The 72,089-nt window shown below is 40.6% G+C and overlaps 1 protein-coding gene across 1 annotated transcript; it reads right to left on the bottom strand.

Moving 5' to 3' along the window:
• Positions 1-44,534: 44,534 nt before the first annotated feature.
• Positions 44,535-69,292, bottom strand: HDAC2 (histone deacetylase 2). The gene is made up of 14 exons (XM_054195551.1): positions 69,072-69,292; positions 61,309-61,421; positions 60,711-60,828; positions 59,693-59,767; positions 59,273-59,411; positions 56,706-56,847; positions 53,078-53,170; positions 52,865-52,973; positions 51,266-51,406; positions 49,265-49,373; positions 47,011-47,141; positions 45,940-46,095; positions 45,133-45,190; positions 44,535-44,916 (listed from the first exon to the last, which is right to left on the bottom strand). Exons 1-14 carry the CDS (start codon positions 69,121-69,123, stop codon positions 44,886-44,888), a joined length of 1,467 nt encoding a protein of 488 aa, XP_054051526.1. The 5' UTR covers positions 69,124-69,292; the 3' UTR covers positions 44,535-44,885.
• Positions 69,293-72,089: the final 2,797 nt, after the last annotated feature.

Genomic DNA, 72,089 nt, shown 5'->3' with positions numbered 1-72,089 from the left:
TGTACTCTAGTTGCCCTGGTATTTCTCTATAGCTTTAGAAATGTATTGAAACTATGCTATAATTGCTGAGGGACAAAAATAAATGGATGTAAAACAAGATCCTCCACACCAGTGTCATTCTTGGAGTACATGTGTTTGAAGTCTAGTGCATAACTGCTTTGCTAAGGGGTTTTTATAACATGGCTGTAAAAACCTGTTCTGAGACGCATGATGTCTTGGCCATAGAGTCAATGTCTCTTTTTAATAAATATATATATATTTAAATCCAAGGATTCCTAAAGAGAAGTCTCAATTTCTTCTTTCCTTTTTTTTTTCTTTGTTAAACTGTATGTGTGCAAATGAAGAAAATAATCGCCAGTAAAGTTCTTTTCCAGATTTTTCCCAGCCTGCTCTCCTCAAAACTTTTATGCCCTTTCCTCGCCCAGCTGGTGGTGGTTTCTGAAGCGCTTCCAGTTCCTGGGGGTGCAGAATCGCTTCTGCCCCAACAGCCGGGCTGCTGGCCTGGGGGCTTCGTCATTCCATGACTTGGCTTGACTTGAAATCTCTTCCCAAGTCTTAAGACCAGTAGAGTTTCAAAAATACATCTTAAGAAGACCAGTTGCATGGTCTACTCTTCTGGTCCCAGCAGTCGGGTGAGATTCGATGATACCAGTTTTCCAGCATGCGGTTTAAGAAGGCGGGAGTCGCAGGGGGCTTGGAATAGTGGAAACAGAGGAGTTTTTGAGCTGCTTCCTCCTGCCAAAGAATTGTGCAAGAGCATCCCTCCTCCCTCGCTCCCCGAGGGATTGAGTGGTCACTCCCACGCAATTGTAGAATGCCCTTATTTATGTACAAAGGAAATGAAGGGGCTGGGTGTTAGTGACTGGTGAGATGGTTAATCTGACTGAGAAAGCTTTATACCTTTAACTGCATTTGTTGCCTCAGTGAAAATGCTAATCATAATTATTGTAATTTCAACAAATTCTCTCAGAATTGGAATGCATGTGACTTTCAAAATGTGTGATTTCAAGCTGATTTTCCGATCTTGTGGGTTGCTGTGGTCCTTTTTAAGCCGAATGTTATTATTGCTATGAACAAGGTAACTTCTGTTGTACTGAAATGGTGTCATATTTTTAGGTAAAACTTACACTGGAATCTAATTTTGCCTGATGAGGGGCTCTTAGAGATTTACTTCTTTTATGTTTATTTACTTAGACCGAGGCAACAGTCTTCCTCGTTCAAGGTCAAAACTTGGTTGTACAGAAGTCCTTTCAAATTTCATGCCTGCCTTGGCAATACCTAAACTTAATTTCGGACTCTCCAAGTCACGATGTCAGATGTCACATACTCGAGTCCTGTATCTGGTCCCGATAGTTATTAATGGGAAATTGTGGAAACTTTGCCTTCAGGCAAGGAAGGGAGGCAAGAACAGGGCAAGGCAAGCTGGGGGGAGGGAAATGGAGCCCAGGCTTTGGCTTCTGCTGGGGCGCCTTCACCTTCCCGCTCGGGTACACAAATCCAGTGTCCGTGTACCGACTTCTGACATACCTAAAAAATCCTGTTGGTTGTATGTGATGCAAACGTTGCATATACGAGTATTTTATTCCTTTATTATGAGGGAGGATGTTGTCTGTGTTAAGAATGTTTTTTGTTATCTAATACTGTGTGAAACAGCTAACTCTTGAGCTTCACTTGCAGATGATTAGGTCAAAGGTTTTCATCTGCGTTGACTGGGTTTTTCTAAGTTGCGAGTCCTTTTATATTGCTTTTTTAAAAAAATCTAGAATAATACACGTTCTAGTCTGAAGCTGTAATACCAGTTAATGATTTCCTGCAAAATCAGTCCCACAAATTCAGTCTTTATGCTGTTTGTGTAGTAAAAGAGTAGTAAAAGGTCATCATTGGTGATACCTGACTCATCTCAGCGTTCGTTTGTTGGGTTTTACGAGACGGAGGTAAAATGTGTTTTCCATAATGATGTAGGTTAGTTGAAAGCATCCCATTTCTAGGTTATGGCAAATTTTTCTACCCTGCCTAGGTCACTGGGACAGAATAAAGCAGGTGCTTTCCTTCCTGGAGTATGCAGCAAGTGAAAATCCTTATATTGTGTTTACAACATACTGTAGACAGTGAGGTTAATTTGTCCCCTTTACAATTCCGGGGACCTCAGCTAATTGGCGCTGAATGGGAACTGTTGCGAGTCCGGCAGGGCAGAGGCAAGCAGGCCAGGCAGGCTCCTCTTACGCCAATAAAGGGATGTAAGAGGTGCTGCTGCTATGGCGAAGTTCAAGGCCGCCGAAAGTCCGTGTGTTAGCTTGTCCTGGGGAGAGCCAGCGCGGTGGTGAACCTTTCAGGGCTGTTGCTTGTCTGAGGAGTTAGAAAGGGAAGCTCTGATAGCCAGTTTCATGACGCATTTACTGAGACAAGTGTTGAGGTGAGATCGCTCTGAAGCGGGGACGTTGCCTGTTGGGAAGATCAGAGGAGGGCCAGCAATGGGGTCAAGATGATGATTATGGCTAAGGAGATGAGTGACCAAAGTGTTGCCCCGTGAGTAAAATCAAGAGTTAGGAATATGTAAATTTGGGCTATATTATTGAGTACACTTTCTATGTGAAAGCAAGAGACTTGGCTTCAGAATGCCCCTTTTTTAGGGTATGGATAATGTTATAGAATCATAGAATGTGTTGGGTTGGAAGGGACCTTTAAAGGTATCTGGTAGAGGTGACATAAAACTTCAGTTAACGCTTTCAGAACATTTTGAAATCTTGTGGAGGGTTATAAGTACTATTTATACATCTTGGCCCTCAGTCTTTGTTATAGGAAGACATTTTTGTCCAGAACAAGACTACCAAGGTACTAGGTGAAACAGGACGTTAATACTTGCAGTTAGAAAGACTCAAACAAGATAAGTGGAATATTAGTTCTCAAAGCCATGATGAATTTAGATGAAGAGGCAAAACCATTATTCAGTTAAAAGGCGGGGGGGTCCTTCTCTCTTTTTTGTGTTTGTCTTTTTTTTTTTTTTGGTGCCTAACACAATTCTGATTTCAGAACAGCAAGAACGGGGAAACGCTGCTGGTGGTGTATGCATTGTTATCACCAAGTAGGTAAATGTTCCAGGACTTGGGATTCTTAGGTTAATTCTTGTGGCCGTATACGTGATAACCCATGCTAGAAGAGCGCTGGAGAGGAATTGTTTCAAGCCAAGCAACGCTACCTTCCGAGGTCCTTTCCAGCACCGCAGCTGATAGTGTTGGTAAGAAAGTATTTGATAGTTGCTCTTAGGGGAGACCACAGTGACTAAAGGTTTATTTTTAGGTACAGTCCAAACTAGACTCTGTCTCCTGAAGTTCACAGCTTAGTTTCTAAAGAAGAGACCGAAAATAAAATACCTATGAATCTATCGGTTAGGGAAATCATACTTGCCAAGTAGCTCTAATAGCTGCAAGAAGTGACTCGCTGGACTATACTGGAGTAGTTATCTCTCTGAAACTTGGTATGTAGACCCACCTGAATATTTTAAATTAATTTGATAACACAAAAGCCATGCTTACAAGGGTGACCTGCTGTTCAAAGGAAACAAAACCCATCTTGGAGCTATTGCTCCTTGCTGGAAAAGAACCGTTCTGGACCAGTAAGTGAAGACCTGCATAGGCAGGACTTTTACAAAAAGAGGACGAGAGGAAAAAAAACACAAAACTTTAGGAACTAAAGGAAGGAATTGGTTTTTTTTCTAGCCCTCTGGAGCAAGGCTGTCATGGGCATAAAGTACCCCCTTTCTGTCTTTAAAAAATATAATTTAATTACAAGAGATACTGTTTCCACCGGAGGGCAAAGCCAAGCCCCTTTCGAAAACCATGGAGGAAACCGAGTCCAAAACTGATGAAGGTAACTTTTTTCAGGAATGAATCATTAGGTCAGTCACAAGCCCTACATGGCAGTTCAGGAGGCTGTTAAAGCGAGCTTACCAGACACAGCACCTCTGAGGAGACTGGGCAGCAGATATTTTCCATCTCAGTAATCAAACAAAATGGCAGAAATCATGAACTGAACTGATACTCAGAGTACATGAAAGAACATGTTGTTTTGTTAGGTTTTTTTTTTCTCCTGGTTCTATTTTTACATGTCCTGCATATGTATTTGGTTTCTAATAAAGGTCCAGAAAGAAAACTTAAAGCAGTGGAGACAGAATAATTCCAAAATTTCTCTGAATCCATTTCCCTGGATGTTTTTTTACAGATATATTTGAATTCTGTTTTAATATTTTATTCTGCTATTTAACACCTAACTTTACGAGTTAGTGCTCACATGGAGAAATAACGCGTATGTATACTAAATTAGATAAGGAATTTTGTGAAGGACTCGTTTTGGCCTCATTCTTCTGTCACTGAGATCCGTGAGAGGGAAGTTAACCAACACAAAGTGCTTCTAAAATTCCCCCATAAACATTGCTAATGGTAAGAAAAATGGATTTGATTCTTCCCCGCAGCATCCACCTGCAACCCGGAATGGGGCGTGTGCAGCAAAAGGAGAAGAAAAGTGTGTCAAGAGACTGAAGACACCCAGGACCACACCGGCAAGACGGGCAGCAGCACTTTCACGTCTTGCTGTCACAAGTAACAAAAAAGAAATGCCACTGGAAACTTACCCTCGTTATTATATACGCGAGAGTTTATACCCTGGAGGTTCATCAGGCCCAGCTTTTCCCCTGTGGCCACCACACGGAGTCTGTCTAATATTGACAAGCCTGTACATTGACGTGATAATGCAGAAACGTATTTAAAAGTTCATGTGGATAAATCATTGGAAAAGTTCCCTATTTTTAATGTAAAAAAAAAATAATAATTTTTGGTGATTGCTGATATCCACTGAATGCTGTGTTACCTGGTAAATTTTTTGCCTCCGTGTTGCCTACATGGAAAGTTGTCATTTCAAGACCATGAAGCTTCTGAAGTTATTGTAAATTGGGCCAAAGGGGAGAAAGAAGGGGAAAATACCTTTCCAGTGATGTTAGAATAGGACCATCAACTTTCATAAACAGAGAAGAGAGATTCAAAGCCAACTGTTCTCTATTTAAATCCCAGTGCAAATCTAATCTAATCTAATCTAAAGAGGCTTTAGGGCTTTGACTTGCATGTTGTTGTTGTTATTGCATACATGTTATGGTAGTCATTAGTTTAATAATCTGTGGGTATGTCGAAGTAGAAACAAAATAGTACTTCTGAAATTTCTCTCCTCCTAAATGCTTCATAGTAGACACGCCAAGTGTAATTGCAAGGCGCAGTCACTGGAAACGTTCTGCATGGCTCTGTCATGTAGAGATGCAGAAGATGGAAGTGCTAAGTTCCTGAGGATTTTAGGAGAAATAATAGACTTTTTAAATTTTGTGACAAAGATAAAATGAGGAGCACACGTAGTGTAACTCTTCAGGAAAGCCACACAAGTTCAAATGACACTGTGAAAGGGAGCCAAACACAAAATGTTCCCAGTAGCACTTGAGTGAAGCAACAGGCATGGAAGAAAAGCACCATTTGCAAGCAAAACTGGACATTTTAAAATCTTCCATAATCTTTACTGCAGGCTTCCTTTCGTATGAATCTGCTGCATTACAGGCAGTTGAATAGCAGATGACAGTGACGTGGCCAGCTGGGAAGGAATCCCGAAGGAGGAGCGCAGACGGGGACCACTTCTGAACAGCAGCACAAACAAAGGGTCGTTCCCGTAAGAACTACTACTAGGAAATATTTATATTGTGATACGGGCTCAAAAGGCCCAGATTAAATACGAGCCTTGCTTGTGCCGGGCACTATGTAAACATATACCAGAGACAGTCTCTGCTCTGAAAAAGCTTCCAGGCTAAATGCAGAAAGGTTAGGCTCTTTCACTTCCTACCATTGTTAAAATCGCATTTCTATTTGTCTTGGTCAAGATTATGAAGGGGGAGGGAATTAATTACCAACTTCCTTTTTTTTGTTTGGTTTTTTTTTTTAAGAAGATCTATGTTATTTGCAAGTTTCTTTTCTCACTTCATGCTTTTTGCCTTCATAAAACCTGAACTGTGATACTGAAAGACTCACCAACCACATACAAGAGCGTTTTCATGGTCATACATAGCGATGGGCATTTTAAGCAACAAGAAGGATTAAATTAGAAGTGGCTCTGGAGTGAAAAGATCACAAAGCCCCAAAACCTTAAAATGTAGCTAGAACCAGATTATCGATAGCTCTCTAGTGACACGTTGAGGCTATTTTCATGTACTGAAACTAAAATACGTTTCAGTCCTTCGGGTGGCTGTTTTGTGCACTGGCAGCAATTCCCACCCTGGGAGTAGTGTGGCTTTTTGGGAAAGAGGGAAAGGAGGTGCCTAGCTTAGGGAGAATATTTGCATGTATATATATGATTTTTCTTTTGCGTCTGTTCATTCTTTATCAAAATATGTCCTCGCCTTCATTAAATATTGGCATATTAAAGTACAGAAATGAAGATTCTTTGTGGATTTTCTTTTCTAAGAAAGTGCCCTAGCACCCTGAATTTTCCACTTATCATTTGTGATTCCTAAGAGTGTTAATAAGAAGTTTGTGCAGTTCAAATTGTATATTAAAACTGCAGCTATCAGAAGAAAAGGTATGTGTTGCAGCTGTTTACTGCAGAATAGAACTACTGGGAAATTGATTCAGACCCATCACCTGAAACGCTGTGAGTCCTCATGAGCCAGCAGCCCGATGAGATACACATGTATATTGTGCATTAAATAGAAGAAAGACCACATCTATTAAAGATTTTTCGTATTTATTTGCACATGGCATTGAAAGAAAATGGCCTTACTGGCTTGTTAAATTGATTGTACTCACTATTGTTTTTAACACACTGTGCCAAATTTATCAGAGGCACTTAACCACAAATCACAAGTTTAAAAACTTCTCCAGCTTTTCCTGTAACGTAGACAGGAATGTTCTGATGACATTTTCACCATCATGTTGCATAAATCAGCTAAAGTGGTAAAAATGTTTGTGGTTTTGGCTATATTTATAGTCTCTGTATTGCTAGCAGCATGGGAGAGCTATGGGAGGGAATTTCCCTAAAATTGTTATAGCCAATGTAACCACTGAGACATCTAGCACTTGTCGCTACCAAGACTGTTAAACTTGGTAAAAACTCTATCTACAACATACTAAGAGGAGGAAAGAATAAGTTAATAATAAAAAAAAATAATAGTAGCCAAAGGATTTCACACAGCATTAGGAAATTGGCTGAACAATTTCTGAGCCGTTTGCGAGAGCTTTTGACAACCAAAAGAAACGGGATAGCCTGGAGGACTGGAGAAAGGCAAATGCAATACTGATTTTAGGTATGGTTTCACAAAAGAGCTGGGGTAAAAGAGGATTGAGAAGAGGTTGGGGAGTAAAAAAAAAAAAAAAGGAAAAAAAGAGGGAGGGACTGGCAGAAGGACAGAGAGACACGGGTGCTGAGTGGAACCATAACACTATGAAGCAAAGACGAGGGAAATTACAGACAAAGCAGCCAACTAAGATAACTGAAAATACACTACAGTAAAAGCATTTATAGGGGAATAAAATGGTAAGAAGTGGTCAAGATAAGCTTCACAAGAATAAAACATTTGAGGTCAATGTAATTTTCTCTTCTGACAGTATACCCAGCCTAGTGGTTCAGTGTGAGTCAGGAGCTGTGATGGATCTTGACTAATATTTTCGATGCTGTCCTGTGCAATATTATCACAAGCACAGACAAGGAAATAAGAACTAGGAAAATAGGTGCTGAGCAAAATCAGCTGAAAAAAATAACCTCAAGGTATAACAGTCAATAGTTTGCTGCCCTACTGGGGGGACTGGAAGTGTACATGGAAGGGAACACAGAATACTATTGGACTTCCCATGGTAATAAGCTGGAGACATGATCCAAAAATCAAGCAGAAGTTCAGCAAAGGGCTATGCTTCAGGAAAGAGAAGAAATCCATTTGAGAAACAGAAAATGGGGGCTACAGGAAAGGAGCCTGGGGTTGAGGTGGCTCACAGGCAGTATCAGTCAAGCATTAGTCCCCTTCCGAGTGCAGAGGCAAGGGCTCAACAGGGTCATTTTGGGACTTTAAGAACAATCTTAGGCAATATGGAAATTTCACAGGAAAGCAACACCCAGGCTTTACGAAGAAAAAAAAGGGGGGGGGTGTACTCCAGGTAAGGAGAGGTTTGGAGGCTAGGTGTTTTGGGGGTTTTTCTGATTTTCAACATGTGAAAGGTTATAATAAAGAACGAACAGTTGTTCTCTGTGTCGGCTGTAGACAGGACCAAAAATAATTAGTGCAGTTTGTAAGAAAGAGGATATTGCTTAAGTTTTAGGAAAGGATTTCTAACTACAAGCAAAATTCAATGGTCTAACAGATTACACAACAGGAAAGTTGTGGAAAACCTTCTTTCCTGTGGAGGCTTGAGGTTAGAACAGATAATCTGAAAGGGACAGTCTATCTTTATCCTACTTTAATGTCAGTGGTCGTCAAAAGTATAGCTCAAGGTCCTTTCCCTACCTATATATCTTTGGTTTTGTTCAACGTAGCGATTTCCAAAAGGTCTTGAGAGACCTGGGAAAACTTTGTCTTCTGTTTCAGTAAAAGTTAAGCTGGTGTACAGGAAAGGGAGGGTACAATAACAGTTGTCCAGAATTTACCTCATGAGATACATATGTATAAACATCCAACTAAATAAAAATACACATGCACTAACAGAGCCACATATTATTCTTAATGCAGTTATCAGGAAGGTCTCTAAGCAGAAACAGATTATGGAAATAAATCAATCGCTTTTAACATTTATTTTATGAAATAATAGTATAATATTCCATTAGATGTTAACTATTCAGTCTAAAGGCTGGACTCAATTGAGTTAGGTATTACAGACCCACAGCAAAACAAGATCCCCATTAAAATATATAGTCTGTGAGACTGTATATCTTAGAGTTGCAAACAAAACAGCACTGAAGTATTGCCATTCTGGTTTCATGAGGAGGAACTTCTTTACCAGTGAGAGTGTCGCAGTCCTTTAGCTTTTGGCATTAAACCACTTGAATTAAGTGTCTGCGGTGACCAAAGGTATAAAGACCATCTGCTAAATGTAGTAATTTACATATCTACAAGTATAGCTATATATTATAGTCTATGATAGACCTGCAGCAAATGTGTTATGTACCTAAATATTGTTGTACAGTGCAACTGTACACAATGGCAAGCACATCTGTAACATGCTGACCAGCAGCAGAGATTAATCAGGAAATTTTTCGTCAGAGAGAGAGATGCTCATCATTCTTCACTGGGTTCTCCCTTCAGCTGCTAAAACCAGATCCACCTTTTCATAGTCTATAACGTCTTATATGTATGTATACACACACACACTATAATGTAGTGTGTGTATACATATACATATACACACACATATATATACATATACACATAGAGAGACAGTCGACAAACAACAGCAGTCATGATGTTTGCTGTTTACCTCACCGTACTGACCACATTGGAACAGGTTGTGGGGACAACCTGAGGGGGACATTGTGTTTGTTAGGGGACATTGTGTTAGGTGCTCCATCACAATTTCAGTCTTTACATACTATGTCTACCCAGGACACGCACTACTCCATTTGATGTTTTCTTATAGTGTAGACATTTGAACGCTCTTCTATGAACGTAATTGGTCTTATTTCAAGGGAAATTCAGCCACCTGCTTCTGTGCATGTCATCTCATTAATCACCCAAGTGCTAACAGGGAGTGTGGTAGATTTCCCCATCACTCCATGAGCAGTAATCACCACAGTCTGATCAAGGTGGAGACTGAGATTCCCTGATCTCAGGCCACTGTCAGTCTGAGAACTTCAGAACAAACATTTCTGCCCCTTTATTTCTTTTTAAAGTATCAAAACTTCTCATTTATCCACTAAAACAACTTGCATGTGACTTTCAGATATCTGTTATGAGCCCTGTTTCCTCTTAAAACAAGGAAATGCAAACAAAGTACAAAGCCAAGGTTGAGAAACTGTCAAAAATAAAGTTATGCATGAAAACTTAACTTGGCTCCTTTTAACAAACACAGTTTTCATAGAAACTTTAATAATGTCATCCTAAACATGAAAGATTTTTTGTAATGTGCCTGCCTCAGCCAGCACATGGGTTTCAGTAGTACCTACCCCTCCTATGCCTGTAATCATTTGAGACACGGTTATTTTTGCAGTAGATCAGCAAATAAAACAGTAATGCAGTGTTCCTCAAAACAGAACAGAATGAGGTTGACATCTCTTACATCTTACATCCCTATAGTTCAGGTAGCAAAGTAGAAAGGACTGTTGTGTACTCAAAGCACTGAACTGGAGTCCCAAGGAAACGCTCTCTGCCACTGTCTCTGCCACTGGTTTGCCATACAACCTTGGGCGAATGATTAGTCCAAGATTTTAGAAGTACTTTGTGGGGTTTTTTTCAGATTATCTGAATATTTGCCAGTCTAGCCTAACAAAATGGGAACTTTCATATTTAAGGTTTTCTACGTGAGAATGAGGAATGCAGAAGTAGTGGACTGTTTAGAAATTTTGTTTTTAATCGCTCTGCATTGTAGTTCTTCCTATATAGGGGGAATAACATAAATCCTTGACTTCACACATGGATTTGATGTCTAAGCTCCCTTTATAACGTCTGGAGAAAGTTAGCTACCTGGGAAAGACATTTCCAATGCCCTGCTCCCAGCTGCCCTGTTTAGCCAGTGGGAAACACAGCAAAGAGGAGAAAGGAAGGATGTGGGGGACTTTCTACATATGTTTTTATGTACTTATTTTTACAATAGCTGAGAGTTAGAGTGCTCTTGGGAACTGCTGGCAAGCTTACAAGCCTGGCTGAAGAGATTTGAATACCCATCTCACAGAAAAGTCCTCCCCCCCCCCGCCCAGTGTGTTCCCTCTTGCAGGAGAGAAGGCGTAGGAAAGGAAGAGTTTAATATCTCTCTCGCTGAGGCCATCCCGCTGGGCTCCAAATTATTAGATATTTAGTGGATGGGAGAACGGGCTACCTTAAGTCTTACTCTTTCCTGGATTTAAGTACTTGAGTTTAAAGGCTTATTCTTTTTCTAAATGTGGGCTTTTGTCAAAGCGGGTTGTAAGCTTTATAAGAGTATAAAGAGGGTGTGAAGTCTTAGCACTGTTGTAGCAACCTCAGGCTTCTGATTTTCTGACTTTCAAGTGGGCATTTGTCAACTTTTCTATTTAGCTTCCTTTTTGTATATTATTTCTATGTTTTAGACAAAAAGGGCAAGAAACAGTCTGACTGTACACATGCAAAATTTTGTCATTGTACTCACTTACGGAAGGTCATCAGGTCTGAGCTTAAACTGGTATGAACTGGGGAAGAGAACTGACAGCACACTCTAAACCTTTTCATCCCTCATGTACTGAAGCAATGGCATCCACTCCCGCTTTTTCAAGTCAATTGGCCTTAACAGCTGGGGTTCTTGACAAATGTATTCATAACTGAGATGTCATTAAAGATATTCTTAGTAAATGAATCCCTGGCAAACTCATTTTAAACAAGGGTTTAAAACTAAATTAAGAAAAAGGGAGAGGGGAAAAATGAGAGAGGTCTACATGGTATGAAGAAAAATGACAAGTTGATTTAAAACTACTTAGCCAATTTTCTTCAGCCCGAGAGTGTTTTCTTGAAGAGGCTATATCATAAGCCAACACAAAAAATTTCTGGCCTGCCATTTTTGACTTAAACAGATGCAGAAGATTTCGATAACAACATATGGAAGGTTTTTTTTTCACATTCATTTAGCTGAAACATTTTTTTTCTATCTTTTCTGACATAATCCAAGAGTAAAACCAAATATGGAAATCCTCAGTCCCAGAAGAATGTAAGAAATTAATGAGAGGTGCTAAGATGAAGCTAAAATGAAAGTTGGCACAGAGCTCTACCTAAACAGTCATTAGGATGGATTTTTAATAGAGCTGCAGCCATCTTGGGTACTTTGTTAAAAAGAAAAAAAAAAAAAAAAGACCCACAAAAATTCTCCCTGGTCACTCATGAATCTTTTAAAGGGCAGTCTCACCAAGCTCATTACTAGAATTTGAGATCTTCCACCAGCCCTTTAAAGACATACCAATTTTACAGTTTATATGTATATATATATGTATATAACCCCATATGTCTTGCAGGAGATGAGTATTGGCATAGACCACAAATCAACATCAGCTGCAACTTTGAAATCAATATTAAGCATGGCTGCAAGTGTTTTAGTGAACAATGGAAACGGTAATTATAAACGGTAACTGTCAGAATTGAAATTAGTAAAGCCATCCCCCACCCCCATTTAAATCATGGCCTTATATAATACTACAATCTCTTTGTCATTTGTACACAATAAAAGTTTTATTTATAAATTTCCTCTGTATGCTGTATCGCCGGGTTGCCGATTTTACCAAATGAGTTATAGAATCCACGGTGAGAGCACAGCTCTACCCATGTGAAGCAAGTTTTTGCAGCGTAAGTTACTCTCCTCCTATGGAAGAATGATCTGCCGGGGGGATGTACTCTTACATCAGTCCAAGTGCTCCCAGGCAGGAGGAGAATGGGCAAGCAAGATGAGGAAGTCTTGGATGGGGCTTTGAGCAGCCTGGTCTAGTGGGAGGTGTTCCTGGCCATGGCAGGAGGCATTCCTGGCCATGGCAGGAGGCTGGAACTAGATGATCTTTAAGGTCCCTTCCAGCCTGAACCATTCTGTGATTCTGTGATTCTACGATTCTACGAAGTTTTGCACCCTAAGGAGGCTAGTGATGCTCACACGGTGTAACCATGAGGACAACGCTGTAGGCAGCGCCTGTGCCAAGTGTTCCCCCAGCTTGTGGGGACAATCATGAGCAGGCAAGCATGGATGTGGTGGCACCAACACTGACACGTTGTTCAGGAGCTGCGTTGGTGGCTGGAAGAGGCAAGGCTCCAGCTCCCCTGGCCGGGTCTTCTCCCAGCCACCACCCCAGCCACGAGTTGCAGCGTGAGCTTCCCGCAGCTGCAGACCAGACCCTGCAGCCCTGGGTGGTGGCTGCTCTTGGACTCCGCTCAGGAAAACCTCCTCGGGGATGCTGAGTGTTGCCAGCAGTGTAATGCAGCCTGGCTCCTTGCAGTTGGGGAGCAAAGTTAGCTGGCTTTTGGCCACCTCTTTCACAGGAGCCCAGTGGGGGACTAAGGGTTCCCTCTGCAGAAACATAATTCTCTGTGGCTTGCTTGTAATTTGATCTATAGCTGTCAAGAATGAATGCTGCCTGGACTTACCAAGACGCGTAAAATAGCGTGTATAAGGACGTCCCTTGTTAAGGAACACCCATTGTTTAACTCTATTAAAGAATGGAACGAATCATGGTATTTATATGGAGAGCGCTGCACTAAATCCCTAGCATAAAAATATTTTGTGTGCACGCCTTAACTTCTAATTGATATTATCTTGCTGTGCTTTGTTCAGCCTTTGCTACGACTGCCTGAAATAAACAGCAAGACTTGAGTTTTGTCCCCTGTGGAAGTCGGAATCCTGCATGCTTGCTTCGTGGGAACCATCTAACTGACTTCAGTGCCAGTATACAGAGCCCCTGCATGCAACAGGAGCAAGAGCTAATTCTCATGTACAGCACTGTGGTGTGGTAAATGCTGACTTAAATATGACTAATGATATAATTAATGGCCAGACTGGTTGCTTTTCATTATCTTGTTCAGCTAAGCAAACACATTTCAAAGCTCCAAAGGAGTCAGTCAACGTCCAGAAAAAGTTGATTTATCAGGAACAGGCAGCCAAAGCTGTTCTGTATCCCTTTCAAACAAATAATCCTTTCCAAAACTAAATAAGTATATGAACTACTTCCTGAAAGAAATGTGTCATTTGTGCAATGAAAAGCGCAAGTTGTAAGATGGTTTCTACTGCCTTTTCTCCTTTACCCCTTCAGATTTTCTATGTTGACAGCAGTTGGAAATCTTACAAAAAGCATCAGATTATAAGTGAGACAGAAAACTCAATTAAAGCTTCTAATTTTTACCAAACTGACCATACAAATTATCTATTATGGAAGTGAAACAGCTACAATGGAAACGTCATGCCATGCTATTGTGCAGATTAGGAAGCATCTGATTTTACTTCCCCTTTAACTAAAATACTCATTTCTTCTCCAAAATTTGTGGTCTCCTGTTTAAAAACTCGATGAAGCACCTTTTGCAATCAGTTATACATATTCAAACCACCAGGTGAATGCATACGTAAGAAAAGCCTTTGCCCCAATACTCTGTGTCAGCTGTTTATATGGGAAAAGCTGGCTCTGTTTGCTTGAGATGTTTCCATTTTGCTTTTCAAAAACCACCAAACACCATTCGTTTGAAAAAATAAAGCACTACTGACATATTTCAAGTAGGGAAACCATTAAATGAAAATTATCAAAATCACAGGTCACTTTTTTGAAGTGTAGATCATGAAGTTTAATTTTCCCTCACAAGAACTGGGCAAATCAAGCTCTTAATATTAAAAAAAAAATCCATCTGCTAAACTGGGGGAAGATATCACTGTTCACATTATTTTTATTTTTTTTATTGCACGGTAGTAAAATATACTGTGTAGTACTTTACACAACTGTATTAAATATAACCCTCTCTGACCATTTTTTAAATAGGGACGCTGTCATTTTCTTAGCATTCCAAAATAGTTTAGGCAATGTAGATCTGAGTTTTTAGAAAACTTTTCTGGATTGTAAGACCTACAATAATTACCCTTCTCAGGAACATTACTTCATTTTATAAGGGTTTTAGAACCGATGCGTGCAGCGCAACAGAAGGCATCTGCGTTAGGTTTTGAATACACTGTGAGTGCAAGAAGATCCATGGCCAGCAAACTGTCGGGTTCACAATCCCGTAAGCGTGGGAATCCCGTGAGTCTCTCCTTCATGGTGGGGTCTGCCCAGCTGCTCCCTGGATTGCTGTGCCAGCAAGGGTGTCACATCTCGGTGAAGGAGCTTTTCTCACAAATTTGTAAGGCACCTCAGACTGCCACAAGCGAGACCCTGCTGCACAGAATTCGGGTTGTCCCAGGCAAAACATCTGTCTCTCAGCCCATTTTGGCACCCTTTGGGAAGGCTCTGCCCCTTTGCATTTGCTGTATGCTATTACCCCTATGCACAAACCCATGACCTATTTTCCAGCCTATGCCGTGTGTTTTTTTTAGCATCCGCAGTTGTCTCATAAAGCTAGAAAGAAAGAAGGATCCAAAATCTTCCCTGATGGCCACAGAGAGGAGGAGGAAAAACTCTTGCAGTGCATAGTGCCTGACCCCTCTCAGCGTTACGCGAGGCTGGTGGAACACCCTTTGCGGCACCAAGAAGAGGGCAGAGCTGCTGGGGCACGCTGCCACCCAGCCTCCTAGGCACTAGGGGACCCGGCACTCAGTGTGCTCCTGGGACCACGCTACCCTCCAGGCGGGAGGTGATCAAACCAGGGCTGACTATTTCAGAAGGTAAGAGGCCTCTGCGTGGCCTGGTGCAGGAGGAAGAGCTAGCTGCCCCACATTCCTACCACATCTCAATGCCTCGTCAAAGAAAACCCTTCACCCATGGGTTATTTGGCTGCAGAGACAAATTCCACTTCCCCAACTTTTTATCCCTCCTTTGACCCCTCCCAGGCCTGTGCTTTGGAAGCAGCTCCTCTCCGGCCAGTCTGTAAGCCCACCCCTCCGTTTATAGCACTCACCATCTTCTAGAGACAGGGCATGGAAGGGTGGTGTCTTCATCCTGCATGGAATGAAGGGGAAGGATAGACCTAAGGGCCTTCCCAAACAGCAGTTAGTCCCGAGGAGACACACTGTGAAGCGCAAAAATACTCTATTGTTGTCAAGTGCAAACAAATTTTATTGGCCTCACACAGAGAGGCTGCTGGCAAGGAGTAAGCTCTGAAAGCCAGTCCATGTTTGATAGCCTTCCAGGGACTCTCTGCCCCAGTGGGACACTAAAAGAAGAGAAAATATGTACACACAAGCCAGGCTTTCTAACTAGGCTCAGCCTACATTGCAATGTTCACAACCAGAAAATATTTTCAGATAGGCCACCCTTGTTTGTTGGGGCCATTTGGATAGCCTCGGAGTCCGTTCAGTTTAAACGTCCGCAGAGGTACTTTGCAGGCGGTGGCATGAGTTGGGAAGTTCCGAGAAAAACAAACATAACAAAAACAAGCTCTGTTCAGGCCTGGCCCATAAAAACACCTGAAAGACAGAAATGCCCCCATCCTTTTAAGGACCACATGTCCTTAGAAACAGAGTAAACAAAAGCAAGTGCCAATAGTCCTTCCCACACTGCAGTTATGAGGCACAAATCCAGACAATAGGCTGTCTGTCCATGCGCTCATTAAAAAGCATCTGTTGTTACAGACTATGAAAACATAGACAGGGCATCATGCCCCTAGAGATGAAAGCAGCTAAAACCAAAAAGCCCAGGAAGAGTTTACATCCCACAATGGTCCTATAACACTCTTCTTCTGACCTCCACATCCATGAGCTCCTTTGCTCCCTGCAGCTACTGGTTCATCTGACTGTGGCCAGGGGGGCACGCTGCCAGCATTCAGGAAGCTGCAGCCTCTCCCAACAGCTCCTGCAAAGTTACAGGCAGTCCCACCACTGCAGCCGCCCACCAGCTGCAGAGGGGACATGCTGGGAAGCTCCGTTGGGATGATCCCTCCTCCTAGCAAAACTATGGAGCTCTACTCCCAAAACACTCCTGTAACAACCCTTATATCTGCTTCCTGTGATTGCTAGAGTCCAAGATTGCACTCTTCACGCTTAGCCTGTCCTTCCAAGTGGCCCAGAGAAAGTGGATGTAGACCCCTGTAGCAGCTACAAGAGCTTGGACTTTCTGGAGGCAACACGCAAAGCGGTCTGCAGGAAAGACAGCGAACAAGGCAAGATCTGTGCTGCTCCTACCCTTGCTCTGTGAGCATTCAATGGAGAAATGGGATTAGCTAGAAAGTACAGCATGGAAATATGTTTCTGAGGGACAGTGTAAAGATAGCTCATCTGTCTTTTCGTGTTGTGCCCCAGAAAGGAAAAAGAAGTGAACCCATTCTTTGGCTGTTGCAATTACACAGCTTGGAGCAGTCAAACTGTCTACCTTCCTAGAGGAGATGTGACAGGTCCCAGCGCCAGAAAGCTGCATTCCTCTACTTTGAAGAGACGACTCATAATTCATGAGCAGCAAAATCTAAAGGGAGCTATAAATGTTTTCTCAAATAATAATAAAAAAAAGAAACAACAGCTACAGCCTCAATTATACATGGAGGCTTTGGATCTGTTTTTAGCATTTTCACATGATAAAAGGCATCAGCTGAACCAGAAAAAGATGACATGGGCCAGATGTTAGGGTGCATTATAGAAGATTTCTGTCACTGCCCAGCATCAAGCTGTCTTGGCCATCAACAGACCCATCCTCAGGCTAGGGAGGATTCCTCTTGCTCCTTCCACACCAGACCCTCCCGCAGGCAGCATGGAGAAGGCGGGCGGGAGCTGCAGCCAGCCACTTCAAAGCAGCCAGCATCACTCGGAACTCGGTTCTGGTGGCCCAAAACAAGGGAGACCCCAAAGACATCTGTTTTACTTTTCTTCCTTAACCACTCCATTTTGTACAAGTCACATTGGTGAGCCTCTTCCAGTTCAGTTTACCGGAAAAAAAAATCTCCAGTGATTTTCAACAGGAGAAGACTCCGACAGTTGTCAAAACGCTACGTTTTTCTCCATACAAATAATGAAATTGCAGATTTATTTTTTTTTTCTGAAACAGTGTAGAAAATTCACCAGGCAGTCACCAAATTCTCTCTCAGTATGTTTTCCTTGTAAGGGCAAATGGCTTTTAAAAATGGGGGCTAAAGTGTAACAACTTGAAAAATTTTTGTTTGAACTAGTATCTTGTTCATAGTCTACATGCACAGCTTGAGGGACACACAGAGTCCTTTCCTTCCTCCCAAAGCACTCTCCTTTTAATTTTTTGGCTACCTTTTACATTAACGACACAACAGGCTTTAAGCTTGACCTTTTCTTAATGACCATGCAAGAGCTCTATAATTTTTATTTTCCTAATGAAAAAAAATGCCTGTAGGGAAGTTCTTCCTGCCTTACCATATGCATCACATACAAAGTCCCCACTGCTCTTTGCCTTCTTCCAAAGTCCCATGGGATCAAGCTCCTCTTTGGTCCCTGAAGATTATCTTCGCTGCCCTTGCTTCTCCCCAGAACTGTCAAGGACTTACATGGGGGGGGATGGATGGAGAGAAGGGACTGGTCGTAAAATCATAGAATCATAGAATCTGTTGGGTTGGAAGGAAACTTTAAACCTTCTAGTCCATCCCTCCTGCAGTAGGCAGGGATATCTTTAACTAGATCAGGTTGCTCAGAGCCTCATCAAGCCTGACCTTGAATGTCTCCAGGGATGGGGCCTCCACCACCTCTCTGGGCAGCCTGTTCCAGTGTCTCACCATCCTCATTGTAAAGAACTTCATCCTAATGTCTAATCTGAACCTACCCTGCTCTAGTTTAAAACCATTGCCCCTCGCCCTGTCGCTACATGCCCTTGCAAACAGCCCCTCCCCAGCTTTCCTGTAGGCCCCCTTCAGGTACTGGAAGGCTGCTATAAGGTCTCCCTGGAGCCTTCCGTTCTCCAGGCTGAACAACCCCAACTCTCTCAGCCTGTCTTCATAGGAGAGTTGCTCCAGCCCTCTGATCATCTTCGTGGCCCTCCTCTGGACCCACTCCAACAGGTCCATGTCCTTCTTGTGTTGAGGGCTCCAGGGCTGGACAAGTACTCCAACTGGTCCTCCCAGTTGCTTGGGTCCCTCTTGTTCCTTCCTCAAAGCACACAAAATGACAAAGGATGCCAATAGCATTGCCATCTGCCCTGACTGCTGACAGTCAGAAAGGAGAGTTAGAGTAACCCAGGCACATAGTCTCTGTCAGGTAGGCACGACTGTAATTTTAGCCAGAATTTTGCATACAAAACCACACATACTTTCTCTGCATAGCACAAGCACAGGGACTTCAGTCCACAGGAACACTCCACACATGTTGCCTGCCTGAATCCTGTATGTCAGAAACACTGCTATTTATAGCAGTGATTTGTCCAGGAAAACCTGACACAAATATCCATAAATCCCAAATAGTAAACTAGACATCTTAAATTCTACCTAAATAAACTTTCTAGGTTTTTCGGGAAATACTGTTGTTCCACTACAGATTCCAAACCAGGAGTTCAATGAAAAGCAGAAAAAGGAACATATATTCCTATTTTCTAAACTCTCAGCTTGTTAGAAGTTTTGTCTTCACAGAACCACAGAATCCCGGAACAGTAGGGTTGGAAGGGACCTCTGGAGATCATCTAGTCCAACCCCCCTGCCAGAGCAGGGTCACCTAGAGCAGGTTACACAGGAACACGTCCAGGTGGGTTTTGAATGTCTCCAGAGTTGGAGACTCCACCACCTCTCTGGGCAGCCTGTGCCAGTGCTCTGCCACCCTCAGGGTAAAGAAGTTCCTCCTCATGTTTAGGTGGAACTTCCTCTGCTCAAGTTTGTGCCTGTTACCTCTTGTCCTGTTGCTGGGCACCACTGAAAAGAGCCTGGCCCCATCCTCCTGACACCCACCCTTTAAGTATTTATAAGTGTTAATAAGATCCCACATCAGTCTGCTATTTTTCCAGACTGAAAAGACCCAAATCCCTCAGCCTTTCTTCGTAAGAGAGAAGTTCCAGTCCCCTAATCATCATTAATTTATACATTTTCTCTTGACCTGAAGACTCCTCACAGCAATGTTCTATCACAAGACTGCCTCCATTGCAGCTATTTTCCAAACAGCCATTTGATCAGAGGCAGGAAAGGTAATTAAATCCTTAAGTATTTCTTTCCAGCTGCTGACAGGATCCTATCTTTGTGCTCCAAACTGAAGGGAAACAGCCACAAATTAAATCTGCTTTTCCAGGAAGAAGACCAGACTTTTATGACAACTGCTGAAAGTCTTCGTAAGAGATAAGAAGACCTGAAAAATAAGGTACCATGTCCGTCTACATCTGTAGTATAAGAATTAGGAGGTCTGTGCACAGTAAATACAAGGTGCCTGCGGTCCCTGGGAAAGCCTTTTCACATGGAGGCATGACTGAGGGAGATTTTGAAGACCAAATGTGACACCCTACATCTTATATAGCTAAAGAAGAAAACACAGATGAAACTTCCATATAGCAATTTTCTAGGCCCAAGGGGATCTGCATTTCTGCAGGGTCTACCATCACATGCAAAACAGCCTCCCCACTGCCTTGTCAGCTGGAAGGGGTCTCCTTTCCCCATGGTGGAGTGTTCGCTGGTCTGGTTTCCTGCTGGTAGCTTTGTGAATGCAACATGCCAGCCTAGATGAGTGTGTGTGTGAGCGCCTGGAGAAATGGCTCCAGGTTATCGTTCACATGTACCTCCCACCCCTGTTACACTGATGGTTTTAGCACAATGATAAGGAAATGAGAGGAGAGCTCTCCACAGTGTTTGCTGCGCAGTGCTAGCACGATGAAAATTATGTTCTCATTAGTTTCTACTGCCCTACTAACACCTCAGTGCAGAACAGATCCTGCCTTTGCAGCTGCCCTGTGCAGAGGGAAAGCCCATCCATGTCTGCATAAGCCACTATGGGCTGTCCACCCTTCCTCACTCCACTGAGGCTGGTGACACAGTTTTCTGCCTTTTTTTATAGTTTACTTTGTAGACATGGGTGTCCCTCAGGAGGTAGTGCTAAGGAGCACCTTGACTCCCTTGATTTCAGTGACTGTGTCTTGGCCGCTCATGTGAGCGCCGCGCAGATTCAATATAATTATGCTTTTCAATGCCAATATGAGGTGCAAATACAAGCAAAAGCATACTAGAGACTCTCACAGATTCAGGCAATGTTACCTGCTCATAATCGCTTCTCTTCCCTCCTGATGTTATTTTCATTCCTGCATGCACTTCTGTTCTGGGTCGGTTTCTGCTGAAATAGATCCTTTCAAATTTGGGAGCTGAAGGGCAAAATTTGCTGATATTGGCGGAACCCAGGAGGATGATTCAGGCTGAAACTGTTGCTGCATTGGCTCCGTGCTGCCAAGCCACTGCATTCCCCACCCAGCAGCCAAAAGAGCTCCAAGCCTGCATCCCAGACAAGATTACTGCCTTCTTGTTGGAAACATAATATTGTTTGGTATGTAGCCATAAGGAGAACCTGAGCCCTAAGAGCGTGAGAGAGGCTGAAAGATTCCCCTCACGCTTAACCTTAGCTGTGTTTTCTAATTACCATTTCACTCACATAATGCTATTTATTATACTGGGACTGAATAGATGCAACCAAGATCAAAATTTCATTCTTATTAAATTTCTGCAGCCAAGGGAGACAGAGCTTGTGATCCCAGAGGATTGAGAAGGGATGGTCATGGAAACAAAAGAGTAGAAGCTGGGTCATAAAATAGCCCAAAGACTTTTTGAAGTTTTTCTTGAGTCATTCAAGGACAGGAAGATGATGTACATAAAGAAGAAGGGATTGAGACCTAGCTGAAAAAAGGAGGGCATTTATTCTCTCCTGCATCTTGAGCCCATTATCCTAGGAACCATCATCATTGTAAAGGTATCTAATATAAACCTCTATAGTTTTGATGAAAATGTTTACACAACTCGCTATGCCAAAATCCTTCTCTGTATAACTCTACAGATGAAGAGTTCTCCATTTAGGCTAATTTTTCTCTGCCGCCGCTTTAACCTCATTATTTCTGTTCTGTTGTCATTAACTAATGACAAGAATTTGATTGTAGGCTGTTCTTTCAGTATCTCTTAAAAAAAAAAAACCAACAATCATGTTCACTCCTGCTTCCTCCATCAAAATAAACCTTCATTAAGAGACAATTAAGGTTGCTCAAGCAATATGCCACCGTAACAACAATTGAAAGGATGGACATTTCCAGGTCACCCTGTCCCCATTGGTTTTGCCTTGGCTTCTCTGGAACACCTCATCTGCATCCACTGCTCAGACCTCACAAGCTTTCTGCAAGACCTTTCAAACTTTGCATAATGACTCTCAGAAAATGTCATTTTTGAGCCGACTATAATGACGAACTGGTGAATTTTTGGATGCGAGTCGCGCACAGTTTCACTGAACAGCTATTGCTGAAGCCTGTCATGCTAACACCAGAGGACTGACGTTGCTAATGGACCTGAGTAGGGTTAGTGTTAGCAAAATTCAATGCGATTGAGCTGAATAGAGGAACTGTTCTCTGTATGACAGGTTCTTGCATTCCGGTGTAGATCAGTGTAGCACTTGTGTCACTTTAGGCTGGATGGGAAACGGGCCTGCTGCTTTCAATTCTGAAGTGGCCAAAGGCTTCCTTTAGCAAAAGCTTATTAGAACATTTGTACATTTAAAAGTTTTCCTTGTCCCTGGCTGTTTAGCAAATTCAGTCGTGGAAACTAGAAATCCATGAAAAAGATAATTCTACAGGAAAAAAGAAAAAGCACCATAATTAATAGTATGGGCTTTATATTTTAATTTATTTTATATGTTTAGTAGATTTAGTCCTTCCTTTGCGAACATTTGGTGCCTACAGCAAGAGTTGTAATCCTCAAATTACTTACCTGTCCCTAACTTATCTGAGTAACTAATTTTTTGGGGCAATAGAGCCCCTGAGGGAGCCTATGCTTTTGCTGTTGAGCACATGAATAACGATATCTTGACCTCAGCTTTGGACTAAGGTGCCTAAAGAAGGACCTCCCACAGAACAGAAGTGTTAAAGTCCCGTTTCTGGATCTGTTCGTGAAAAGGACCAAGCTTAAGGCATAACCCCCCATCTTTCCCATTTCCAATTGGCTTACATGTCTGCATCCCAGTCTGCAGACTGGCTTTTGTAGATCTAATTCTCTGAGCTCCGAGGGACCATTCTCAGACATCCTAAATTCCACCTAAGTCCGTGTTTCCTCCTGGGAATGCTAAGCTCTCAGAGGCCTCTCGCTGACAAGAAACTGCAGGCTCAGGACAAGGCTGGAATTGAGGCCACCTAAATACGACTCTGATGGAGCTGTGTGAGGCTCTTACTACCTTAAAAGAGCGGGGTGCCTGGAATTTAGGCACTGCAATGCCATTCCTACATCACCCTTGTCAATGGATTACCTCCTTTCTCGCCAGATGTCTAATAAAACAGTCTGTAGAATGATATCCTCGTAGATCAGTTTTAAAATAAAACAAAAATCTCATGTTCTAAAGAGGAAAAATCCCTAGCTATTAGCTAGTATTACAGAAAATAAGAACCACACAGTGTTATAGCTAGGGAGAATGTATGAGAGTGTTTCAGAAGAATTCTGGATTCAGCAAAAACCAAAAATAGATATTGTTGGAGACACTGTATTTAGCACTTTTATTGTTCCCTAAGAGAAATACTTCAATAATTATCCTTTATCTGAATCCTCTCATTCAGAGAAGAAGGATAATTTTCAAGGTAGGGTAAAAATAACAATCTGCATAAGCTGTTTCTGAATCCTTCTTGTCTCTAGGGAAGCACAGGTAATGCACGTGTACTCTTCCCTACAGAAACTTCAGTGGTAGATTCCTGATGGAGAAAGGGACACAGACCCAGGCTTTAGAGAGAATAACATGGTGAAACTCAAGACAAGTTCCACCCTTTACATGCATTTTCCTTCTGGAGCACTATTGTTACCAGCGGTATTTTCATTTGCCTAAACGCAGATTGTTTGCCCACCCCTTTCAAAATTATACTCAGACTTTGTGTCTTCCATTTGCAATTCCTTGTTGCATGCTTTGCTGTGTTCGTTGTTAGTTGGTACTTCATTGCCCAGCCTAAAAGACCCAAAATTATCAACCACAAGATAACATTACGTTAGTACCGATCGGATTGCCCTGTATATTTAAAACAGAGCAAATGTGCTGTAAGGGACATCTCAGCCACTCAGATAATCAGAAGCTTCTGTAAACAAAATTCTTTTCACTATAACTATCAAAACGTTAATTCAGGAAAGCTGGAACCGAATAAGTGGAGTTAACCTGTATTTGCCCTTCTCTTTACACATACATATATTTACAGAAAGTTTCTGTCTTTTCTGGTTGTGAAGATAACCTTTCAAGTATAAACTGAGGGGAATGCTGGCTTGAGTCTGGAGCCAAACACATGGAAACAATAACACTAGACATAAGCTGCCTTCATTCATCTCAGTGGGATGCTAGCAATGAAGTCTGCTTATGACAATGTAAAAGCCAGACCTGTTAACTATTTCATTGCTACATTTTGGTAACAGAAAATCTGATGCAGCCAATCTATCCATCACAGCCGGACAGTCTTTTCCTTTGAAAGGACATGCCACGTAATATGACTATGTATTTGAAATATGTACATAACCCATCTTTATTTTTGCCTTGACCAGATTATGCTTTATTTGACTGTTTTAATAACTGCATGTCAAAGTCAGTTCTGTACTATATGCAGAATAAACCGCTTTCTTGAATAAGTTTTCTTTTTCAAGGAATCTTTTCCCCCAACTTCTGTTTTTTTCTTTTTTCTTTTTCCAAAGAAGAGTTGTGGCTGAGCAATCCAAGGACTAAATTTAATCGTCTTCAAGACCTGGGGACAGATACATACAGACAGTCCAAATATCTGTCTGTCCTGTGTTTTTTCCAGGGAGCACTGTGTCAGTTCATGCAGGGAGGGAAAGAACACAGTGCGCTCAGTCAGCAAACAAGGGCTCGGGCAAAGGAAGTCTTTTCTGGTTCCTTATAGGCTTCACTAATATGTTCTGTAGGATCTGAAAACCAGTCTGCCTTAAACCTCTGTTGACTGGGGTCTTTGGTGGTAGCCACCAAGCTGGGAAGAGTGAAGTACGACAAACTTGATGGCTAAACAGGAAGCTCCTGTGCCAGAAAAGAAATATCTTAGGGCAATGTGCTTTGTAAAAGAAAATAACTTCTGTTTACAAAGAAGTGCATCATAAGAAGAAGCAACTGTCAGTTGTCCTGTCTCTGCTGTACCCATGGAGACATCTACTCTTTCCCTCTGTCTGCCTCAGCTGGAAGCAAGGGCTCCAGCTGGAGACAGGAGCAGTGGTTCTTCTTATCGCCTCTCTCCAGTTTGCATTGAGATTGACAGGAAACAAATATATTTACTAATATCATCCTTTTATGTTATTTACTTTCTGTTGCTATCTCTGTCCTCTTTCCTCTGTCCTTTGCAAGGGAAATGAAGCCAAAAGGGAACATGATAGCATCACTCCAAGGACTGGGCTGGGTTATAACATCGGAGGGATACAAGAACTTGGAGTATTTGATGTTATAGCAAGTGTAAAAAAAAATTCATCCTAGATTTCTAAAAGATGCTGACTCTTCTTGACGATGAAGGTTCAGTCCTGTATGGTGCCACATAGTTTGTTCCTAAGAAATCCTCTATAAACCTTTGCTTTATTTTTGGCCATTGTTTCTAGTTGCGTAAAAAGTCCCATCCAACTCAGTCCCACTGGAAAATGAGGAGAGGTCATCTTGATTTCAGTAGATTTGTGATTAAACTTGTAACGGGGATACTGATGGCTGCGTGGAAGTCTCTCTGTGCGAACAGGCTGGCTTTTGCTGAACCCCCATGAAGCTGAGCAAGTTGTAGCAATAGTAAGAAACATTTGAAATTACTTATTCTTGTCAGAGATATCTGGTACACTGGATCTTGTTTCCAAAAGTTGTGAGTTCTTTCTTCAGAAATTTTTTTTGAGGAAAACTGCGCTTTCTCCCCATTAAACTGTTTAAAATAATTCTTAATGATTACACATAAATGTTGTGGCGTTCTCTTTCTCCAGCTGCAAACTGCTGTATTTCAGAAAGTGTTTAGGTCTGTAGCAAGCATTTATAGAAGAAGTTTACTTTCTTGGAAGTATCACTTATCTAATTGTTTTTTCAAGCACAAAGCATAATTGTGATCATTGTTTAGTTCTGGGTTTGTGTTTTTGTTGAAGGCTGCTGTTGGTGGGCCTGGAGGAGGTTCTTCGGGTTGGGTGGGAAGTTTAGGAGATTCCCTGTTCTCTTCCTTTGGCTTTTGGTCTTTATGTGTTACCCTCTGAAGATACAGCCCCTGAATCCAGTTTAGCATAATGCTTTACACATGTTAAAAAGTGAATGTATGGATGACCTGGGGAGAATCCAGGAGGTAGGAATGGGATATGATTCCCACCTGCACTCAGGCTAGTTAGATCCTACCCCTCCAGCGAACCACTCAGGGCTCTTAACTAAGTGAGGGCTCTTCAGCATCTTAGATGAAATATGTGGGATGTGCTCAGCCTAACTCCCAGAGGAAATACATCTATCTGAGAAACACATGCTCTTTTTCAGTCCGTCCCTCAACACAGACGGGCAGCTCGCTGGGGTAGGGGGCCGTAAGATTTTATTTCCAGCTGTGATCTTTGTACAGGGATTTGATGGGTGGGTGATCCTGTTCTCAGGCTGCCTAGGGGCTGGTTGCTCGCGTGCAAACCCATGGAGAGGAGGAACAGCCTTATGAAATAAGCTGAAGCAGCTCAAAATAGCTGTTGTGGAGCGCAGCCTGTTCAAAATAGAGCATGGGTATACCGAAAGCACAATACGGATTAATTTCTATTGTTTTCTTTCAAATGCCTCCTAGTGCTCTAGGTGGAGAACAGAATCTGTCTCTTCATAAACGTTAAAGCCACATTGTTCATTTAACTGGGTAAATACACACATAAATATCAATCCTAGTAGCACAGACTTACTAGCCTCACACCACATATAAATACAGTTTCACACCATTTGCAAGAAATACTGTATTCTCTGAGTTCCAGCTTCGCTATTATGATAACTGTTATATACCTGGGTAAAATGCCAGTGCTGACAATGTTGGGAAGGTTCACACCTGTTAAACTGTCGATCAATAAGTGATTTTCTTGTCAATCTGGGTGCTGCTGAAAAGAGCTGCATCGACAGGCTTACTCCATTCCAGCTTTCTTCTTTCTGTTTTGTAATTTCTCTCTCAGTTCTTTTACTGGGATTATAGAAAATTAAACTGTAAACTTGTTCACCTAAAAGGTTTTCTTACAACAATGCAGTCCTGGCTGAAATAACCATTTCCAATTTGACTGTGTTAGGAGAGCAGCATGTGCTTGCGTTGCGCGCGCGAACACACACACAAGTATATGGATGACTAAAATTTCATTCATAATACCGTGCTTTTTCTATTGCTTTGATGGTGAGAAACTGGAACAGGTTGCCCAGGGAGGCTGTGGATGCCCCATCCCTGGCAGTGTTCAAGGCCAGGCTGGATGGGGCTTTGAGCAGCCTGGTCTAGTGGGAGGTGTCCCTGCCCATGGCAGGGGGGTTGGAACTGGGTGATCTTTAAGGTCCCTTCCAACCCAAACCATTCTGTGATTCTATGAAATGCATGTGGCTTTACAGAAGCCCTCAGCAGGGGCACACTGAGGGATGTCTGGGGGACAAGGGTGGCACCAGGACCTTCTGCATATGTCGCCACTATGACTAATATCGGCACCCTCCTGAAATTAAAAGCAGGAAGATGCAAAGATGGGCTGCAATGTATGTAACTACAGTTTTTCACAGCAAACAGGCGTTTTCCAAGCCTTTTGTGCTAATGGTGATTCTTGAACAAGAGATTATCTTTAATTTATAGGTCAGACTTTGGCTGCAGTGTGGGTATGGCTGGAATTAAAGGAAAAAGCCTTGGTGCTTTGGAGGCTGGTCAACGGCAATATGCCGTTCCCAGGGCTCAAAAGCAACAGGGCTTTGATCCAGAAGGGCATATTTTAGGGTAAGATGACCTTCCTCTATTTCCACATGATAAACAGAATGAGGGCTCTTTAATGGAAGAAACTGTAGCCTGCCTCAGACTTCTTAATTTTCAGCTAAATCAGAGGCACACACAGTTTGAAAGGCTAAAGTAAGTAAAACTTCATAGTTACTGAAATCTTTGAAATCTTCCTCTTGTGTCTTTGTAGAGGCAGGGAACGTTTCCTGTCACCTACATGTAGACAGCCTTTATGTTGGGGAGGGGGAAATAAAAGAAGCAATAAAAATAAATCCTCTATTGGGGTCTGCCTACAACAGAGTTTGTCTCTACAGTTTAAATGTTTATTTCTGTTTACACATGTAAAAGGAGAACTATGACAAGCTCTTTAAAGTGTGACTATTGTACACTTCTGGGATTTTGGAAAGAACTATTGAAGCTGTAAGCTTTTCTCCAAGCTCAGTGTTATTCCACAAAGACCGAGGATGGCATTCTGGTCCCTGGGGTTGGGGGGGGTGGAACTGTAATAATCCATTATATTTTATGCTTTCAAAAAGAAAATAATGAATCTATTCTGTCACACCTTTGGGTCAGTTTGACAGCCAGTCAGTGGTAATGGTTCAGTTTCCTTGCCCTGACACATTATAATGTCAAATAATAGTCACTGGATTTCAAAAGGTGGGGTTTTTTCCTAGATTTTAATCAGTATAAGAAATGAATTTGGCTTGTTCATTTTAATACTGATTTATCTGTAACTCCACATTCAGTGTCACACATATACTCTTGATTTATGCTTAAAGATCTCTACAGATAACTCGATCCTTGCCTTAGCAATTATAAGGTGTGAAAGCCTTCTTTTAAATTCAACACATGTAGATGTTAAATGACCAGCCCTCTCATCGTATATGTCTAACCATTACAGCCTCTCTTTAGCAGATGGGACAGTCACAACCCTTGTAGCCAGATGGATAGGTGAACTTCAGTAGCTCAGAGAGAGCCTGGTGGTTACTGAACACACCAGGGCTACTTGGATTCCAGCCTTATTCCATAAACTACTTTAGCGTTCTGTGTATAGCAGCCTAGTGTCAAAAAGAGAAAATAAATATACTCCAATTCTAAGAGGAGAGCTGACTTCAATCTCCATCATGCCTGATGTAAAGGTTTGAAACATCTAAATATGGGCAGGATGAATGCAAGATGCTGCTCATTTCTCACGCCTTTATGTGGGAATAGCTTTACTGTGGGCACCCATAGAAACTGGAAGCCAGATAGGGTAACGACTTATTGAAGGTATAGGTTTATGGTTATCATTAAGTTACTCAGCACTGCTGAATGCTGGGAAATTTTGCCTCCAGCGGAAATGGGGCAGCTAGGATTTTTTTTTTTTCTGGAAGAAATTTAGGAATTAAGAGACTTAAACCAACTGTTTATGTACAAAGCAGCAAAATGGCCGTTTTTGCAAATGCTCACCTCAGCTTCCTGTCTCGCAGAAATAAGTGCAGCAGTGCTAATGCACGTGGACCCAGAATTGGTCCCTGCTCAGCCTCAAAAAGGCGGCTACTCATGTCTAAGTAGTTAGCTGTATTCCTGCAGAACATACTGTCAAGCGTTCAGAGTCACTGTGCCAGACTCTGTGGAAAGGGGAGGAGGCAAAATATAATAGGAGGGAGCTAGAAAGGGCCATGCTGCCACACTTTTCATATTTTTTTGTATGTCCCTTTTTGGGACCTTTAGACATAAAATCTTGCTTCTCTCACACTCCCCCTGACCCACGTCACAGCGCAAATCAATGGCTGTGAGGTAGACTGGATAGGGGAAACAGGAAATATGACACGATTCTTCTTCAGGTAGGGCCACTGACCACCAGAAGAGATAGTCCAAGAGAAGATGGCTTTCTACTTTATGAAGTGTCCCAGTCAAGCCTGGAGGTCCTTCTGGAAGACTCACGTTGGCTTTGGCGTCGCTCATGTGACTCTGCGGTGAGTCAGTTTAGAAACCTGAGTTGACAGAAAGCTGACCTATGTGGGAGAGCAAACAGGTTATTCTCTGCTTCAGTCCCTGAAGTGTGGGCTTTCTGTAGGGTCAGATTTATGCCAGAGCCAGTGCACGTGAAGGAGCAGGACAACCACTCCACGCAGGGCAGCAGAGGAACGCTATGTGCATGACCACTGCTCAACCACAGCAATTGGACCAGCTCAAGGAGGTTGTGAAAATGTAGTTTCAGTGACCGTGACCACTTGTTGCAACTGCAAAGGGTTTATGGAATTTCAGTCCAAATTGTAAGTCCTATTTACAATTTGTTTTTAAACTTTCAACCTCCAGTGATCAAAACATTGATCTATGCCACTCCTTTGAAAAGCATAGTCATGAACAAAATATTTCTTCCGTGTTCACTATTGTCCTGACGTGTTTTTTAATGCTCAAGAGGTGGATTAGATTTACATTTAGCCTCTTCTCCTTTCTTTTGCTAGAAAAGCAATATGATCTATTCCAGCATTATAAAAAGCAAAGTCCCATTACTCTCGGAAATATTAAATCCATCCAATAAATTACCGTTAGGATAAATGAACACACTTTAAGCAGATCTCAGAAGACTATTCAGGATTCCACTATGGAGCTAATTTCAAATGAGTTTTACCCTTCCTCTGAGATTCGTATCTTTTTCTTCAAGGTGGCTAATTACAAATGTAACTGTAAAAGTATGTACCTATCCATAAAAATGTTCCTTTCCCTCCTCAAGGAAAGATCGTATTACAGATACTGGCACAGATTTTCAGCTGTCAAATCAACAGATTACGTAGTATATAGAAACCATGTAACCATGTAATATTTATTCCTAAGTCTGCCTTCCACATGAGAGGCGGGCCAGCTCAACAACATCTGGAGGGCTAATATATTTGTATGCAGTGAATAAAGACAGCAACCTGGAGCCTAGGTGCAGCTGCATAGAGATTCCCGTATACTCGCTACCCATATACTCACATCTTGCATACAATATTGCATCATATTTACCCTTATATAGATCCCCATATGCCTAATGTGTTCAAATCTTGACTAAGAGAACAGAATCAGAAATGACCCCAGCGCTGCAGGGAAAAGGGAGACAAGTCTACAGCCTCCAGCACCAGAGCTGTGCAAGTTAGCTTGCTAGGAAAAAGATTTAAGAAATAAAAGGAAATATTTTTTAATGAAATATTTGATTATTCTGCATAGTTTTAGCTTTTGGAAGTGCTCAAAATGTTTTCAGTCAATTGTAAGTGACATTTTGGGAATAAGATCTGAAAAAATTAATCTTACTCTAACTCTGAATGATCTACTTTACAGCTAGAACCAGGATTAAAAAAAAAAAATAAAAATCTGGAAACAGTTGACAAGTCTAAGAGCTTAAGTAAGGACTGGGAGACTGGATAAGTCTAGCAGGTCATGATATCTGCAGTGAGAAAAAGGGAACAGCTTTGCTGTGTACAGAGGTCTGAAATCTGTAACTTTTGCATGTCTAACCCATCCACTTGAAATAGCAAGCAGAAGGCTGCTGAGAGTGCAGAAAGCCTGAAAAGATTTGGCTCCAAAGCAGTAAGGGACTGCAAAACATTTTTGATTTTACAAATAAAAATGAAAGAGAACACAAAACTTTTCATAACACAGAATTCTGGACTCTGCTGCTTAAGTGGAGATTATAAACACAGATATCGGAAAATTGCAATTGCAGCACGTGATGTGCTCTGCAAATAAATCAACTGTCAAACAGAAAGCATCCCATAGAAAACACACAGTTCACACGTTTTAATACATCAAACAGTTTCACAGCACTCATGCTTTTCCTTTCAAGAACAAACACTATAACAACAGGAAGAAACGGTCGTGAAGATGTTCAGATGACCCAAAAAGCAAAGCCATCATTTTAAGGATCCTCCTTGAAATTCTTATAGAATCAAGCTTCCTCATGCTAATATAGAATAATTGATAGAGAATTCTGTAACTTGATCAAAGATGTGCTGCTTCAGTAATGCCATAGCATGATTAACAGGCTACAAATATATTTATACACACACACACATATATATATAGTTATGCAGTTACAAAAAACTTGCGTCTTCCAAAAATGTACAAATCCTCATTTCCCATGCAAGGCTGCAGAAGGTAATATACAGCGTGTGCTAAGTCGCCAGGCAATAAAGAAGGATATTGTGTTTTGTTTGGCAGAGAACAACAGAGAGCCTCAGATAGATTGGCAAAGCACTGAATGCCAAAGGTTGAAAGAATTACAACTTTCAGCCAAAGGAGAAAAATAATGGAAAAGGAAAGCGATGTTTTTCAGGATTGTGCCAGGACCTTAAGATTTGCTAACATAAATTGGTTTTGAAGAGGGAGAAACATGTTTTGCAAATGGAGGGGAAGGCTAGAAGTAGGACTTTGGCATCTTCAGAGCCTTGAGTTATGTGTAAAGACTCCTAGCGTGAGAGGAGATGCTGTCCACAGATATGTTGATTTCCATGTTAACCAGTAGCCTCAAACCATACGTAGATCATTCTTCCTTAAAACAGAGGGTATACTAGTTCTACAGACTGACGAATATTTCTTCAGGACCTACCTAGCTCAAGCTTGTGTGTAAAACAGACTGAAGATAATTGCGAGGTACTCTTTGTGACCAACACACGTGTATGCAGCCTCACGGCCTTATTTTCCCGCAACAGGAAAATGCAGTCTGTACATACAAGCCATTCCAGGTACTGAGTTTTTCTTGGAAAAAACCATCAGTCCCAGAAGAGCTAAAACATCCTGAGAGCATCTCAAAAAGTATTTGCATCCAAATACAGTCTTGTGTTAAGAAAAAGCATTTTTCCCCAAAAAAATTAATGGTCTGCTGTGGCCTTACAAAGAAAAGAAAAGAAAAAAAAAACAACAAACAAAACTTTTCAATCTTGTCAGAAAAAATGCAGCTTATTGTGCATTCTGCTAAACCAGACCACTGGTGGATGGATTGATAAAATAATGAAAGATTTTATCCAGTCCTTTAAAACCCTGACCTACAGTAATCTTTCAAAGACATTCCCACTGAATTCAAGATGAAGTGAGCAAAGACACCCACGCAATTTCCACATGGAAGAAAAAGAAGTCTTAATGAAATAATCCTGAGCTAATCCAGAGACCAGAACTGATACCTAGAATCAAACGCATCTGCTGACTGATGGAGAGGAATTAGCACATGGTGCATCAAGGGGAAGAAAAAAACCCAACACATTCAACCCAACTTTGAAACATGTAGGTGGAGAATATTCTCTGCCTATAGAAAACCTTGAATAATGCAGCTTTGCTGTCTTCTACGGAAAACAATGCATCCAAACTCCGCTATCGAAGTGGAAAAGACCTGTATATTTGAATGTAGCTAGTGAATAACTATTTAGCGAGCAAATGTGTCAATACATTTTCTTCTTTTGTGAATGCTGTATAGTAATAGCAAGGATTCAACAGGGCTGATGTCAGTATCGCCACATTTGTGTACATCAGCTGAGAGTTTTCCACAATGTCGTTTGTTCGATGCACTTTTACCTCTGCTTCCTGAATGAGGCACTTCCTCATCGTCTGTGGTTGACCTTTTAAAAGATGTTTTGCTGCAGTTTCTGTATTGCCCAGCTACTTAATTTTGAATGATTTGTCCCTTTTTTACGGATAGTTACCTGGAAACAGTGTGATCTGTTAATGCAGAACATCCTGTATGCTAAAATAATATGTGTGCCCTTTGGGTGGATTTAACTTGAGTGTCAGAGCGGCACAGATAATTTAATTAACTGGTTGCTCCATCTTGATCTGACAAGAGATTTAGAATCTTCTTCAGCATGGCCATTCCTGGGATGAGAAAAGAGGATTAAGGACTTTATCAATCAAACTGCTACAATGATTTTCAGAAACTGGCTTTTAAAGGTGACTGTTTAAGTGCGTTAAGCAGTTAATACCTATATTTCTGGTCTAAAACATGAACTGAAAGATCCTATCAGCTGTGCAATGGAGTGACAACAGAGATGTGCAGCTACAGCACTGCATGGAGACAGTGTTTTTTTCAGCTAAATAGAGACCAGCCATGTCCATATGGTTCTGCACTGAAAGGTCCTGTCCTTCAACAGAACTTAATTCAGGGGAACACCATCCAATGCGATTATGCCACATCTAGTTCCAAAGACAGCTCAGGAGTGTCCTCGTCCTCGCTCCAGGACGTCATGCTGACATATCCTAAACTTTTTTCTTGAACTAGAGACCCTTCAAGAATTTCCATGTTTCCAGTCCTATCCCTTTTCAACTTCTAAGCAGATTTACTTTCTGAAATGCAGCACAGCCAGCACGTTTGCTTTATACGCAGTGCCTGAAGATACTGGAGAATACCATGAGCACCTATCCATTCTCTGCATTGCCAATACATCACTACCATACATAGGAGCTTCATCTAGTAAGCCTTGTGATAAGGTATCATGTCACGGGCTGGCAGGGGAGGTAAAGGCAATAATACAGACACAGATGTATGGAATAAAGTGTTTTGTCATAGACTCTGTTGCTATCCAATACACTGGAGAATGAAAATCATATCAATGTAGGAATTTATGCATCCCATGATCTTCCAAGTCAATGCTGACATACTATCCAGTCTTGAAAACACTGCAGTAGCAGAAGCACACTGGGTTTTGGAATTTGGATCCATGGAGTGCATTCAGGTAAGGTGAACACCCAGGAGCCTGCCCGGTGTTCTTCTGTATGCATCCCATGAGGACACCTACAGGCTGTGTCTTCTTTTATGGATCAGCAGTTAGGAAACTCGCCCAAGATGCAAGAAACTTTAGCTCTTTTTCTTCTTCCTGAGAGAATTCAACCCCACACAGTTTCTGACTTGTAGAAGAGCCAGCCTCAAAGAAAGCATGATGTAATCACAGCTCCAAAGCTAAAGTGACTTGTGCAAGAAGCAGCATTAGCCTTTGACCAACTATGATTTGCAGAGAGGGAAGAAAAGTAAATTTCTTGCTTTTTTAAAATTCAAGATTCAGGTATTTACTTTCAGAAGGTCCAGAGTAGAGAAACTGGAGGGAAATGGAGCACTGCTCAGTGTGCATCTGCCAAGGAGTGTTTGAGAGGTAGTTTAAAAACATACATCAGCTTTTATTAAGGCCTACATTAAGAAGCTATGTCTTCAGTAGGCTTGCAGTGTAATTGCCTCACTTATGTTGCAGAAAATTTAGGAAAAACACTAAAGAATCTGCATTCTTCCAGGCAACCAAAACTTAGGTACAGGGATGCTAACATTCACAACACTTAGATCCAATTTACCCATATAACCCCCAGCTACCCTGTGCAGAGCAGAGTTTCTTGGCTTCTGAGTAGAAAGGAAAAGTTTACCTGATAAAAGTCTACAGAGTTAAAAGAGCAAAATCTTTCTAAAGCTTTTTTTTTTTTTATAGCATCCATACAATTTTAAGGGAATTACTTCTTCACTAGAGCATTCCAAATGAGGGACCCAAGCCACACAAACAGGATGGGGCCAGGCTCTTTTCAGTGGTGCCCGGGGACAGGACAAGAGGTAACAGGCACAAACTTGAGCATAGGAAGTTCCACCTAAACATGAGGAGGAACTTCTTTACTTTGAGGATGGCAGAGCACTGGCACAGGCTGCCCAGAGAGGTGGTGGAGTCTCCGTCTCTGGAGACATTCCAAACCTGCCTGGACGCGTTCCTGTGCAACCTGCTCTGGGTGACCCTGCTCTGGCAGGGGGGTTGGACTGGATGGTCTCCAGAGGTCCCTTCTAACCCCTACCGTTCTGGGATTCTGTGATCGCTATTCCACATCGGGTTATTTGACAGCTATTTGAATAGGACTTTTCCAGAAGACTAGTGATCTTAGGGGCTTGGGAGGAGGGGCTCAGATTGCCTAAATCAGGCCTTTAAAAAAAAAAAAAAGCATTCCTAGCCATGTCTGTAACAAGGGCTTTTTCTTCCATTTCAGGACAGTGACAGTGTGCTACAACTGCCTGATTTGTTTTATGAGGGTGGGGTTAATAAGAAGTCATTTATTTCTCAATACACTGCTTTCAAGTAGCACAAGTATTCTGGCATTAAAGGACAAAGATCAACATGAATGTATGAGTTGCTAATATTTTACCCTGTGCTACACATGCTCTTTCAATATCTGGCATTTGTTTTGCCCACAGCTATTTTCATTAGGATCTTTATCTATTGTCTGCTTCAGACCATAGAAAGGAGACTGAGTGGTGGTATGAAAACTTAAAGAGATGGGAGGAGAGGGGAAAAAAAAAAAAAGAAGAAAAAAAAACAAACAAAAGACTGTCTTTAATTTGCACTGGGTTAGAACTTGCTAATTGTTGCCTCCCTGTTCCTATTAATAGAAGGAAGCAATAGAGCTCACCTAACTCACAAGGGCTCTCTGAGAAGTTTGCCAAGTGCCAGGTCATCCCATCAAGCCTTATAAAGCAACAATGTGTTTAAGAAGGGACTTTACATTGGTAGGTAAATAATTCTGCACAGTCTCCATGACTCTTAAATTGGGATTTCATGATGAATCTGAAAAAAAACCTCAGCAAACTGTGAAAGTAGGAATAGTAAGAAAGAATTTAAAAAAAAATAACAACAAAATTTTAAAGCAGCTGCAAGAAGCCTAAGACAATAGAACATTTGAAGAATGCGTCCAAGTATTTTTGGCAGAGAAGTAACGCATTAAACCCCCACCCCCTACAGATCTCACCAAGCTGAGAAACTCCAAAGGAATTTACAAACAAACCCTCCATCCATAACAAAACTTCAGGCAGAAGTGAAACAATAAATAAGACTAGGCATAGTGGCAGGACCACAACAGTGGTTTGTGACAGCTCTTTAGTGCCAAGTTCATCAATGCACACAGGTAACAGACACCAGCATTTCACTGGCCTCACTGCCTGGGGTCGGGGAACGTGGACAGAAGGAAAAAAGAGCTGAAATAGTGAAGAGATCAAACCAGACACGGTATTTTGCAGATACCTCAGTTTTGTTGTTTGCTTTTTTTAACGTAGCACTTAAGGTTTTACCCTGAAAAAGCAGTCACGTTTTGAATCACTGACTTAACAGGATGTCCTTGCTAGAGCAGCAGCCTCGGAACTCAACGGGAGTTAAGCGTCAAATGCTCAAGTTTGCTTTTAATTAGGAACTGTTCTTTTAAAAATCAGATAATATTTTCCAGTTGTCTTATTAATCAAGGACTAATTTACTCACTACTTGAACATTAATACTGAAAAGATGGGGCACCTTCCATATTATGAATACTTCCAAAATACTTTTTTTAAAACAATGTAATTTGTACCCTGAAAAATAAGCCCTACAAGTAACAAGGAGAAAGAACACCAAAGAAAACTGTTTGATAAGCCCTTCTCGCAGTTCTCGTACTGCATTAACTAACGTTTGCCTCTTCCCGCCTACCGTCCCCACCGCACAAGCCCCACAGTGGTGCCACCTCATGAAGGAATGACCCCGCAGGACCTTTTTGGCTGGGTTATCCCAAGTGCCAGATCGATTCCCCAACCCAGCCTGTTGTGTCACCTTTGGCTGGGTTACTGGCACAGGTGAGGGGCTGGAGGGCAAGAGAAAAAGAACACAAGCAATACTTGAGGTGACACTACGGACAGTAAAGCTCATCCAGTGCTCTTAGTCTTGGATCTGGTTTTATTTCACTGGAATGAACACACTTTAGCCTTAAGAAGCACAGTTCGAATTTTTTAGATGGGACAACACCGGGTTTAATGACTGTTCAGGAGTTCAGGAAAGAGGCTGCGGGAGCTCACCGGGTATTTTCTGAGCTTCTTTTCAAAATCAGAAGTATGTCAGTTAAGTGCTTGCTAATGAGGCTTTCAGCTCTGATGTTTTGCTGAACAGTTTCTGGAGGGCCTTGCACATCTTTTGTATTAGTTGTGTTTAGATTAACGAGAACTATCATGTGCAAGCAGCCCTTGTTTATGGCGTTTCACTGGGAGGGAGCAGAGCTGAGTGAGGTCATACCTCCTCTGTTTGTCCTGGAGGCAGTGTCCCAGGGAGGGTGACAGCCCAACAAACTCCCACATAACTTCCTGCATGGGGAGGAGGGAAGAGGTGGAGCCCCCAATTCCTCTTTCACTGGCTCCCACCCCCTCAGGGCCATGGATTCGTGCTTCCCAGAAGTGAGGTCCAGGTTCTGGTTGGGCACAATCAACTAGTCGTGCCCACCAGCTTGTACAGCACATGCAGAACGAAGCTGCGTGCTGCCCACAAACAGAAGTGATCAGCCGAAAGAAAGGGAACAGAGGAGCGCACCCTAGCTAACCTCGCAACACCCGAAACTCTGCAAATACCTTACCCAAAGGCCCCTCTTGCAGGGTTCAGTGCTCCTGGGAACTCCCATATCCTCTCCTTGGAGAGCTCAAGTAGGAAATGCCACGGTTGGGACTGCACAGGCAGGATCTGCTTGTTTTAAAACGAGCGCAGATGAGACTGCTGGGGGACAGAGGGAGGCTCCGGAGAGACAAGGTCTCCAGTCCTGTTGTTGCACCCTCTGATGTGATCAGCAACAACAACAAGTTTCCCTTCTATCTCTCTCCTCTCTATCGCATATCTTAGTTTCAGCCTTAATGTTAGAGTTCAACTCCCCGCTGGTGGAATGTGCTCAGGCAGCACCTCAAAAGCATTGTTTCAGTTATACACAAGCTCGGCCTACCTGAGACCCAATTTTAAATCAACCTGAGCTGAACTCTGTCCTGGCAAAACTGCTACTGAAAGCTGAGCAAGGTCCTTTCAAGCCAGCGTGTTATAAGAGATGCACCTTTAGCTGAGGTCTCTCTCAACGCTTGCTCCTGCAGGAGCTGCCCCAACTGTTTGTCAAGGTTTGTATTGCTCCAGGCTTCAAAGAGCCAAACCAGTCATGGTATCATGCACTGTTGCTCTTTTGTAGCGTGCCTAGACATGCTTACCACACACTAACAGTGGAGACTATAGGGACATGCCAAGACCTGCATTACAATTCTCCTAGCCTGCTTTCTGAAGAGAACTTGGCAATCCGAGAAAAGAAAACAAACAACGAAGCCATACCAAAGTGGGTTGGTAACAGCACTGGAAATGTTTTTAGCATTAAAAATAGAAATTTGTAAAGAAACTTTTCATGTCATCATGTAGCACAGAGAAAGCAGAAGAGGCATGTATGCGGTAACTAATCATTGTTGCTGCCACATAAAGGCTTAACTCACATTCCAAAATTTCGGTTCATCAATTTAGAAACTACAAGATATTCGCGTTCTCCATAGCAACTTTAGTTTGGAGGTACTGATTTGCAGAACTGGTGTTTATCTGCCTCTCAACATCAAATCCCAAATGGCTCTTTCAGATTAGGCACCCAAAATAACTCATATCTTACATTTAACCCATCATTTTAAGATTTAAGGCACCATTCATCTGGGAATAGGAAACATCTACTAAAGTAAACAGAACGGAAAACTCTTGTCAAAGTTTACAGATACCAAGGGATTTTTTTTTCCTGCCTCCAAGCCCGCTGCACAGTTAGATTTCTTCTCCTTTCCCTCTGACACAGAAAACATAGCTTTAGGCATAGGTGTGAAGAACGAAGCGAGTTTCCAAACAACCAGTTTAGGAGCTTATGGGAGTCTTAGAGCTGTGCCCTGCATGTGGTCCAGCGTAAGGAACATCAGCCTACAAGGGGTCAACAAGAGAAAGTTTAAATCAGGCTAAAGAGACCCATATTCTCCCCCTCAGACAGTTGCCGAAAGCGGAGCAAACTCTTTTAAGGGTACCACCCACAAGAGACCTTCACTAGGGTTTGCAGAGCAGCTCAGCCTTGTAGTGGTGCTCCTTCCTCATCCCGTACGTTGAACACGTACGGCACAAGCCCTTACTTGTGCAAAACCCAGAGCTGTGATCTCAGCACCAGTGACCAAGGCACTGTTCTTCTCGTGCTCTGTGCGCCCACGGACTCACGGGCTCCCGCTAGTTGTGGGCAGAGGGAACAGGCATTTACGTTTCGTTCCTGTGCTGCCAATAGTTTAGACCAACCCCTGGTCTGATGAGAAAATGCCACGTTTACTGGTCTTAAATATTTCCCTTTAGATGGAAGAAGCATATAAGATTCTGCAGGGCAATTCTAGGAATATGTGGCTTTTTTCTTTCCTTAAAAAAAAAAAAAAAAAAAAAAAAGAAAAAAAAAGGAAAGAAAAGGAGAGTATCTAGGTTTTTGATGCTCAAGGTGCATAGAACAATTTTTTTTTTTAGACTCTTTACATACGTATCTGCAGTTACAGCAGCACTGCCCGTTCAGATTCCTTTAGTGTGTTACCACTCACTGACCATGGAATGAAAAAACAGTGCCAAAAAAAGGAAAAAAAAAAAAAAGAGGAGGGAAGGGAAACAACCAAAAAAACCCTGCACAGTGATGCAAGTAGGGAAGCATGCCCCATTCATTGGCATAATGAAAAGGTTAACATGAAGACTTTTAGCACAGAAAAAGATTCCATTTAAAAATCCGTAGTGTTTAAGTCTCTTTCTTCCCATCTGAGCTGTCAGAAATCTCCCTCATAATTTCAGTCTCCACAGAAAGGTACTAAGTACAAACTTTAAAAGAACGTTGCTATTGTGTTTAAAAACCTTCCCGACCGAACGGGGTCTCAATCAGCCACACAATAGCGTGGTTTTCTGACTCATAACCCTTCTTGTCACTCTGATCTTCCCCTTTCTTCAAGCCCGATTGACGATTTGTCTGTCTTCAATTGCTCGCTAGCCTGAAAAAGAAAAGAGTAACTGCTTTTAAAATATTGAGTCAATTTTGTCCTAGGCTTAATACAGCAGCATGATACCATCTGCAGTGATACCGAATTTTTTCCTCCACCAGCTAAGTCTCTGGGGCATTTTATGGAATCAAATATTGTCAAAAGCAGCATCACATAAAGAAAGTTTTTAAAATAGATTTAAAAAACAAAAGCACAATTCAGCATACACATTATCCATGTGGAGCTGGTTTGGCAACTGCAACATGGAATTACTTAAAGCTTGCCCACAGCTTTTTTTCTTTTTTTTTTCCCCTCCTTCTTCTGGCAGCATGATCATGGAAAACATTAGACCTAAACTATTATTAATACAAGTTTATAACCTAGGAAGTTATTCTTTATTTCTGCCTGCTGCTATCCAGCTTCAATAGCTATTTTTGCCAGCTCATCTATTTACAACAAATGCCATTTCAAAAAGATACGGTACTCTCTCAGGTAAGTTGAAAAGCATTAAACACTTCACTAAATTTGCTGCTGACTGTCGTATATAACCTCTTCTTAATTAAGCTCATAATTCCCTATTCCATTTGCAGGTACTCTTATACAGAGGTGATATAACTAAACAGAATGACACAAGTGAGCCAGAAAGAAAAAAGTAAAGACTTTGAAGGGTTCTTTTACTAGCAAAAAAGTAGCAAAACCGTCACTTAGAAGACATTTTCAAATGGCTGCAACCATTCATAGTTTCAGTGAGCTAAAAAACTAATTTCAAGTGCAAAACTATCTCATTGTAACAAAAAAAAAAAAAAAAAAAAAAAAAAAGAGAGACTAAAAGAGAGCTGGTCAAATCAAGATACAGCCGCAGAGGGGCAAAAGGTTAGAGCTTCTCTCTTGCCATGGGATGAGGAAGAAATAAGGTATTTCGTAGTGCTGAGCAGAGGGAAAGGGGGCAACGGCTGTAGCTGACCTGATCCCCTCCCTCTGCAAACCCATCATTCTCGCCTGTGCTTCAACCATACCCAAGAACAGCTGCGTACGTTTGCATTTATAATTATATTTCGTGAAATCAACTTTCAATCCATTGGAGTGAACGATAACATGACCAAACATGATCACACATTAGTCTTCTTTTGATGTCTTCGCCTCACGAGTAGGTAATTATTACATTCTTTAAAAAAAAAATAAAAAAAAATCAAACACCTCATGGTTGGTAACTGTATTGATAATACATACTATTTCTGCTGACGTGTTCTGAACATTATCTTACAGACTGTGTCTTTGGTACCTTTGCAACATCTATTAACCATACATAAAAATCCTCTCTAATACGGTTCAATACACAGATTTCTAAATCCCACTGAAAATTCAGCTAAAATTTGGCTAAATCTGCTTCTAGTCTGTACGCAGTCCTGCAGCAAGTGTTTCAAAGAATGTCTTGCTACAGGTACTGCAGCTCTTGAAACAGGAACATCTCCTATTCCTACGTGAGCAGAAAGTAGTAGTTTACGGCAAAAACCAGCCTGCAAAATACCTGAACACTGCATTTCGAGAATACTCTTGAGTATTTCCATTCTCTTCCCATGACAAACCACTCACAAGCTCCTTGTGAAGTGACAACATCAGATGTTTTACAAAGTCCTTCATGAAAGAATGGAGAAGGTAGTAATAAATGAAATATAAGAAAATAATAATCAGAAAGCCTTCAGCATTGATAGCCAGCGTGAACGTTCAAATGAAGTCTATATTATTATTCTTAACTTTCAGGTTTTTAAAAATTGGATGGGGACTGTCGGTGGTTGGAATAAGCAAAAATCTTTTCCTTGGCCAGATAAAGCTAAAAGCAAATTACGCTTGAAATATGGATCATTTTTTTAAGGACAAAGGAAGGAAAATTCCCTCCTGTGGCTACATACAGACATAAAGTTATATATTACGCCTCCCTTTAATAATAGAAGGGATATTCATCAAACTTTGACTGGATATGAGTAGTACTGTAATTTTCAATAAATGATTAAGGATGAAGCAAAAGAGTTAACCTTTTTGCTTATCTTGAGTTAGTTGAGGGTTTAGTTTCACTTATGCATATTCTTGGATTTAATTCATATATTAAAGTCACTACATTTTACTGCTTTGGGCTGAAGTGAGCCAAAGTCACAAGCTTGGATCTTTTCAATACCTGCATCTGGGAAATCCGGCTAATGAAGGATAGTTCTTGATCTACGTGTAATGCTGGAAGAGATTATGGGTTACTTGAACAAGAACTCTGTAAGAGACATGAACAAGGTATGGAACAACTTTTTAAAAAAAATAGATGTATACACACAGTGAATATAGAAATATATGTTATCTTCAGTTCTATAGAGTCAAAACTTCTGTAACAGAATGTAGAGTGCCAAACTCTTTACAAATACCAGTGGACACTTGCGATGCCACTGACCTCTTCCCACCCTGTTAGTACAATCCTACAGCCTTTCTACCAGTTCCCCAAATCCAACTTTTATCCTCTTCAGCCTAGGGAGCAGGCAGCTATTAGATCTACATGGGAGACTGCACGCCTGCTCCCAGATGTTGCCTCCAAATCTAGGGCTCAATCAAGCACAAAAAAAAAAATGCAGCAAGTCCTCCCCAAATCTCTTCAGGTTACAAAAAGCATCGCTGAAGTTCCAGATGCTCAAAGAGGTGTCCAGAGAGCATTTATGATCTACCAAAAGTTCAAATAAATTAATTTTCAGTCTGATGGGTACTTTCCTAGAAGGAAGAACACAGCACTAGTACACAGGTGCTGAAAAAATCCCACTGTATCTCTCCCCGCACCTTTAAGAATATAAGCCTTACAAAGTTCACCCAAGAGTCTAAATGTCCAAATGGAAGACTCCAAGACAGACGGAATATTCAGGAAGATTAAAGGTTTAAAAAAAGAAATATATATACACACACACGCATACTGGAAAGGCATTAAGAAAACAAAACTTTTCCCCTCCTACATATCAAGTAGTCCTATTTTTAGTGAAAGTTATTCTAATTGGAAAAGAGAGTAAAATTAGTCAACACATGACACACCTTCAGAAGAGCCTTCGGTGAATAATACCATTTGGACAAAACAAAAGCACAAGTAATTCAGAATTGGAATTTTAGCATGAATGAATCAATTAGCCCAAGATGACAATCCCAGAATTTTATGTAAAGGAGTGAGAATAGTTTTAAAAGAAAAAAGTAGTAAGATTTTCATTTAAAAAAAATAAAGAAAAAGATTGTTTAGCAATGCAGTTCTGCAAACTTCTGTCCTCACTGTTTTGAAGTCTTGATACCAAAGCTTGCACGTTTCATTAAATGTCAACCTATAAGACAATTATTGTAGATTAAGAAAAAAAAAAGGAATGTGTGCACCCAGGTCTTTGTTTCAATTCAGGCACCAGAACTAACTAATGAATCAAGAAGAAAGGCAGTAAAAACCTTTCTTTTTAAGGGGGACAAAGTTTTGTGTTGCTCATAGTTGTAAAAAGTCAGAATGGCTTGTAAGTTAAAATCCAAACTTTCACTTCCTATCTTGCAACCTTTGAAAAACGACCATATACAAGTTTAATGAACAGCAAATTAATCAGTCTTTGGGTAGATTCTGACACTGGAAAAGGTTCTTGGACAATACAAAGCATATGAATACAGAGTTTTAAAGCTTTACATTAAAATGTTATTTCATACAACCACCTTATTCCAACATCTCTTCACCCATTTATTCAGCCTGTTCAAACCTCACGTACTTGTATTCCAGTACATTTGTTTGCACCCCATGCAGAAGCCACTGAAATGCGTGGAGTCGATGAAAGCAACACAGTTCAACTTGTGTGTTCACCAGCTGTCCATTTAAATCCACTAGCTACTCAAACGTAAGTCTGCTTAATTTACCTGGAGTTTTCCCTCTACGTAGTTCAATGATGGACAAAAGACAACCAAGTACAATTTTTTTTTTTTAATAAAGATAAAATTACAAAAAAGGTAAAATCAGCTCAGGAAAGGCAAATTACTTTAATAGATCAGTTTAGACATTTAACATAATAACTCACATCCATTTTTAAATACTATTACATAAAGCATGGTGAAGAAAGGAATTTCTGCCTCATAATTAGAAAACTCACAATACAACTTGCCAAAAAACCAGAACAAAGCCGTTTGAAAATAAATACGGTCCATGCCAAATAGTACAAAATGAAATCAGCAGTCTCTCTTGATACGAAAACTTTTCTTCTTTTAGGTATTCTCCAACTCTAGTATTATGTTCTGCAATTGATGAGAGGCTATCTTTTGTTCAAGGATTGCTGAGCTGTTCTGATTTTGCTCTGTACAAAGGCAAAAATTAAACTGTTAAGTTGTTTTGTTCTTTCAATTCACTGTTTCAGAAATGCAATTTTGAATTACTACTGTCATTAATCTAAAACATTTAGTATTATGAGGAAGTGAAAGTGATCTCTACAGAAATCAATACTTTATAATATTTTAAATTAACAAACACTTTTCAAAAAGGTGACATTCATTATTAATTAATTAGGGTTTACCCTTTGGCATCTGTCTTTTCACCACTGCTGTCCTTGGATTTATCCTCCTCCTTAACATCTGAAAAATAACAAGATTTTAAGTATACCAAGAGATGCATGAAAAACCTTAAAAGACTTCAGAAGAAAAAAGCATGACCAAGTCACATTTTTTTGTATACGCTCCTAGCCAGAGGGAACTAGCTTTTAAAAGAAGTGGTTGGTTACACATTAACATACAGTGTTAAATGCATCCATTCAAAGGAGTGATCTGGGCACAAAGCCCAGTGATTCAAAATACCCCAGGGCAGGCCTCTCTTGAATGGCCATAACGATGGTATGGTATGCCGTAACAAGACCTGGGTATCCCCTGAGTGCCCTCTGGCCCTAAGATGTAGTCTGTTCTTGGAAAAGTCAAGAGTCCTTGAAATTACACTATGCCCAGAACCACATCCAGCTTCTGTTTCAGAGAAAACTAGTTGGCTCTACTCCACCAAAAAAAAAAAAAAAGGCAAGAAAAAACCCTTTGTCTAACGTATTTAAGTCAAGAACCGTTTTTTATCCTTATTTTCATTAAGCTATACAAATCCCTGGCTCTAAGATTTCAAACTTGTGGGGAAGCAACAATAACCCTTGGCCAAAAATACTGTTCTAGTGTGAATAGCTGTATATTGAAACTGATTAATTTAAAATAGATGCTTTAAATATGATGGAAAAAATAAATCATCATCTCAACAGCTAATTAGCTGTTAGCAGAAAATGCATCTTTCTCCTCACAGAACTGATATCTGCAGTTCTAAAATATAGGATGAAACCACACCAGAGTCCTACCTGCTTTCTTGTCCTCCGTCTCTTTTTTGTCTTCCTCTATCCTGGCTTTCTTTGCTCCTTTCTTATGATCTGCAACATTTCGTCGTCCACCTTCCCCTTCATCTTCAGAATCTGAAAATTCTTCATCACAGGCTATGCGCTTATCAGATGCTCGAACTAGGATTTAGATTCATGAAATTAATTAAGCATAAAGTGAACTACAATAGGTCTAATAAAAGAGAACTATCAAGTTAAGGATGAGTAATAATATACTATAATCATTTAATGTTGATGAACTAATTATGGATAAACCCACTATCTTTTCAAGATACTCTGGGACTCTCACAATGACTTCCGAAAAGAGCTTTACAGAGACACAGGAGGAGGGTGGGAGTATTTTAACATATATCAAATGAATTTAAAATACTGGAAACTAAAATCCCAGGAGAAAACATGGTTTCAGCAGTTCAGAAAACGGACAGTGCACCAATAAGAGGTTATAGAATTACTCCACCATCAAAAAGCGTTAAGTGTAGCAGGAAACCCTAAGCTATAGCTGAAGAACAACTCATTGTTACTACAAGGGCTGATGGTAATAAAGTTAAGGGCAGTGTCACAAGTATGGAAAACCTATCTGTCACAACAACAACAAACAAACAAAAACCCCAAAAAAACACAGAACAAAACCCAAACAAAAGATTATTTTTCTTAAAAACAGAGTATCTCACTTTACATTGATTTGGAACGTTATTTTTTATTAATAGCAAAACACAGAAGCTAAGTCCCGTGTTCCTTTAGTTACAGTTCATGTGAGACTTCTGGAATTCTTAGATTTGAAATAGCCAGACTGTTTCATAAGATGCAAAAAACCACGTTCTTTCAGCACTTCTTTAAACCCCTTTAACAGGTTCAGATTTGTGCAGAGATTCCCCCTTGAGGACAGCAAAACTGGCAGCCCAGTGGCAAAGTTTTTTACTCAGGAAAGAAAATTGCCAATCTTCCAACACTGCGCTACTAGGACTAAGGTTCTGAACAATTAAATCTAAAAAGACTCCGCTTGGACGTGCTCTATCATGAAGAGGTATTTCTTACTAGAAATGCGTTTGTCTGGATCTTCTCCATCCTCATCTCCACTGTCTTCATGAACAGCATCTTCAGGAATGGCCTGCATCTGTACACCAGGTGCGTGAGGTAACATGCGCAAGTTTTCAAATAAACGTTGCCTGCAAGTAACAGACAAGGGACGTTGTAACTACACAGAAGCAGTATTTCCTTGGATTTTGTACTTAATTCTGAAAACTCTGCATTCAAAGTTAACCTGCTTTGCTTTAGAGTCAGTTTCACTTAAAAAAAAAAAAAAGCATGCCAAGTTCAGAAATAGTTACATCCCTAACAGATCATTAGTATCCAACAGTGTACTTGAACATCATTTTCTTTGAACTTTTTAAACACTTCTTTCAATCAACTTAAATCTCCAATTCCCCACAGGGTCAGCACAACTACTCACTTGGGCTGAATCAAGTGACAGCATTGCTCTGTTTATAATAAGCTAGAGTATTAAGTAGGATAATAAACTATGGTCTAGTTTCTTAGAAAGCAAACCAAACACTTAAAAGCATGAAGATTTCCACACTGTTTGCAGCATTGACTTCAGGGTCAAAAGTGATCCATCTGGATAAGATTCCTTATTGGGTGTTTCAGGGAGAACAGAGAGAAGTTCCTTCCTGTCTGAGCAACCTGATTCGATGGACCCCCAACTCCAAAGCACCACGTGCAGGAGAAGGAAGGACAATGGACTTCTCTTGGGACTTAAAACTATCACTGCGGACAAGTCCAAGTAGAGAGAAAGGTGTGGCAAGCATCAAATATTAGCACTTGTAACAACTATCTCAGTATCATTCTGCTCAATTTGAAGAGCTAAATGGCAACTGCTGCTTTTTTGGAATCCTTACAGACTCTGTCTCTGTTCAAATCACATGACCTGTGATTCTGTGCAACCTGGCAAACCAGTTTTGCCAATCCAGGGAGTCCCCTGAGTTAGGTCTCTGTGAAAGCAAACAACTGAAGGACGATTCTCTGAAATGATGGGTCATTGCTCTTTTTGTGGGTGCTAGTATGAGGATGTGAGATTGTCAACAGAACACTCAGAATCCGCGCCCAGAGATGTGTTAAAGAGCAAGCAAGTTTTGCAGCCTACTCGCACCATGAAAACTCAACAACACTCAATATACAGCAAGCAGCCTGGCAGACCACCAGCTGGAGCACTATTACTGCAGAGTAGTGGTGCAGAATTACATCAGTGAAAAATAGGTGGTTTTTTTCCTCCCCTTGCACATTATTAAAAACTAAAACCCTTTCATCTGATTGTGATTTATATCTTTGTGTTAGGAGCACCAATCACAGTCTATACACCAACCACTTCAAAAATTAGTATTTTTACCGCTTTGGTGAATTTTGCTCTTTGACAATTTTACAGGTTATAGCAGTACTGGCAAACTTACACAGCTAGTTTCACATCTTTATTCAGCTATTTTTAGTAACCAAAAGAATTCCTGTGCACTGTTAACAGCCTGTTAAACTTGGGGCAGGGGTTTATTCTTTTAAACCCAGAGCAGGGACAAGCCTCAGTAAGCAAAAAGTACTTCAGGATAACAAATTATCTCTTATCAGTTGAGTACAGAATTGATTGTATGCACGCATTACTCCATCCCTGAAGTAAAACATTTGTTTACAATCAAACCTTCAGGATGTGAGGAGGAATAAACTAAGTATCAGAAGCAGCACAGGCTAAAAACACATAGCTAAAGCTTGGCAACGAGAGCGTCTCAAACCTTGTGAATTTGTCAAGCCACAGTCACTCAATTGCCTGCATATGGATCACTATCTTTCCACAATTTTGGATGTCCAAGCTCACATGTGACTTATTTTCACAGCTGACTGCTACAAAGACAATCTCAATTCATGCTTAGACGTGGAGCTGAGAATTAGAAATTCTAATCATTGCAGCATACCAGCTTTTTTCCTGACGGGATAAACTTTCTGCAAAATTAGAATGGGAAGCCAAGTAAAACAGTCATCTCTTTGGCTGCTGGAAAAAGTAAAAACCCAGGCTGGGTCTTAAATTTTCATATTTATAGTCATAGAACTTCATAAGCATACATACTGTTATAGGAACAGACTTTTTAAAAGTATCTCTTCTGAGAGAAATGAAAAATATGTGCAATGGATTCAGTACTTATTTTTAGTGTGTAACAAAAAGGTGTACAGTTTTCAAAACTGCCTAACAAAATTCTGGAAAAATGTGATCCACGTGACCTACTTGACAGGTAAGTTAATCACTACTTACTTGATCTTCTCCATATATTCTGGCGTATTCTGATTAGTCATATTTGAAGGACTAATATGAAGCTTGAAGTCTGGTCCAAAATACTCAAAGTAGTCATTGTATGGCAACTCTATAAACAAAACATAAAAGACAACTTTGTGACCCAAAAAAAGATTTTAAAGATTTTAAATACAGCAGTAGTTTTGACTGGATTTTAGCTAGAGAACTATCAAACCTGAAGCATTCAGGTAAGCAGTAATACTTAAGTACTACCTGAACCGTTCAGTGTTTTTCCTCTAAATTATTCAATAGATGAATTTAAATATATTGGCAAAATACAAAGAGCAAGAGAAAATTCTACTGTAATCATGTTAGAACATACATTGGAACAACACCAGTAACAAATTTGGTATAACAACTAAAAATGATACTTCTGCAGAAAAGAGAAGATCAGCTGATGATTTATTATAGCTGTTTTCAAAGTTAGTCCAGCTTGAAAGGTTTAAGTGAGCTATTCAAAATATTTCTTCAGTTAAACATATAATACGTATCATTAGGCTGAAGATCACAGCTAGTTCATTATTCACGGTAAGCGCTGTACGGTGGCTCAGTGATGCCCACCATGGCTGTCCGTTCCTCTCCTTCCTCTGCTTTTTTGCATTTCACAGATAATGGTCCCCTGACTGAAACATCGAATCCCCAAAATGAAGTCAACAAAGACTTCATATGCAGAAAAACAGTAGTATTTTATATGTAATATGACTGTATCTTCACAGATAAAGTAACAGAAAACTAGAAAACTCAGAAGCCCTTAAGAAAAGACACTGAAATCCACCTCCAATTGAACCCTTTGTTTTGTTTCTTCATTTCTGATTTTTACAGGATATGCAATGTTGTTAGGTGGACAGAAAAGAGACAGGAAGATTAACTTGCTATTGCAACATTTAGAAATGCACTGTTCTTTCTCAGAATAGATTAAAGATGACAGGGACACACAAACTTGAGAAGAATGTTAAAAAAATATCCAAAAAACTTGATATATGTACATTTAATCGGACATGCTAGTGGAAAAAAAGTCACAAGATAAAGAAATACTACTGTCTCTTCAAAAGCTTTGGCTGACAAAGAATATATATTGGCATGCAAGATGGAAAATATACATCTTGAAAGGTACAGTCCAAATATTCTTTTCTCACTGACAGCAGCATTCCACTGAAATCAGATGGAAACACTATGAATCCAGCAAGACATACATGAATAGCAAAAGGTTATCAGCAAAAGTTGCAGTCCAATGTGGAAACTGCCAATGACTGATGTGCAACAAACCAGTCCAAATACCAATTTTATAAAAAGGCATTCCAAAAACATGTCCAGAAGTATAATTGGCCAGAAGTAAATGGAGTGAAGGATCATTGGGGATCTTCTTCAAAGAAATTACTTCACTATTCAGCTATTTGAAAGAAGTCTACTGTTGCTTTTTTTTATTTTCATGGTTTTTTTATGATAGCTTGTATAGTCAAAATTGAGTCAAATGGAAGCGAAGTCGTCAATATAGTTTCATTTACTTTTGAGTCATAGATACAATGAAGAAGAGTTACATTTTACTACCTAAAATGTACACTTGCATGCTCATTAATTTCTTATGAATACCATGTCTGTGGTGCCCAACCTACACAGGTCTTCACTGTTATTATCAAAACGCAGTATATATTTTATCACACTGATGACCTTCATATTAAAAATACTTACAATTAAGGTTCCGCAAGTTTTACATGTTTTGAATTTTCCTAAAATGATCCAATCATTCAAAGCATTTGCTAAGGCATAAAAAAGCCCCAAATGCTTAAATTTTAGTGCATAAACTACTGAAAATTTATTGGCTAAATCCTAACAATAGCTTTCTATGCAGCTTATCCTGAACTGATGCATTACAGTTAGCTATAGAAATATTTGCTATCTGTTCACTTAAACCCTCCCATGATTATTTCTTAATAAAATATTAATTTAGGTATTAATATTTACCATTAGGAATTTCACAATCTAAGGCAACAGCAGTTTCATACGTCCAGCATCGAGCAACATTACGAATAGTGTATCCTCCTCCTCCTAACATCAGCAATGGCAAGTTAAAAGTCTTTACAACTTCCACACATTTAGCATGACCTGTCAAACACAAAAAGAATTGACAATACATGCAAAATATCTAAATAGAAAAATGTATAATGAAGTATTTAATCAGATATATGCAGTCACACTTATCAAGTGAGAACTGAATTGATTCAAGTAAAACAGAACTGTCTCCCCCAAAAGCTAAGCACAACTTCACAAGAAATCAAGATCTACGGATAAGAAACGTACAAAATACATCGAATATTATCCACCCCAGTCTTCAGAGACTTTGCATGATGGTCTATGGCTGCTGTTCTGAAATGCTCTTAGAATGTTTAGTGTTTCGTTCTTTCGTAACTGATGTCAATATACAGTGACAAATCTAGGGACAATTTCTCAGTCAAATGCAAAGAGGGAAAAAGGGAAAACAGTAAATCAGTACTTGGTCCTTTCTACTTCTAAAATTGAACCTGTATTAGAGGTTGCTAAGTCTTGCTTACAGAGTGAACTGGTGCCAAGACAGTACACACTCCAGGGAGATACAGCATACTGAAAGGCATCTGTAGGAGGCAGCAGCTCTCTTGGTTTCCAAGATATGTAAGATGGAAAAAAATCTGAGCTGTATGGGCAACTGAAGTAGCTTTGCCACCTGGTGCAAATCAAGAAAAGAACCCTGAAACACTGCAGACCCAACAGACACTATACTGCATTTTGTTGCCTACAAAACTCTAATTGCCTCATTAAGAAAACACAAAAACAAGAAAACCCAGAAAATTAATGATTCAAACAGGCTGGACTCAAGGCTTAACAAGAGTTCAACATACATTTAACATTTTGTCACTTAAATAAATAATATTAATTAAAAAAACATATAATTATAATTAAAAAATAATAATATAATAATAACGTTTGATAAATTAACATCTCATCTCACATATGAGAATCACTGTTTTGGGTAGAAATGTAAATAATACCAAAATAAACTAATTCTATACAAGTTAATAAAAATGAATGTTAACATAAAGCTCGGTATAACACACACCACTATAAATTTAACAATGCAGTGAGTATTCTCAGTTCAGTAATACCTATTTTACGCCCAACAAGGTGTTTGATGTTTAGTATCTGTAGTCGTACTAAGTGAACCACTAGTTTTGTTATTTGTCCATCATAGTAAGTGCTGCAGTGGGACAACTGCTGACGTCCTGTCATTCCAGAACATCGCTTTTAAGCTACAGAAAGCCTGTGCATAGAAGAAAGGGAATCACTTGAGTGGCTAGGAAGAACATGGAAAACCAAGCTTCTTAACTTTTTTAGATGGACAGAAAGAAAGAGGCAACTTCTGGGTTTCTTTTGGCCATCCCTGTATAGCAAAGAAAGAGGTGATTAATCATAGTAATGAACAAAATCTTTGTGACTCCAGTCCTCATCATGCAAGTGTCTTGAAAAATAGTATGAAGGATAGAGGTTTCTATTAAATAAAAAGTTACAAACACGAACTTTTCTGCTTACCTTTAACAGTAAGATTAAAGCATCCCAGCCTGTCACCAGACAGTGAATCTGCTCCACACTGTAATACCACAGCACTGGGCTGGTACATCTCCATTACTTTGGATATAATCTATAATCAGTAGAAAACAGCAAGTTGTTAATTCACATTATGAAAATAGATCCACAAAATGAAATCAGTACCTTTCCAGAGAACTTAAAGAAAAAAGTACTCACTGGTTTGAATATCTGTCCATATGATTCATCATCTATACCATCCCTCATTGGAAAGTTGACAGCATAGTATTTACCTTTTCCAGCACCAATGTCCTAAGAACAAAGATGACAAATGATTTATTCCAAATACAGAAGCACATGAAAGTATCACAGAAAAAAGTATACACAAGTCTGATGCGCTATTTTGTATATTCACGTCTGCAAGGGGAAAAGAGGCAAAGTATCTTACTTGATTCCCATTCTCCCATAAAATCATTTTGGAGTGTAGGAATTGTACACCGAGACTAAATTTGCAGGAAGTACACTTGCTTTTTTTAATTCAAAGACTTAAGACAAAAAGAGAAAACATAACTGATTAGTTCAGCCTGGTAAAAATACTTGGGTGAAATCAAGAAAGAAAACTGAGAAGCAGCAAAGTGATATGCACGTCTTTGGCCCTGTACAAAAGATTTGGATTTAAGGAGGTTTTAAAAACCATATTCTTTGCTCTGCACATAGGATGAAGAACTAGCTGCAGCAAAAGGGAGACAAGAAAATCAGAGGCTACTTATAGGTGCTCTTGAAGAAATCGAGACTCTTCAAACAAACAAAAAAAAAAAAAAAAGAACTTGTAGATTATTTCCAGTTCCATCAGGTGACAAGGCAGGAACTGTATCAGTCTATCTTACCGTCTTTCCTGGACAACATATGCATTAAAAGAAAAAACTCTTTGCAAAAAAAAAAAAATCAAGAGAATAAACCCTGAATCCATCCATTATTGTTTTGATGATCAGCTCAAAACCTAAAGATTTGCCACACATTCCTGTTACTTCCCTTTAGCTCACCACTAAGACAGAAACTGATCCAGTTTACAGAGCAGTTCCCTCCCACTAATAAAGGTACAGTGGGGCCTCCTTAGCAGTGAATGCAACAGCAATATCCCGCTTCCAGTAACTAGCTTTTATTGTAGGTGTGTGTGCAAGAAACATGGACGTAAATGGCCAATGTAGCATAGGCACAATGTTAACAGCTAAGGGTTTTTTTCTTCCTCCAGCACATTATTAACATTTCATAGTTTTGCAAGATTAGTGATACTGAAGACCCCTGCGCTGAACTCAACTCTGGCTGATTTGGGGCATGACAATTATCCAGAATCTCTCAAGTGAATCACCTAGGCTTTCAGATGCTCATTTTTCTAAGGTGATAGTGCCTTGCTTTCCCGATTGGAAGGGGGGAAGGCATTAAATCAATCTCATCCTAAACCATAGCAAAGACCCATGTTCACGCTACTTCCCACTAAACAGGGCAATTGCTTTCCAGCCTGAGCTACTCAAGGGATGTTTTTTGTAACTGATACTTGCATCAGTTATAAACACTAAAGAAACAATATAGCATTCTGGTAGTTGCCCATTCATCAACGGATCAAATTTCCTCAGGGAACCTGGGCCTCTATGTAGCTCTACAGTCTCAACTGACCTACCTGCGTGTATCTAAAACAAGATTAGTGCTACCATCTAAGATGCGTAGAAAGTCAAATAACTTACTAAGGACACCGGAAGTTAAGACTGCACAATAGCTTCAGCAGAAAATGGATGAATGCAGCTGAACTAGACAACCTCTGTAAGATTCAGCTACATTGATGGAGCTGCAATCACAAAGTCACCAGCTGATGCACGATTTGTTCCCACATCAAGTAAGTGTAACCTGATCAGCAAACTAGACCAACTAACTAAAGAATTACAGAAACAAGCTTGAATGGAACGCACCGATAAAAACAAAGATAAGATTTGACTGTTAAAGTTGATGTACAAAATCAGCTATGGCAGATCAAGCTGAGCAGAAGCAAGCAGCACAACACTGGTCTCCAGAAGGAACACTGACTTTTCAGAGAATTAGTTCTCCCTTTAGTTCAATTAGCTTTGCAAGCTCTGGAGGCAGGAAGAAGTTAATGTTGTGGGTTTTTTTATCCTATGGGGGATATAATAATTGCAATAAAGCCTGCTGAAGTCTGTATGCAGACAATTCTAATTTCAAAATACTAGCTAGCAACACAGAATAAAAGTTACCGTGCCTGAGGTACTGTTTGTCACTTATACTGTGCTAAAAAAATCCCAATAACATACAATATTCTATTTATTTCAACTGTGTATCTTTAAACTTTGTCCTGGGTGTGGTGAGGTGAAGAATCCATAAACTCCTCTGTCAACGGGAAGTGCCGTTTCTAAAAAGCCAAGATATCTAACCCTTCAAAAAAATTTTAGCCAAATTCAGCAACAACAGCTTGTCTTTATAAACATTCGGGTCCGAGCTGCTTTTTGTTTGAAGCACCACTACCACCTTGTGGACAGTCAAGTTAAACCACATGGATAAAAACAATACCTAATCTGATTTCTACCTAAATCAATTTAGAATGCAGTTTAACAAAATCTAACAACCATAATAGCATTCAACTCCAATAACCACACTGAAATGAATGCTTAGCCCCCCACTGATTTAAAGCTTAACTTTCATTTGCTCTTGTGTCCTCTGCGTATCACTAGCACACTGGGGAGCACACATTCCAGAAATTAGTAGAAACACAAATATCTGCATCTCTCGAATCAATTTAAAGATAGTAGGAGCACAGTGAATTCTTTCCCAACACAGCATTTTTATAGGTCAACTCTTTAGAAGTGTTTACAATTTTTTAAAAAAAATTATTAGCTTTGTGTACAAACTAATGTGCAAACTTGCTAATACCAGAGGATTGACTTATCTGGGGAGTGCCTCTGAGAAACAAGAGGTGTGATGTAAGAGTTTGAAACGAGGAATAGATTAATCCTAATACTTCAAATATTCTTTCAAGTTATGAAGTGGAACAATTTCCTGTTCTAATGGCCTAACATGAGGAATGACTAACTTAGAATTAATATGAAGGGCCAAGAAAATTAGTTGCCATTCTCAGCTTTGTCAGAGATTCTACAACAGCTTAAATGATAATTCTTCACAGGCCAATGCTCCCTCCTTCAAGCTAGCTATAAAGATTAGAACACAATTGTCTGCGGGGCTTACTGAAGTTCTTCAGCAGTGAGCATCGTGAGAACTGAAAACACTTTACAACATAAGAAATATTCCAAAAAACAAGCCAACTGTATTACTAGGCAAATAAAACACAGTAAATTCAAGTTGCAGCTGAAGCTTTGCAACTATTAAAGCTCTGGCACATAAAGTTATTCTATGATTTGAAATAAGTTTTGAAGCCAGATGATCTCCAAACAGCTACTTTTCACTGTATATGCAGAATTGAAATGTACAGATAATGTAGTTTATTTATAATGTTTATCTTCCTAGAGACATTTCCAAAATCTGAGTGAACTAAACTAATTATACATTTTAATTAAAATTTGAGACAATTTATACAAAAGTGCAGGTGTTGATTTTGTGTAGAAGTGAATAATTCACTTCCCCACTATCCTGATTGTTTTTGACTTTTTTTTTTTCCTAAGGTTCTTCAAAAAATCTATCACTCCAAACTAACCTAATTGCTGAAAACTTGTTGCTGTATAGTATTATTGGATACAGTTATTGTAACCTACTACTAAAACAGTATCTACAAGGAAGAGATTAAGAGGGAATTTATCACCTAATGAAATTTCATGTTCAACCTTACCCTAAGATCCCCTGTGCCCGGAAAATATTCACCATACTTATGGAATGATACTGTCATGACACGATCTGTGGTATAAAATGCTTCTTCAACACCATCACCATGATGGATATCAATATCAATATACAACACTCTTTGGTGATACCTAGAAAGAAAATCACGTATGAGAAATCATCATTATCTGTTACGTTCATAATACACTGATGCCTAACAAGGAAAAACCTAATGAAAAAACCCAACCAAACACTAAAATCCAAGATTATGAACATTTTGATGATTTTAGTTGAAGTAACGATATGCTCTTAGAATTCTCAGTACAGTTTGGATAATAACGAAAATAAGCTTATATTCATAAAAATAAGTAAACTATGTAATGTATTTAGTAGTTACACCAAGTTGTCTCACTCCATAGAAGCTATACCTTGTTTCTGTTCACACCACTTTGCTGTTCACATCTGCTGAATTCGCTCCTTTCACAGGGCATTTCTTTCTGCCTTCTCAGTAATTACCAGCACAGCCTGCACTAAAACATCTCTTAGTGCACACTTCAAACAGCATAGTGCCATGAGCAGGAATAACCCCTGTTCCATAAGCCCGCAAAAAATAATTTTAAATACTTCTTTTCCATCAACTTTTCTTCTTCACCTCTGCAACTTGTAAAAATAGGCACATTCTTATTTCCAATTGTATCACGCTTACTATTAGCATGAATTTATTTATTATGTTACTGCTTAGTATTTCCTTAACTATTGCAAGTTTCAGATCAGTTTATTTGAGATGGATAGAGAAACCAGCTGTTTGAAGCCTCAGAGCACTGGAAACAACAGTAAGTATCCCTTTGTATCCCTTGTTCAGTAAAGAACAAAGTCTATCAACATCAGAAGATGCATTTTTATGATGCTTTGCACAGTGTGACAGAAAGTGAGTCTGAGAAGCCGTAATTTCAGATGGGCTAAGATTTTTCGCTTAACAAAACACTGAACTGGATGGTTTCCTATGGTTAATAACCCATAATTATCTGAAAGTTTCCTTCCTTCACATGCACGTTAAGCTAAAAACTTCAAGATTCAACCACAGAAAATCATATCGCTTTTCTTGGACTGCAGAGACAGATCCCAAATACACGCTGTACATTAAAATGAATGTCTTAATTAATATGTTAATATTAACTATTTGTTAGCGTCTTTCCAAAACTTTTTCCATCTTTAAAAAACACTTCCCAATTACAGCTGCTTCTCCCTTCCCTCACCAGCAGACTCAGCTGCTCCATTCACAAGTGTTAAATACCTAAAATATTTTTTTGTAAAAAAAATGAGATTTGTATGCTATTAGGAGGAATACAGTCCCCTGAAGCAGCACAAGTAACACTCAGGATTTGAAATTTTAGTGAAGCATTACTGCTCAAAGTTAATTCTATCATCACTTTTTTATTACTCCTCTCATTTTTTTATTTTGCAGTCACAGCAGCACAGCTGTTATTTCATTATTTATTCATAACAGCCACATTAATTCATGTAGCAATCCAAGGAAGCTCAGTGCATGATCTTCCCTAAATATTCCTGTTTGCTTTAGTAACAACTGAAATGATAGTAAATAAGCAGGCATATCGAGAAACTAAATGGGTGTATGATTGTGAGCATAATGACTGTCCTAAGGGGTCAGGGCAGTGGTCCATCTAGCCCACTATCTTGTCCCCATGAGTGGCAACTGGAGATTAACATTTACAAAAAGCATGTAAACCTGTCCATTTTCTGAAGTCTGCTACCCTAGTACTTCCCCACCATCCAGAATTACAGCATATGGTGTTTTACAGGGTGCATTGTTGCTCAGGTCTTTAACATCTATTTACAGACCTCTTGTCCACGATTATGTCTAATCTCTTTTTTTGAAACTGCTGTTGCTGTCTGCTTCCTTCAGCCTCCTGTAGCAGCAAGTTCCAGAAGTTCACTATCCTCTATGTAAAGAAGTACTTCTAAATATCTTTTTTAAACCTATCTCATAGAATCATAGAATATAATCACAGAATATAATCATAGAATAGTTTGGGCTGGAAGAGACCTTTAAAGGTCATCTAGTCCAACACCCCCCCACCTCCACCTACATCAGCTTGCTCACAGCCCCATCCTACCTGATCTTGAATGCTTCCAGGGATGGGGCATCTACCACATCTCTAGGCAATCTGTTACAGTGTTTCACCAGGCTTATGTAAAAAAAATACTTCTATCTAGTCTAAATCTTCCATCAAGCCATTACCCCTTGTCCTAACCAAAAGGCCCTGCTAAAAAGTTTGTCCTCATCTTTCCTGCAGGCCCCCTTTAAGCACTGAAAGGCTGCAATAAGGTCTCCCTGGAGCCTTCTGCAGGCTGAGTCTCCTATTCCTTATCTTTTCAGCTTTCCTGTATTTTATTTTAAACTTCTTGCGGAAGCCAGTTTTCTTAATTGAAACTGTGCAAGTTCAACATCGGCTATGAAAACTCACTGAAATAATTACAAATCATATTGTCAAACATTTAAATACTTGAATTTGACACTTTCTATAATTTTATCTTTATCCCCTGTACTGAACTTACTTCAGTAACTCAAGGATGGCAAGCACAATATCATTGACATAACAGAAACCAGATGCCTCCGATTTCTTGGCATGGTGAAGTCCTCCAGCCCAATTAACAGCCATGTCTGTCTGTTGTCTGTTCAATTTTACCGCCCCAGCTGCAAAAAGACACACAAAAACGAGAAGAAACGCAGTCAGAAACTTCTGAGGGCCTTTAAATCTGTTATGTGAAATAGTACTGTATTTTTTAAGTAACTTTATCCTAGATCTGATCTCTTACCAATACAGACTGTCAATTACGAGATATATCAAGTAACCGATACACAATCATTTCTTTACAAAAACCACTTATATTTGCTTCAGTTTTAAATATACTACCAAAGTTTTAAGTTGCCGACATAAATGTAATAAAGCTACAAAATGGCTGTCCTATACTTACCAACAGAGCCTCCAGTTGACAGCTGACAAAACTCAAACAGGCCATCAAATACAGGACAATCTTCTCCAACATTAACTGTGTAAGAAATGCAATACTTTTCAAAAACATCATTCCAACAGCATCGTCATACGCATGGATAACACACATGCAATGCATAGTTCATTCAGCACTTTAACTACTTCCACCTCCCCTGCCACATTTTTGTCAGGCTAAATTTTAAGCAGTAAAAACAATGTGAGGTCTTTATAATCTAATATGACTTCAAACTAATTTATTTATTTAATTATTTTAGTTTCCCCAGGAAACTTTGTCTCCTCATTAACAAGACATTAGATAATTTTCAGATTTTTGAAGAAGTACTGATTAACATAGGTCATGGTAAGAAATGCACAATTACTTAGAAAGATAACTTGCTGAGAATAAGGCACCATAAAGAGGTTACAATACTGCCTTTTAAATTGATATAATAGCTGTCAAACAGCATTCCTAACAGTACTGTGAGCTTATCCCTATAATTAAAGAAATAAATTAACAGAAAGGGTGAACAGTGAATAATACACATTTTTTTACTATCTCCCTCCAACAGGAATGAGCAACTCCTCTACTTGACTTAAACACATTTTCACACATTGATTTTTACTTCTCTACTCTTCTAAAAGCTATTCTTTTTCAGGAAGATTTTGCATTAGAACAGATCTTAAGACAGTTTTGCAAACAGCTCACAACTTAAGCTTACAGAAAGTATTATTTCACATCTAGAATACACCCTGTGAAAGGGGAGGCAAAAATCCTTCCATAAGCTTAAAGAACATTTTTGCCAAGATGGCTACTTTTTATAGAAAAGCCCCAAAATTAGTGTAGCTAAAGGCAGGCACGTTACTTTTGTTACAGTATTTCTCTAACCCCCAAACACCATTAAGTCACATTCATACCTCTGTATTCCTGAATTCTTAGCTTTAAACAATGCTAACCATCAAAGCACATACATAGAGATTTAGTAGCCAACATTGACACTTACATCTCTGCATTTGCTTGCTGTACTCAGACATATTATCAGGCCTTATCGATCGGAGAAATTTGATGTACTCATCACTATGATACTTGGTCATTTCCTCAGCAGTAGCTTTGTGGGGTCGCTGATAACAAAGAATAAATTATAGAAATAATCAGTGCTCTGCAAAATCAGCTAACAATTGTCTAAAACCGACAACTTGAGAGAAATCTAATCTACCCTAAAAGGAGAACAGTGAAACTGAGAATAGTGCTGTTTTACAGAAAGCAGGAACTACTCTGCTGTTAGTAGACAACTTAGTTAATTCTTTGTGCAGTTACCCCAATGTACCCCCAATAGCCCAGCCCCCCCAGTCATAGAAATACTGGTGAGAAGTCTCTACTGGGGCTCTACCTCACTTTTTCCAGACATGGACAACAATCTGCAGCCCTCACCAGCTACAAAATACTGCTTCATTTCCAAGTAAGAAAGCTCTGAATACACTATTTAAGTATTTTTTTATTTCTGCTTCTGCTTCTCTCCATTTATCTGTGTGAGAATACTTGAAGCCCTTTAAAAATAACTTATAATGCTTCAGTTGACACTCTCTATTGCTTATACTCACGTAAATTTCCATTTTTCTATACAAGCCATAATTTAGCAGCAAGTTGTGGGTCATTCGGATCCTATGAGGTTTCATTGGATGTCCTTGTCCATAGTAATAGTTTCCGATATCACCTGTTAATATTACACAAATGAGTAACTATTCATATTACAAAGCAACTTTTCATTGTTACTTAAAAGAATCATTCACAGAAGAAAGCAGGTACAATGATTCAAAAAACCAAACGAAAACAGAACAACCGCACAAACCGATAAGGCGACTACTGTCTATTTCAAAAAGGCCATGAGGAAAACAAATGGTGCATAAAAGGTCATACATCAGAAGCAAGAGGGCAAAAAGGAGGTCAAATCTAACACCTTTACTACAAGCAGACAGTAGTGGGCGAGCAAAGAAGCCCACAATAAGTGGTTTCAAATCAAGAGTGATGAAAACAGCATGCAGGAACTGAAGAATAAAGTAATGGGAAACAAAACTGGAATAAAGAGGTGAGCAGAAATTAGTGATGATGTAGCCACGTTGTACCATAACAGAGGCTGTAGTAAAACTTGCCGTTTTGCAGGAGCTGATTTTAGAATACCATTGTCAGCCTGCCCTTAACTACTAACCCTAGCAGTTACATTCCAGAAGTTAGCTTCAGATCCATTGCTGCAACCACACAGACTAACATTCCCCAGCCACCTGCTGCTAGGGATCCACAGTAGTTTAACAGAACCTTGTAATCTAATTGGAGAACAACTAGACACACAATTAAGTGAACAAATTTGACGCTCGCTTCCAAGAAAAGAATGGCTGCTATCATGGGCTAGTTAAGCTTTCTCCCCGGCTCAGGTACTGTTAGAACATACACACCTCTACTTTGAATACTGACATTCCCAAGACACAAACCATTTTAAACAGAACTAGCAGTCCATATGTTTCTGGAAACGTAGACAAGCTTAAAAGGTACATCCAGTTGTCGAATGGCTTTCATCTGGAGAGTTCCATAACAATTCTTTGCAAGAGCATCTCTTTTCTTTTTGACCAAATTTTTACTTTTCTTTCACATCCTCCAATATGGTCTGCCTTGTCCACTTGGAACAATACTATTTTCAAAACGTCACACTATTTTACAAATTCTGGTAGTCAGAGGTAAGAAGCAGCACTGCTACAAAACAACTTCAGTTTCGCTTCTTCAACACAAGCTCCAGCTCAGGAGGAAGGAAAAATGTCAGGTTGCAGTAGTATCTCCAACTACCACGAAAAGCAGCCATTACAGTAAGATTCTAAGTCTCAAAGCATTCTAAAATCCAGCTTTCAAAGGGAGAGCGAGGACACTTAAGAAAAACAGATATAACCTCATGTATTGCAAGATGAGGTTACCTAGAAAAACAATCGCTCAACACCTAGCTCTTAGCTATCCCACAGCAATGAAAATACCAAGTTTTAACATTAAGTCAAGAACTTTGAAGAACCTGGACCTACTCTTAACTTAGGTATTTAACTGGAAGATTAGCACTTCTTGTCAGTTACTAAGGAGTCTTGCAGATACTTATTGCAAGCCTGCACTTTTGATCACATGCAGGTCAAGAGCAAAAGGTACTGAGAGTATACCCACACCCCTGCTGACCCCTGTCAGCAAAAACAGTTCCAAACATTTTACAAAACACTACCTTATCAATTTGGTGTTTAGGAAAGACCTACCACGTCTCTTTGAAACTAATGACTGGAAGATGGAAACCAACCATTTACTAGCCCTACTTCGTTTTGTGAAGTTACTGTTAAGTCACAGATTTACAAAGCTTCAAGCTAGTAAGAGCTTAAAATTTTGAAATTTTTAAGACAATAGTAACTTTCAGTAACATGATACTTTTGAGGAAACTTCATTATAAATGCATTTGTGGCTTAAAGAACATGTATATATTTCATACCTTTTGTTTTAATTTTAACTACTTCAACTTGTACAGTCATTGTCCCTGACAGTCATAATGCCGATGGGTAAGGAAGCAGACAATTAAGAATGATTTTCTCTCTTACGAAAGATCTCTTATTTTCCCTCACGTAAAAGAAAAAAAAAAAAGAGTTTCCCAAATATACTTGCAACATATCCTTCAATATATTGTAATTAATCAATTAAACAGATTCAAAATTAAGCACTCTACAAACCATACATACACTGCAGTGTACACTTAAAAAAAATAATAATAACTTAAGCACACCTTTTAACTTTCACTTTATTTTTTTACCAGAAAGGAAAACTTTTAAAAGAACTGGCATGTCAGTAAATTTAATGGGAGTTTATTTAATCAAACAGAAGATCTGTGGATAAGTATTAGAGGTCAGCAATAACGACTTAACAACTGATATCAATATAATACACTTTAGCAATAGGCAATACCATTTACATCTTTCAGGTCTTAGCATCACAAACAAAAAAGGGTATTGTCATTAGCATCATAAAAAAAAATAATAAAGTCAATCATATGGACAAAAAAGCCCACTAAATTTCAAGGGACTGCTGCAATGTGTATCTTGGCAGGGGTGTGGGAAGGAAAAGGTACGCAAGAGGTTCCTCTTTCTTCATTAGCACCCTGATTTCCAGCCAACATCACATCACAAAGGGGACCCATCTTGGAGACATTATCCTCTGGTGAAGGGAAAGGTGTCAAAAGTCTCTCTTCCTTTACCCAGTGAAGGAGAAGGTGCCCTTCCTGGTACAAAGGCTTCTTCCGCTGGTCCTGAAACCTCTTCATCCATTGATCGTGAAACCTCTTCTCCAATATATTACAGCCTTATTGGAGTACTTTGGGGAGAAAAGCAAGGTGTACCAAGAGCTAGTGTGTGCAGGGATGGGACATCTCCCCCAGTGATGGAGCTAAAAAGCTCTGCACTTAGTGCCAGACTGACTCTGACAACAGTATGCATACATACGAAAAACAGGTACAGCGAGGCCAAGTGCACAAGACTAGTATTGCAGGCAGTATGAGTACTTGATCCTAAACTTGCCAATACAAAGGTAAAAACCATACAGAAGTCTTGTAGGTGTATTTTGTATCACTCACCAGTGTGGGTGTGCACGGAAAGTGCAAAAGAACAGAACGCAACTGAAAAGAGGAAGCAGAGGGAAAAAATGCAAAGTAGTATATGCAGAAAGTTGGCAAATATACTTATCTTTCACAGCAAGGCTTCAAAGACCGAAATTTACTCTTTTATACCAGTAAAAATATCAGATAAATGGCTCCCATTGAGAAGTAACAACATAATCTCTGAAAAGTTGAGTCCTTAACTAAAATGAGACAAGTCAAGTACCAGTTTAATGCTAGCACAAGTTTATTGCCCTGCACTGTTCACCACGTGATGCAAAATGTGATACCAACAAATGACTAGAAGACATACCTGAAAATTAAGTTTTCAAATACACCATTATGTTTTGGGTTAAAATACATATATATGGGGGGGGGGAAATACTTCTCAATTCATAAAAGTTTCTCACCTAAATTCTGAAAGCTATAAAATAAAAATAAACCCATGTGATTCCTTTGGTGAACATAAGTTTTAGACACTCAACTTCTTTATCTGAGACTTCTGCAAGGTCTACAGATGTTAAATATTCTAATACATAGAAAAATACAAGAGGCTACACGCCCTAAAGGAACTTCAATTACGTCTGACAAACACACAACTGAGTAACAAAAGCTGCTATGTCCCTTAGTCTCTCTAGTTACTAAAATAGATAGAAAAATAGCATCTTTAAATTAACCCACTACAAAACAGTCTTAACAGCCTGAACAAAGAGGCAAGATATGACATTTACTTATCTTTTTTGATACTTTGTAACTTGTAAGTTACATTACTTTGTAACTTTGATACAGATAAATTGTGATATACACCGACCATATCTCTGCTTATTTAAAGTACGGTTAACATGAAATCATGAGGTATTTCAGAACTGTACTAAGTGCAGAAACATAACCACTACAATGGAAACCACATGAAAAAAATCTTAATTGCAGAAGTCAATCCAAATGTAACTACTGCTATACAAACAGGTGAACTCATGTAAAGATTAATCCAGAAAAGGATCATCAATCACAGAATCACAGAAACTTCAGAGTTGGAAGGGACCTCTAGAGATCATCTAGTCCAACTCCCCTGCTAAAGCAGGATTGCCTAGAGCACATTACTCAGGACTGCATCCAGGCGGGTCTTGAAAATCTCCAGAGAAGGGGACTCCACAACCTCCCTGGGCAGCCTGTTCCAGTGCTCTGTCACCCTAACCGTAAAGTTTTTCCGTGTATTTGAACAGAACTTCCTATGTTCCAACTTGTGCCCATTGCCCCTCGTCCTGTCACTGGGAACCATTAAAAAGAGTCTGGCACCATCCTCCTTCAACCCACCCTTTAGATACTTGTATGCCAATGTTTGATCAGTCTAACAAACAGCTGTTCAAAGAGGCCTAGAATTACTGCACTATCATCTGAAGGGTTGGGGGTTTTGTTCTGGTTTTTAAAATTAAGCAGTCATCACAAGACTAGCAAAGTTCTGACTTTTGACCCCTGAGCAGAGGTTGGACACCACCACCATGTTCAGAAGCCACTGCACAAAACATTGATAAGTCTCCATGAAACACTCTTCAGGTAAAGCTTATATCTGCAGAGTTGAACTTAAACTGTACGTGTTAATGTACTTAAAAACTATCTGAATATAGCTGCATACTGCCCTATTAAAACAGGTTTCGTCTCGCCGTTATGGGTGGAACCAACCACATTCTGATGCAGATCTCTGACATTTTTCATGAAGGTAGAGCCTTTTGAACACCCACATTAAATTATGCACAAGAAGCAACCTATACACTACTGCTAGTGCACTGGCATGGAATAAGTACACTTATTAACTGTAGCCATGCTAGCTGCTGCACGATTCTCTAGATCTGTGCCTAGATGTACAGGAGCACAGTTGGAAAGACCCTCTGGGTCCTGTCCTCATTGCTGTGGGCAACTGTACAACATGTATCTATTTTGGAAGAGGCCACTGAAGTACCCGAGCCACGTGCTGCAAGACCGTGGCAACAACCTGAAGATACATGGTAAAAGGCTAAAAGAAATGCTACAATATCTTTCCATATCTAGCATGGTTCTAAGGAGCATGAACAACAGACTTTGGTAAGCTACAGTCATATATATTAAGACTAGAAGCAGTTGCTAAAAATATTTTAGGTAAGATGGCTAAAATGTCTTAATTTGTGAGGTTGTAGTTCTTCCTATAGTATACTGTCTCAAATTAAAAAAAAATTCCTGACCTGAGCATGATAACGAGCAATGCAAATTCTGCAAACCAGATATGGCTGACAGTCTATTACAAACAAACTGCAGAAAATTAAATCAAGCTTCTTCTACCCAAAGTTTATTGGTTCCGGGTACAGTGTGAAGGTTATTAAAGCTTTTAATTATCAGAAAGCATTAACAAGCAATACACTCTGAAAAAACTTTGTAAGTTACAGGCTACTTTAAAAATGCAACTTTAGATGACAATCACACCAAGTTTCCCAAAAAGCATGTAGGAATTTATTGCATCCCAAAGATATGCATATATGCCTTCTAGCACTTTTCAACACTTTTTAGTGTATACTTTTAAAGAAACAAAGTGAAAGTACGTGTGGAGGGAAAATTATGACAATAAATGGTAATTTACTTCAGTTACGACATACTTGGAGATACACCACTGCCTCAGTTGTGTGCTTGAGGTATCATTGTATTTTTTGGTTTGAGTTATTTAAGGTTTCAAACACTCCCCTCACCTTGACTCAAGACTTTGCCGGTACAACACAGTTACAAGATACTTAGATTGCCAGATGAACCACAAATCAGTGTTACCTACTATAGAAATACAGAAGTATTCTAATAGCGCTATTTACAAAATAAGTGTAAAATAACTGTTGTATTTGGCAATAAAAAAAAAAAAGCATCAAAACCATTCCAAAGCTGCTAAATTTCTGCCACAGAGAAAGCACTTTTTTTTAAAATCGCTTTTACAACAGATACTCCTTTCTCTACACTATTCTTAACCACATTTATCCTAGTCTACATATTCAAGCAAGATAGGAGCTACAACTGCTTTTAAGTCGCCATTATTCTGCCACCTGAAAACTTCTTCCCTCTCCAGTTCTCCCCCCTCTTCACTGGCATAGCTTTTTGGCTGTTAAGGGAGACTCTGACACTAGCACCGAGCATGAAAATAAAGGGACCACAGAAAAACTGAAGATATTGATACCTAGTAAACTATAACCACGTGACTTTATTTAAAATAATAAATAAAAAAAGAAAAAGCTTATTGATTAAAAAAACTCAGGCAAACATTTGCAGAGAGAAAGCTTCTGAACTATCACTGCAGTCTTCCTTTCAACAAAGCAAAAAGTCATCCCTCTCCCCAAAGAAAAGTAAGATTCCAGCCTCACCAAAACTCTCCCTAACAGGGGCCTCCTTTCCCCTTTAGGCTGAACAAAGAACCAGAGCTAGCAACAAAGAGAAGGGGGCGGCAACCACGACTCGGCCTTCTTTAGTGTAGTAAAAAAAACCAAACCAAGACAGGCCCCACAAGATCTGCCATTTCTAAAGAATGGCAGATTTGCTACAGCAGCGGACACCTCTGATATCTTAGCGGGTTTAACCATTCATCTTCATTTCCAAAATGGTGAACACACCGAAACCCTACATCAGAACAGCCTCAACCTCACTCTTTCCTGGATACTACCAATACCAGTCTAAAACACCACCGAGGCAATTTAAAAAAATATATAAAAGCTCTTAACTAATCTGACCAATGAGCTTACCCTCCCAATTAAAAAAAAAAAAAAGAAAACCAAACGCAAACTCAAGAAGAAAACCAAAAGTTCTCGCTGCTGCCTGTGGCCAGAGAGAACCACAAACAAGTCGCTGCAAATATCTGAAAGTAAGCAGGGGGCTCGATGCACTGTTTTCCGCCGCGGCTGACAACGCAGATCGCGACTCGCCGCGTCCCCGCCGGAGGAGCGGGCGAACTCGGGCGGCCTGCAGGCAGCGACTCCCATTTCACTGTTATTAAACACCCACGCACACAACTTTCGTGTTTGGCGGGCGGAGGGGCCGGTGGAAGCCGAACCTCCGCTCTGATACGTGTTGGGGGAGGCTTGGGGAGGCAGAGCCCCCAGCCCCCCGGAGGGGAGGCAGCAGTAGGGCAAGGCCCCAGCGCCGAGGACCACCAGGTGCCGAAGCTACACATGCCCTAGACTTTTTTTTTTTTTTGCAGGGGAGGAGCCAGACGCGGCAGCGACTCCAAACGCCTCTGTGCTTAGCGGATGGAGGGGAGTGTCTCAACTTTTCTTCTTTTTTCTTTATTTTTTTGGTGGTGTTGGGGGGGGGGGGGGGAAGGGGGAACAATAGACACCGCATTCACCCCGCTGGGCCTTGCAGGCAGCTCCCCGACCTCAACCTCCCCTGGCTCCAACCCCACCGCCACCCCTCCAACCCCCCACTCCCGCCGCCGCTTCCCCCTTCGCCCGGCGGCCCCCCAGGGCTCGGCCCCCCGGGGCTCAGCCCCGCGGCGGGGCGGGAGCGCGCAGGGCCGATGGCAGGAGCGGGGCGCGGCGGCGGCGCCGCAGGTGGAGGCGGCGGGGACCCCCCCCACCCCAAACCGGGACCGCCACGGTACCGTGAGGGGGGGTGGGCCGTAATGGCGGGGGACGGGGTCAGGCCGCCCCGGGCAGCCGTTAGAAGGGCTCCACACACACGCGCCCGCGCGCTCCCGCTCACCGTCATAATAGTAGCAGACTTTCTTCTTGCCGCCGCCCTGACTGTACGCCATAGGGCCGCCGCCGGGGCCGAGCCGGAGCCGGGGGGAGGGAACGGGAGGCTGAGGCGACCGCCGAGCCGGCACGGAGGGAGGAGGCGGAGGAGGGAAGGGGCGGGAGAAGGCGGACGCGGGAGAGCGGGAACTCGCGACGCCGGGCCACGGGCAGCGCGAGCGGGCCCTACCATCGGCAGCGAGGCGGGGGGGGGAAGCAAGCCGGACGTGCCTAATCCGCCGCCGCCGGGGTTCGGCGCGGGAGAGAAGAAGGGGGAGAGGAGGCGTGCGAGCGAGACCCGGCTCTATCCTGCTTCTCCTTGCCCTTAACTCTCATTCAAACACACAGTCAGGGAAGGAGCCAGCAAGGAATCCTCATAAGCGAATTCTTGGAGGAAGCGCTTTCCTCGCCCACCCCTACGCCGCGCAGTGGTGTGGTACGGTCCGCCGGCGGGCGTCGTCGTGTGTCCCCGCCCTTCAGCGGAGGCCTCTGGCGCATGCGCGGAGCGGCACCACCCCCTCAGCCTGCTGCGGGCCCGGCAGCGCATGGTCGCCGCGGCGGCCGTGGGGCAGGGGTAGGGGCCGCGGCCGGTGGGAGACCTTTGCTTCACCAGCCGACCCCCAGACCCGGAACACAGCGTGCCCTTCCCCTGCTCAGCGCGGGAGGAAGTCACGGCGGCTCCCCTCAGGTTCCCCCCAACCCCGGGCCCGGCCGTGGGCGGGGAGCGCTTCCCGCCGCCCCGGGGCCGGTACCTCACTCTCGGCCCGTCTCCCCGGGAGAGCAGACGCTGAGCACGCTGGGGATGTCCTGTGCCCATGCAGTGAGAAGTCACGCAGTCTGCTGTTTCCCACAACAAAACTGGTTTCTCTTGGGCTTTGGGTTTTTTTCTGATAGTGGAGTTATGTACCACTATTTTTAATTTATGTTTTTTCTTTTGTTCTGAAGATTTGCAGAAGAACTGCCATTTTTACCCGTGTTTGAGAAGAGCCCCCCTGATACATGAGGCGGCTGCAGCCAGGCCTCGGGCCGAAGCAGAGCTCGGGGTGCTGTGGGCCCTGCTGACGCCGTTGCTGCTGAGTACCCTTGTTCCAGAAGAAGTTCAAAGCCTGCTTCACAGTATGAACAGCCGTCGCTCCTTCCAAAATTAAGGCATGCTATGGAAGATGAAAGTAATTGGGGTTTTATATAAGAGGGCTTGACACCCGAATCAGGTTTCAGATTAAGATCTAGCAGCAGTTTTCCCTGCCCACCTCAGCTCTGCTACAAACATAGGAGGAGGAAGTACAGGAAGGTAATGTGATCATCTCTGTACTAACCCAGTGGCTACAGCTTCCTTGTACTCGCATTTATATAGGGGTTCACACTTGTTAGAACTTGAGGTCTGATATACCTGAGTCTGGAGATGTGTATCAGTTACGCAGAAGATTACTGTTTCTTCATCTGACATGAAAAGCCAGTATTTAGGGACTCGCGCTCATTGTAGAAGTCTTCACCAAAGTTTCTTGGAGACTCTAATAAAAGTACCTAGAAACTCTGATTGTTGCCACATATACTTTTATACTAGCTTATATAAAAATGTAATTGTTATCAACATCACTCATCAAAACCAGTACATGCACAAACACAGGTTAGATCTTTCTTCCCAGAATTAGGTTATTTTCACTCCCGGAGATACCTAAGAGGAAGTTGGGACGTTATAGCTGATAAAAATTGGTTTTATATTGTTAGAGAGAACCAACTGTAAGACACGTTTATGTTAACTACATGTATACACACAACACCCTGAGGGTAAACCTAGTACATGCTGAAATAAAAATGGATTCTGCATTTTTCCCCCCTCTTCATGTTGTAAAAAGAGGATACTATTTTGTCTTGTGGTGTAGCATATTTGAGAAGCATTTGCCATATTCCATTTATAAATTTCTGTCTTAGAAATGGCATACAAAATTGATTTCTACAGCTTATCATACAACTGATAATGTGCTTCATGCTGCAAAGTGCAGCAAAATATCTACGTGAAATTATAAGCTATAACAGGCATGATACTATTCACCACTAACTTCCTTGTAGTCTCAGTCTGCTTAGTGCTGTCACTGCTTGAACAGAGTTAGATAGGACTCCAGAAGCTCCATACATTGGTTATCTAATACAAAATAAAATATTATACACTTCTTTGACCGTTGAAATTCAATGCATTTGTGAGGTTACTCAGTGTTTCGTTGTTGCCGGATAAACATTTGTATCCAAATAATGTAATAGCACAAGTCAGCTGGCTCAATAAGAGGAAATTCAATACAAGCAGTGACATATTGTCAAAGTTCTTAGTGACTTTTTCTGAAGTTCCTAATTACATTAATAATACCAAGTTTCAAAGCTATGTGTACAACATGGATTTCCTAGCCCAGTCTCACTTCTAGAAATGCAAGTTCTGCACATACATTCAAACCCACTTGTGAAGGGAACAGCATGGCAGCCATGCTACACAAAAGCTAATGACATGGAAGAAAATCTGGAGCAGTCACTCCCCACAGTAAGCACACATGAACGTCACCTGTTTGAGTCCCAGGCCGGTTCTGAGATAGAAGAGAGTAAATAACAGCGTATTAATGGAAAAAGTGACTATTCCATTTTAATATGTAGCTACATACAGACCTGATTTTACAACATAATGGAGATATTCTTATACCTTCCTGTAATTGCTTGTTGCCGTTACTGGATGACTTTTAGCTTTATTTCATGCTCTCTCTGCATCATTATACTAGCATTAGCTTGTTCTTTCACACAATATTTATGTTGTACCTTAGATAGTATTTATTAAGTAACATGAAAAAAGGAGCAATAAGGATCTTTTAAACAGAAGAGTAATTTTCAGCTTCAGCATTTGCAGCCAGCATTGCTCTCCTAAAGCACATCTATTATGGATGCTCAGCGAATGCTCATGCAAACAGTGAATGAGAAATCTCTATAGGTAAAAGTTTAAACCTTT

The sequence above is a fragment of the Rissa tridactyla genome, chromosome 3 (assembly GCF_028500815.1).
Source record: "Rissa tridactyla isolate bRisTri1 chromosome 3, bRisTri1.patW.cur.20221130, whole genome shotgun sequence".
Lineage (NCBI taxonomy): Eukaryota > Metazoa > Chordata > Aves > Charadriiformes > Laridae > Rissa > Rissa tridactyla.
The sequence above is the reverse complement of the archived record's forward strand: the minus strand, read 5'-3'. Positions and strand labels throughout refer to the sequence as shown.

What these genes read in the sequence shown, in the direction of transcription:
- HDAC2 (XM_054195551.1), bottom strand. Translation starts at nt 69,123, where the DNA reads ATGGCGTACAGTCAGGGCGGCGGCAAGAAGAAAGTCTGCTACTATTAT. An exon ending in GTCAACTGGAGGCTCTGTTG is followed by an intron (nt 59,412 to 59,692) that starts GTAAGTATAGGA and finishes GTCTTTTTGCAG; the next exon opens with CTGGGGCGGTAAAATTGAAC. An exon ending in GCCATCCTTGAGTTACTGAA is followed by an intron (nt 56,848 to 59,272) that starts GTAAGTTCAGTA and finishes TTTTCTTTCTAG; the next exon opens with GTATCACCAAAGAGTGTTGT.